Here is a 72,089-nt window from a genome sequence, read left to right as displayed (position 1 = left end):
CTCTCTTCCAGAAGTTTTTTTCTCATTCATTTTCCCATAGGAATTTTGTAAGAGTATGCAGCATGAGCCAAACCTATGCTATGAGGTGAATCAAAACATTACAATCTTTGATTTCAAGCAAAGTATTGGAAAAACAGATAAAAAAGACAAAGTTTTGACAAAAAGACTTAACCGCTTTGATAAGTGTATACAATCTCATGAAGCATTGCAAACAACATAATCAATCAAAATAAAAATTATTGATAAATACAAAACTAAGGATTTAAAGATGTTGATTTTTATATACACTCAAAAAAAATGACTCTTTGAATGAACATAAAAAAATAATGGAAAGTATTTCCTCATAATTAACTTGCTTTATTTCAGCATTATGCAATTCTGTTATTCACGTTGGGTCAACTTAATTTATTAAGGTTGATTCAACTTATTTACTATGGTTGGGCACAGCTTCATTTAATAGTGTCAGCTCAACTACACAACTTTGTTGTAATCTTGTTGTATTAACTTAATTTTTTTAGTAGTTTTGACTAAATTATTTTATGTCAATCCATTTAGATAAAGTAGGATATAGAGGGATAGAACTGATGCCCATATGTATTCTATGGGAGCTGCGTCACATGAATTAATTTTCTTTATTTCTATAAAAACTATTAGTCAACAACACTTGATCAATGGCTAATTGTAACATAATCAAGTAAAGCAGCTCTCATCACTGGCATTAGCACAGTTTCAGAACAGCATAGCTTAACCACAAGATCTACACTTCACGATAATGGTAACCTCAAAAAAATTAACACAACATACTTTTAAATGTCAAATATAACTGTCAAATATAACATGAAAACATTAACAGGTCTTTCCCTTCACTCGAAAACACATTAAACAGCACCTCATTTCAACATTTACTCTCCTGAGACATCCCTATGCAAAGCATGCTGGGAAATAGAAATACACTGCCCAGTTCAGTCAGCGCAACATAAATGATTCATGTAGTCTCAACACAAATGGTTTAGGTTAACTTAACATTTAACAAATTTTATTTCATTTAACCTAATAAAATCAAGTAAAATGACACTTAAGTAAAAAACTAAAGATTTGTGTTGTTTCAGCTTATTTTATTTAAATAAACTCAGCAAACAGCTAGAATCATTTTTTTGAGTGTACATATACAGTCAAACCAAAAATTATTCAGACATCGTGTATATTTTTTTTTACCAGTGGAGTACAGGAATTCTGACTTAATAATATTGTCAGTGTCTTGTTGCTGTTCTGATTGTTTTATATGTTGTATGAACTATTTTGTTCTTAGCGGAAGCTGTAGGATGATATATAGGTAAATGTATCAAATAAATTTAAGTCTAAGTTAATTTTTCAAGCCCGTATGCATTCAGTCATGGGAACATGTACTGGTAATGTAAACATAGCAACATTTTTCGTTTCAAAATGTACGAATGGCTAAATGTAATGATAAATGATAAACCAGATCAAATACGAGAAAGTAAACAGTTGAATTATTAAGCTTGAAAATCTGCAGTAAATGAGAATTTGATTCTGCCTCTTTTAAAGTTGAAATATCCCCTAGCGGCATTTGCATTGACTGCTGCTCTTTTCTTTGTTTAATTTTCCACATGACTAAAGCTGAATCAGAGAGAGTGCCATGTTGGTTGTCCTCAGCTCTCAGTATCTGGCAGCTATATCTTACCATCAGCACATTAATTTGGTCTTTTTTCAGCCCTTTTGTGCTGCTTATTATGTGCAGTCTTGTCATATTGCAAGTGGATTTAATCTTTGGTTTAGCTTTTAAATGTATTAATTCATATATAATACATTTCTACTAGGAAGTTGTTTTCAAACCTTACAGAACTGTTGATTTATGTCAGGTTTGCATACATCTATCATAATCTCTGTGCAGAAATATTTGTCTGCTTCAGAAAACTTGCAATATGTTGCATGAGTCATATGGACTGAATTTATAGTGATGTTTTTTCTTTTCTTTTTCTTTTTCTTTTTTTACCTTTTTGGAGCTTTTCTGCCTGTGATCATATAATGACAGAATTTGCCTTATATGTGTGAACTGTTCCTTTAATTTAGTGTACATGTAAGGATGTTTGACCACATTAAACCATACTGAATAAGAGTCTTACCAGCAGGGTGCTTCTGTCTTTCTGTGTCAGCGGGGGAAAAAAAGTCAAATGAATTTCATACCCTCCCCTAAGGCAATAAGGAATCTTTCCATTTAAATGTGAACATCATCTTCTGCAAATTGAGAATCCAATCATTTATTTAAAGCTAATCCCGCCCCTATAATTTGACTTTTTCATAATTTCATGAAAGCGCCGTAGGACACTTAAGACCATTTTGCTTTTCTACTGGCTAAGTGCTGACACAGGAACAGAGAAGGGAAAAGGAGCTGGTGGAAAACAATATTTCTTTTTTGAATCGCTCACCTCTAAGGATAAAGCACTTGTCTGTTCTTTGTCAGATAGTGCCTGACGGTGTCAAAAGAAGAGAAAAATTATTCAAGTCTTGTACTAAAGAGCCACACAAGCCCCAAATCTCACAGATATATACACTGCACAAAAATATTGATGCTGAAAGGATTGAAAATAATCAAAGATATTTGATTTTTGAATTGAACAGAGACATTTGCTTTACCGTTTCAACCCACATTTTTATTTCTAGAAGACAATGACATTCTGAAGGCCTGCAGGCCAAATGTGGGTTACGTACAGTACAGTGGGGGAAGTTTGGTCTGATTGGTCAGTTTGATTGTCTCATGTTTAGGTTTCAGTCACATGGTCAAAAAATAGATAAAAGAAGATTGTAACTGTTGCTCTGTCTCTTTTATTCTCTGGTTCTCTTGATTCTCTGGCTCTCTCTATTAGTCTCTTTTTCTCTCTCTCTCTATACCTCAGGTAACATTCTATTCATGCTGGGGGTGTGATTATTGGTATAGTTTTTTTAAATTATGTCATACATCTATTTTGTAACTATTTTAAGTGTAACCATAATCATATTTTGTCATTAAATTATTTAAATTACAAATGATTTGCTAACTAGTTTTGATCTGGTATTGACTTTGAAGTGTTACCTATTGCAATACAATATAGTCACATTAAAGCAATGCTCTCCCACATATTTTACTATTGTAACTACGCTTATTTGTGTCATTGGTATAAGTAGCAGTGGGTGGTAAAGACGAGAAATGTGCTGTTTTACTGTATTGTGGGGTGTGTTAGTCTACTTCTCTTCAATGGCTGTGCAAAGTTGCTGTGTTTTGGCAGGAACTGGAACACACTGTCGTATACGCAGATCCAGATCATCCCAAACATGCTTAGTGGGTGGCATGTCCGGTGAGTAAGATGAGATGGCAACTGGGATGTTTTCAGCTTCCAGGAATTGGGTACAGATTCGTGCAACCTGAGGTGATGGTCGTTGATGAATGGCACAACAATGGGCCTCAAGATCTTGTCACGTTATCTCTGTGGAATCAAAATGGCATCAATGAAATGCACCTGTGTTCGTTGTCCATACCATAACTCCACCGCCACCATGGGTCACTCGATCCACAACGTTGACATCAGGAAACCACTCACCCACACAATGCATTACACACTGTCTGCCATCTGCCCTGTACAGTAAAAAAAGGGATTCATGGAAGAGAACACCTCTCCAAAGTGCCAGACACAACTGAATGTGAGAATTTACCCACTTAAGTCAGTTATGACTTTTAATTCTTTAGTTATGCAAACTGATTGTTGCAGCAGCTGTCCAGGGTAGTCTGAACTTGAGGTGAAGCTGCTGGATGTGGAGGTCATGGGCTGGTGTGGTTACACGTGGTCTGCGGTTGTGAGGGCGGACGGATGTACTGCCAAATTCTCTGAAACGCCTTTGGAGAAATTAACATTCAATTCCCAGACAACAGGACTGGTGGACATTCCTGCTGTCAACAAGGACAAACAGGGAATCCACAGTGAGAGATGGAGCTGGTGGTCTGAAGACACAAGGTATTTCCGGATGGTATGTGGGAGATGCAGAGGGACTGAAGCTCAACAGCTATGGTGGGGCTGAGGAACTGGCTGAATGAGGAGGTGGGAGAAGTAGGCTGGGTGGGGATTCTGGAGATGCTGGAGAAACAGGGGGCACTGGAGAAACATCTCCCAAAACGTCCATTAAGTTTGTCTCAAACACACTTTTCAGTTTCTCAATATAAATGCCAGCGACTTCAGTCAACTCTACCACAGCGGTGTGTTGCGGGTGTGGCTTTCCTCCCAGCCCTCAAGCTCCACAATCACTCCCTCAGTGACGTATGGTGGTGCCAGCTCACAAACCTGATCAGAGTCTGTAGGAGGGCCAGGCTCCGGTATGGGCTTGTCTCTCACGGATGGCCAGTCTCCATGGTCTGTGGTGGGCTCATGCAACATCTCTGTTGAGTCACTCGCTGGTGGTGATTGGCTGGTCTTTGGCCATGAAGTGGGGCTGAAAACAACATCATCCTCTGCAAGGCCGATGGTCACTGTGTACCAGCACCCACTCCACAAATGCGGTAAAATCCTCCTTAGGACCATCCGCTGGAACGGATGCCTTTGACCACTCACTCAGGCTGACATTATAAAAAACACAGAGCAAGTGGTCCGGGTAATGAGTGTGGTACGCAAAATGTAAAAAGTCCCGTGTGTACAGTGAGCGGTCTTCCTGCTCCAGGCAGAGAAGCTAAACAGAGGGAAGGTCCATGGGGAATGGGGAAAAACTCGAACTAAACAGAAACAGAAGGAGAAAAAAACCTGCAGCGTTCTTAAATCACGTCACGTGGAAATCACAAAGACGAGGATGAACAGGAGACAGGAACTTTAATAACAAAACTTTTAACACAAAAAATCACAAACGAGAACAATAAACACTGATGGAGAACTGAGGGCTTAAATGAGAATAACAAGGTGATAGACGAGGCACAGGTGAATTATATAACTAATTAGATAAACTGGGGAAAACTGGATCACAGAGTGAGACGTAACCAAAGACACAAGACAGAGCAGACATGGAACACAACGTTTTATAATTTTGTTTAGTGTATATGCACAAATCACAATCCATGTGGCACATCTTTAGGTACAGTTCACTCCATTAGCTCCATTAGCATTTATCGATTAAAGGTAAAAAACGTCTGCGTTTAAAAATGTACAAAGAGTCCACATTTACAGTGAGGAAAAAAAGTATTTGAACACCCTTCTATTTTGCAAGTTCTCCCATTTGGAAATAATGGAGGGGTCTGAAATACATGCATGTCCACTGTGAGAGATCTATAAAATTCCAGAAATCACAATATATGATTTTTTAACTATTTATTTGTATGCTACAGCTGCAAATAAGTATTTGAACACCTGTCTATCAGCTAGAATTTTGACCCTCAAAGACCTGTTCGTCTGCCTTCAAAATGTCCACCTCCACTCCATTTATTATCCTAAATTAGATGCATCTGTTTGAGGTCATTAGCTGCATAAAGACACCTGTCCACCCCATACAATCAGTAAGAATCCAACTACTAACATGGCCAAGACCAAAGAGCTGGCCAAAGACACTAGAGACAAAATTGTACACCTCCGCAAGGCTGGAAAGTGCTACGGGAAAATTGCCAAGCAACTTGGTGAAAAAAGGTCCACTGTTGGAGCAATCATTAGAAAATGGAAGAAGCTAAACATGACTGTCAATCTCCCTCAGACTGAGGCTCCATGCAAGATCTCACCTTATGTGGTCTCAATGATCCTAACAAAGCTAAGAAATCAGCCCAGAACTACACGGAAGGAGCTGGTCAATGACCTGAAAAGCTGGGACCACCGTTTCCAAGGTTACTGTCTGGAATACACTAAGACGTCATGGTTTGAAATCATGCATGGCACAGAAGGTTCCCCTGCTTAAACCAGCACATGTCCAGGCTTGTCTTAAGTTTGCCAATGACCATTTGGATGATCCAGAGAAGTCATGGAAGGAAGTCATGTGGTCAGATGAGAACAAAATATAACTTTTCGGTCATATTTCCACTAAACGTGTTTGGAGGAAGAAGAAGGATGAGTACCAACCCAAGAACACCAGCTCTACTGTGAAACATGGGGGTGTTTTTCTGCACATGGGACAGGGCGACTGCACTGTATTAAGGAGAGGAGGACCAGGGCCATGTATTGCGAGATTTTGGGGAACAACCTCCTTCCCTCAGTTAGAGCACTGAAGATGGGTCGAGGCTGGGTCTTCCAACATGACAATGACCCATAGCACACAGCTAGGATAACCAAGGAGTGGCTCTGTAAGAAGCATATCAAGGTTCTGGCATGGCCTAGCCAGTCACCAGACCTAAACCCAATAGAGAATCTTTGGAGGGAGCTCAAACTCTGTGTTTCTCAGCGACAGGTCAGAAACCTAACTGATCTAGAGAAGATCTGTGTTGAGGAATGGGCAAAAATCCCTCCTGCAGTGTGTGCAAACCTGGTGAAAAACTACAGGAAACATTTGACCTCTTTAATTGCAAACAAAGGCAACTGTACCAAATATTAACATTGATTTTCTCAGGTGTTCAAATACTTATTTGCAGCTGTATCATACAAATAAATAATGGATATTTTTAGATTATGTCTCTCACAGAGGACATGCCCCCAAATTGACAATTTCAGACCCTTCCATGATTTCCAATGGGAGAACTTGCAAAATAGCAGGGTGTCCAAATACTTATTTTCCTCACTGTACAAGAGATCACTTTAGTTGTTAAGCATTTGTGCTGCATTACCACTAATGGCCCTACGTTTACACCTTTATCCTCAAATGGGTTTGCAAAAATGGCTTCCAAGCTCCAGAATAGAGAAATCCCTTTTCGGGGACCACTAATGCAGAGTACTCTCATATAGATCCTTAAACATTTTCAGCCACCTCCATGCCTCCTGCTTGTGTCTTTTTAGTGCTGAAAGATGGTCATTTTCACCTCTGGTCATTTAAACATTTGAGCTGAGTGAGAAATTGAAAAGTCTATGGACAAAAATGAGAGGAAAAAGAATTATTGTGCTCCAGGAAGAAAAAGAAGAGAGAATGCATTCTCAAATCATTTTTAGGAGATTGCAGAAAAATATATCCTCTGTGACCTCAGTGTTGCTTCAGGGCATTTATAGATAAACCATGTGTAAGCAAATAGCTAAAGCATAATCAATAAAATGCTAATCTGCTGTCATGCTTCATGAATGTGAATACTGAGGGATTCAGTGTTGACATTTCAAACCACCATTTTTCCAGGTGTTTTATTTAAGTTTGGTCTGAAATAGTAATAAAATAGTTCCAAAAGCAATCGAAACTGGAAGTGCTGGAATTGTCTTCAACAACAATGAAGTTATTGTGCTATTTCCCAGATTTGAATACTGCAGCTTAGTAGAAGACTTTCCATGCATTAAACTAAATTCTGCTCTGTTCTTCTTTGACTTTTTGGTTTGTTTCACTTTGGTATAGATATTTTTTTTTGGTAAAGGAACATTTAACACTTGTTAGAAGTGGGGTTGTGAAACCCTGCTCCAGAACAGGGAGCAGTGCCACACTTGTACAGTGTGAAACTATGTGGTGTAGATGATTAGAAACAGAAAACAAACTGCATACTCATATTTGCATGCTTTGGACACTCACGGAAGCATTTCACATTGTACAAAAATAGTAAATTCAACATTTCAGAGGGAAAATGTCAAATGCTGCCAGAAAACGTGACAATTTGAGTAAAGAGACTGTTTCATTCTTACCTTTATAGTCCAAAGTATCCACTCAATATAAACTTGTGTATTTAAGAGTACAGTCGGCAATACAAGGATGTGCAATGCTAGAGCTTTCATGTAAACTTGTTCAACCAATCAATGACACTGACCCCGCAAATATGCAAATAAAAACGTTAACCCAGGGTTTAGGAGTGTACAATGTGAAATGTCAGCTTATACCAGGATTAAGTGTTTACCGCAGGTTCATTTTGAGCAGTGTGAAACTTGAAGCAAGATAACCCAGGATTCAGTTTACGCATAGTTTAGAATATCCCAGGGTTTACTGTTTCAATTGTGAGAAGCCCTGTGTGCCCTTTGTGTCTGAAATATGTTACTCAAAAATAACTTTTTGAATGGTTGTCAATATCAGAAACGCAATCATATGTTGATTATCAGTAAGCCTGTGATTTACCGTTTTTTTACAATCGCAATATGACAATTTTGTCAATACCTTTAAAAAATTTCCTAAACTCTTAACACAGTTAGCACAACATCGGTTTGTGTGGGCTATACAAATAACACTTTTTTTTTTGCTTTGACACAAAATGCATATAGTTAACACAAATTTTAAATGCTTGAACTTCTTTTACACACAAGCTCAACCAAGATTAAAACAATGTATTTTTACTGCCAAATTTACCAGTGCTTTAACACTGTATGTCGGAACAGATAACACCATGTTCTAAACCTAACCTTATAGGCTAAAGTCAAAGTGAACAGCGGCCCATTTTGTGAATTGAAACATAAATATATCCCTTGTATACATAACAGCTGATTTCCTTTTGAGGTGTTGATGTTCTTTCATTTACATGACCATATAAACATTCTCAGAAAAAAAGGTACGGCGCTGTCACTGGGGCTGTACCCTAAGGTACAAAAGTGAAAAGGTACATCTTTGTATCTTACTCACCCCTAAATTGTACATATTAGTACCTTAAAAGGTACATAACAGTACTTTAAGAGTGTATTAGTTCCATAAAGGTACTTATTTGTACCTTTTTGATTTTGTACCTTTTGTACCTCAGTGACAGCAATGTACCTTTTTTCTGACAGTGAAGTAAACAAGGACCTCTTTGGACTCATCTTGTGTGGAAAAAAGGAATAATATAGAGCAACACAAAGAAAGTAAGAAAAATGCCTGCACGATGGAGAGGAAGATGAGTACCAGGACAAGGGAGAGAAATGCCTGGACAAGGTAGAGATTGAGGAGTTAGAATGCTTGGTGGAGCTCAAAGAAGGGCCAGAATTAGTGTTAACTGATGAAATAAGAACTACTATCGTCATAAACCATAGGCTTTCATACAGAGAGACTGGTGAACGAGTAGGTTTAGAGTAGGTATAGATATTAAATAGCATCCTATTTTCTTTACTGTGTTTCAGAGAGTCAAGTATCAAATCTGATACTTGCATTTCTTGACCGATTGCATGAGATTGTCACAGCATTACACCAAGTGGACCAGATGCGGTACATTGTTGTTTGGGACAATGTCTCATTTCGTCTGGCTGCTCTGGTCCAGAACTGGATCCGTGATCACCCTGATTTTGAAGTTTTATACCTTCACCCATGCTTCTCACACCCAACTCGTCACATGGACGCTTGACCAGGACCCCTTGTCGTCACTTTTCAACGACCTAGGAGTACCTTTATCGTCAATTTTCAATGCGCTGGGTGCTCCATTCATTTCAATGAGAAATCTTTGGCGTCATACACAGACGCATTTAATTCTCTGCGTTTGCAAAAGCAGACATGATTTTATTAATATTTAAAGGCTACTTTTATATTTTGGGGCAACTAACCCAACTCCTACCCTAAACCTACCCACATCTTAACAATATATAACACACAGGCAAATAAATGTACATTCACAAGTATTTATTGCAAAATCTGACCAACACTGTAAAAAAAATGTTGGTTTAATTTAAAAAAGTAATTAACCTGGTTGCCTTAAAATTTTGAGTTTATTGAAATTAAAAATATGAGAAATTTGTTTTAATAAATAAAAGCACAAAATATTATTGTATCTGAACCACATAAAAATTTGTATGAATCATGAAAATAGCACTATTTGGCATGTTTCACTGCGTCATCAGAAATAAAACAAACACAATTACCCATTATGCTTACAAAATATTTTAATAATCTTTTAATAAAGATTGTCGAGTCTCAAAAAATTTATATTGTTTTACATGTAACTCAAATTTTTAATTTCAATGAACTCAAAATTTTAAGGCAAACAGGTAACTTTTTTTTCCCCAAAATATTTTTTTACAGTGTAGTGTATTATTGTATTATGAACATGTGTGTTGTTTACACTATGTGTAGTTTACAATCTGTGATTTTGAGCATGAAAATAACTGTTTTGCCAATTGTGTGTTGGTGCGTTAAGAGTTTAGGAAATGTGTCAAAAGTATTGGAAAATTTGTCATAGCGATTGTAAATAAAATAAAAACCTGTAAATAAAAAAAGTAAATAAAAATAAAATGTGTAACTTATCTAGCAGGTATTACCAGTTAAAGAAGTTTGTATTTTATTTAGTTGCTTTGACACTCACTCAAACCAAATGATACTTGCTTCTGCTCATATTTGATATTTTTGTCACACTGTCAGGGATCCAGGGGAATGTAAGCTGTGTCAGACCTATACAAATAAAATCCACAGTGCCTTGGTATATATAGCAGCTGTTATCTTTTATAAAACTCTGAATGTTTTCTGTGAGATCGATTATTTCTTACACACATTGCATGTAATATTAAACTATATTTTAAAGTATTTATGTTCAGGCAAACTTATGGAAGAGGAAAAGTGGGTTGTGGTGAAAAGCGTTACAAACAGATCGCAGGTAGGACTATGTAGGCTTACCTTTTAAGCCCTGCACATCAAACTCAAGGGAAAATCTGGAAAGCTGGAAAGTTTCTGCACTACTCCGTAGGTGTAAGATAACTGCAGTTGCTGGCATTTTGACAGTAGCACATCTTCATAACAGGATTTTCCATCCTTATTTCTCAGAATGTGAAATGTGTCTCTCTTTTTTAATCTTGTTTGTAGTTTATGGATTTGCTAACTGCACTACCAATTGCCCTATGCGTTATTTACATGCAGAGTATTAAAACACTGCTAGAATAGCAGTAATATCCCCATAATGTATTGCTTGCCATGTTTCTCTTTACACGCTGTTCTGGTGTGACAGGAAATTTGATTAGACAAACTGAACCGAGGGTTCACCTCCAGGCTTTCACTAGTTTCAAACACACATTGCTATCTGCTGGAAAGAGACAAGAAGTCATGCCTCTGTATACTTGCGCAATGTTAGGCAAGACATGAATTTAAACATCTGATCTGGTCATGCTGAATTTTTCCGCTATCGTCAGAGTGGATAATGTGTCAAAATGTCTGCAATCTCTAAAAGCAGTTAATGTCCAATATATTTGGAATGCTGGCTGGGTTTATCAGAGGCAGAACATTTTTATAAACTGGAAGCTTACGCAATTTCACAGCGCCGTAACCCCGTATTCCCCATTAAAGTTGGCTCATAACATATTCTGCTTGTCGCCGTGCTGTTAATTCATACCCTATCCTGCAAGTTCAGGACTGGAAAAGGAAATCGGCTTTTTTTTTCCTCCCATGGAGCCGGCAAATTAACAGTTTAATTTCTTGTGAACGTGTGTTGGAGGGCAATGAGGTTCTTTGCATGTTGGAGAGAGTTTGAGCTGCATGTAGCCTACTGTATGACAGCTGGTCGCATATAAAACTTATATAATCAGCACTTTTTAGTTAATGTATTATCATAAAATTGCCAAGGAAAATCTGGAATTCATTCATATATGACATGGAATAGTTTTGCTTATAATCTGATAACTTTGAAACTGGAATTAAAATAAATTCTGCATGTATCTTAGCAAGTCTGTCTTTTGGTTTCTCTCGCACACACACACACACACACACACACACACACACACACACACACACACACACACACACACACACACACACACACACACACACACACACACACACACACACACACACACACACACACACACACACACACACACACACACACACACACACACACACACACACACACACACTTCTCATCACCAAATGTTCAGTCATAGGGTTTAACATAGGTTTAACTAAATAGTCTAATTATTGTGACTAATAAAAGGCACTACCCTTAAGAGCCTTTTCTGAAGCAAAGAATGTGAATGTGAATATGACAAAGAAACCCTTGACATGCTAACATGTAAATTGCTTTAAAACAACAGAAAATAAATAAATGTTTACGGTAGATTGGTAGATGATCACTGGGAATTTACCAAGAAGATTTACCTATACACTGTAAAAAAATCTTTAAAAAAAATATGTTACCTGGTTGCCTAAAAATTTGAGGTCATTGAAGTTCAAAATTTGAGTTAATACAATGAACATTTTGATAATAGACAACCTTTATTCAAATATTATTCAAATATTTTGTAAGCATATTAATTGTGTGTGTGTTTTATTTGTGATGACGCATGAAACATGCCAAATAGTGCTATTTTCATGATTTATCTTTTTTTTATGTAGTTCAGATACAATAATAGTTGGAGTTTCTATTTAATAAACCAATTTCCTTCATTGTATCAACTCAAATTTCTTAGTTCAATAAACTCAAAATTTTAAGGCAACCAGCTTACTTACTTTTTTAAGTTAAACCAACAAAAACGTTTTTTACTGTGTATACCTAAAATCAGAGGTAAACAACACCCGTAGAAGCACCTAACCCTAGTTAAACTCGGGCGGCAGTGGCTCAGTGGTTCATGTAGGTTGTCTACAAACCAGAAGGTTGGTGGTTCAATCCCCGGTTCCACCTGGCCAAGTGTCGAAGTGTCCATGAGCAAGACACCTAACCCCAGCTGCTCCCGACGAGCTGGATGGCACCTTACATGGCTGACACCGCCGTCGGTGTATGAATGGGTGAATGTGAGGCAAAAATGTAAAGCGCTTTGGATAAAAGCGCTATATAAATGCAGTCCATTTAAACTTGATATAAACTGTAAACTTGTCCCTCTAATCTGATTTGTTGATTGGAATGTTCTTCCAGGATCAACAAAGAAAGGTTGTACTTGGTGAAATCACATTCATCCCCAGACCAGGGGACCAGAGGATATTTTACAATAATACTGCAGTGCAAAGGCAAAAGTTGTATGAGTCCCGGCTGAAAAATCCTCCCTCACATCTCTCTCTCTAAGAAAAGCGCCACGTTTTACTTTGTGTAATCATACTTGATCGTTCAACTACTCGTGTAACTGCATTTAAATGGGGAAAACGTGGAGGTGTTTGGTCGCTTCTAACTTGATCTCTGTTTGGTACCATAGTGAATAAACTGGGCTTAGTGGGCTAAGCTAAATGCTATCAGATCATCACCGCGTGTCAGAGAGATTAAGTGCACACACTGAGTGGAGAGAGGTATGTATCAACTTGTTTTAGTTATGGGAATAACATAGTTTAATATAAAAAAGCGGTGAAGAATCCCTTTAAAGTCTTTTGCCTTGGTGGGGCAGAATTGTAATCAGATGTCAAACCCTTGTTGTTGCATTCCAGACAGAAATAATTCCTCCAATAAATCTCCCGATAACAATCACAAATAATTAAATTACTATAATCAGATATTAAACATGACTAATTAAAGAGAGAACATATTGAATCTGGAGTGCCATGTGTGCTAACATGCAGAATCTTTTTATTGAGTTAATGTGTGATGCAGAACAATCCAAATCATGAGAAAAAATCTCTGTAACACTAATTAGAGAGTTGCAGTTTGTTTATGAATATTTTTGTAATATATATTTTTTGCTTTAGTTCAATGACATGCTGCTCTAATTAAGAGAACTGCGCAGAGTGAAATCAAGCTTCAGTTTTTAGTCTTAATCCACTGTGCCTCCTACATCTTAGAAACAGAAATCACATATGTATAAACTGCTAATTCACTGAAGCACTGCTACAGTCATTGTGAGATGGGACATGAAAAATAATAACAGATTAAAACGCCATAGTAATTAGAAGGTCTTAATTTGGATATGGCCTTTTTGAGCCCTCAATAGCAGAAGGCCATTTTCATTTGAATACCGTCCTCTTCAGTTTCTGGACCAAAAAAGACAAAGCAATGCAATGGCTAACTCAAATTGCTGACATTTAATCAGTCCTTTTCATAGAATAAGTTGCCTGGGATATTGAGGCCACTTCTTATTAAGTGAAAAGATGCCTGTCAAGAAACTATCCATAAGCTGCCTTCCAACTGCAAGAGCTATTTATCAGAATGAATCTAAGATTACAGTTTAGTTAGATTAGCTCCCAGTTTCATTTTAATGGAAAGTCATATTTGATCCTTTTAAGATTACACAAGCTAGTGCAATATTGCTTTGAATGAATTGGTATTAAATGAAATGTTGGAAACAAAAATTCATATTGAGTTGATGCTTGATAATACATCTCTGCAGTAGTATTGCATTATACTGCTCATAAAGCTTTATTATTCAAACATTTGTTTAGTTTCCCCTCAGTGAGCGTGAGATACATTACACTAGTATTTGCATGAGCAAAATGTAATACATCTAGCTATCTATCTTCTATAACTTATTTATGCTCTTTAGGGTCATGGAGGAGCCAAGGGCTGGAGCCCTCACAGCAATCCTTGGGACGACGGCATTAAAATACCCCGGACAGGTGAATATAATATAAAATATATTTTTGCATGGACAAATCTTCATCTTTTTTTCCTACATAATCATTATCATTATCAACATCAGCTAATTAGTTTTAAAAGGTTAGGGCTGTCAAAATAACTCGTTAATTTTGATTAATTAATATGAGAAAAAATAACCTGTTAAAATAAAATAAAGCAGTAATCCATTCCCTATTGAACTTTGACCCTCTCGCCATGTAACATGAAGCAGGTAGATGAAAACGTGCTGCTTAGATCATTGATTGGAACATTTACTTATAAAATACCTCCTGATGGAAGTGTTGATAAAAATAAAGTTTGTACACTCTAAAGAAGCACATCAGTGCAAAGCATTTAGGAGTTAACGTTAATCCGGAGGTAGCCTACGACCTAACACATCACGTGATGGCAAACACTGAAACACAAACTAAGCAAATGTATATGTGACCGACTAAACAATTCCCTTGCTACATGAATCCTGCAAGTTGTTCACAATCGCTGTGACCATTTTTTCCCAATACTTTTAACACATTTCCTAAATTCTTAGTGCACCAACACACCTACAACACACAATTGTCAAAACGGTTAATTTCATGCTCAAAATCACACGTTGTAAACTAAACTCCAACACTAATTTTCAAAATGCAACAATACACTAACAAAATACACTATTCTACTCTTCCAACAGGAACATTTCTAGCCTGGATGCCAGCCGAACTTAGCCCCGCCCACAACATTTTTAGGTTGGGCAGTTCGGTCTGGCCTTGCTCCATAGAGGAGTAATTATCTCCGAACAGAAACTGTTCAGACAAATGAAATCATCAGGGCGAGCTTTAGACAATGACGGACAGATGATCAACAGTAACGTAATCATGCACGTCATCAAAGGGGCTTGGATTATATTTTTTCGAATCCTAAACTGAGACTAAACTACTAGCCCTAAACAATAGCTTCTCTGGGTTTTTCCGGGGGAAAAATGCCGTTTGGGGGGTAAAATGTGTGTTATTTTGGCAAGGTTGCCTGCTAAAATTCGCACTCATGGGTCTATATATCACATAATAGTCGCTTCAACGCGCGGACATAGAAAACAACCCACGGGGAAAAAAACGCGGACTTGGCAGCACAGTGCAGTTGAACTATGTTGACATTTGACAATGCGTCGCTTCGTTGCTCTGATTGGTTGTAGGTCTATCCAATTGATGTCTTTCCTGGTTCGTTTGAAACACGCCCCATAATCCCAGCCCTATGGAGCAGTTTCAGACTCATATTCTGACTAGACTTGAGTATGACCACGTCAGGCTAGAACATTTAGTCAATCATAGCACAATGTCATAAAAACACTAACACCAGATGGAAATACACAAATTCTATACACATACCACTCCCTCATGCAGGCATTTTTCTTACTTTCTTTCTTTGTGTTGTTTATTGTTTTTTTCCCCACACAAGATCAGCCCAAATAACCCTCTCTTACTGTATACCATGTGAAAAAACATCATCGCCTAACCAATTCCAATACGGGAATCAGCTGTAATTTATATTTGTTCACAACTTTAATCAGCTGTTTCTCAGTAACAATGGAATAAAATACAAGGAAGATATTTGTTTCTCAATTCACAGTATGAACAGCTGTTCACTTTGACTTTAGCCTATAAGGTTAGAACATGCTGTTATCTGTTCTGCTTAAAGCACTGGTAAATGGTTGAGCTTGTGTGTGAAAGAAGTTCAAGCATTTTACATTTGTGTTAAATATATGCATTTTGTGTCAAAGCAACAATAAATGTGTTAACTGTATAGCCTACACATACAGATGTTGTGCTAACTGCATTAATAGTTTGGGACATTTGTTAAAAGTATTGAAAGAATTGTCAAAGCGATTGTAAAAAAATCTGTAATTTAATGCTCAAAATCACACACTGTAAACTAAACTCCAACACTCATTTTCAAAATACAATATAGTTTTTTACAATCGCTATGACATTTTTTCAACACGATCTCATGGTCATGCATATAAATAGTATGAGTGTGAATTGTCGTGGAATGGATACGCCATTTTTTGCGTGCATATGATACGCACTTTATGGCGTGCATATGACACGCTCTTGGGTAGGTTTAGGGTGGTGGTGGTGGGGGGGGGTTGTATGTATATTAAAATGCATTTTAAAAAATGTATACAGAAAATGCATTATTTTATGTGTCAGGTCTGCCTTTATCCAATAGAAAGTATATTTGATTGATCATAGATAGTGATTTTCACTGCAGTTTCTTTTGAAGCCTCTCCACATTTTTGTTTTGTTGAGTTTAGTAAAGTGCATGAATGTTGTTTCTTTTGCTGCAGAAATTCAATAGCCTGCAAAAATGACCCATCTCAGAGTAGCTTTATAGAATGCCCTTCAGTTTTATTTAATTATCAACAATCACCATGTTGACTCTAGCAAGTTCCTGTTCTTCATTTAGGAGCTTTCCTCTGCCCACGGAGTGAGGTAGATATTTCATCTTTAGATAGACAAAATACAGTAACATATAATAGACCAGAGGCATAGTCACTGTAATACATGGTAAAAGTATTTACACTTTGCAGCAGGAGAAGCCCTTAAAGAATATCCTACCTGTTGGTTTCTTGAAAACTCTGGATAATGGATGCCACTGTGTCCCGACTGAGATTAGGGCTGTACTCGTACACCAGCCTCTCTGTATGATAGCCTGTGGTTTATGACATGACCTATGATAGTAGCTCTTATTTCATCAGTTAACACTAATTCTGGCCCTTCTTTGAACGCCACCATGCATTCTAACTCCTCAATCTCATCCCAATCCTTTCTCTTGTCCTGGTACTCATCTTCCTCTCCATCATGCAGGCATTTTTCTTATTTTCTTTGTGTTGCTCTATATTTTTTCACACAAGATCAGCCCAAAGATGCCCGTGTTTTTGTATATGAAAAAAAAATGTACTGTATATGGTATGTGAATGAAAGAACATCAACACCTGAACAATTTCTAGACAGGAATCAGTTGGGATTTATATATCTGCAAACCTTCAATCAGCTGTTTCTCAGTGACAATGGAATAAAATACAGGGGATATATTTGTGTTTTAATTCACAATATGAACAACTGTCTATCTTAACATTAGCCTATAAAGTTAGGTTTAGAACATGGGGTTATCTCTTCTGACACAGTGTTGTGCTCTGGTAAATTTGGCAGTAAAAATCCAGTTTTGGTCTTTGTTGAGCTTGTGTGTAAAAGAAGTTCAAGCATTGGATCACATACAGGAATGCTACTGTAATGGAAATCACAACATGGGCTCAGCAATACTTCCTGAAAACATTGTCGGTGAACACAATGCCAGACCACATACTGCATCATTTACAACATCATGGCTGTGTAGAAGAAGGATCCGGGTACTGAGATGGCCAGCCTGCAGTCCAGATCTTTCACCAAAAGAAAATATTAGTGCATCATAAAAAGAAAAATGTGACAAAGAAGACCTAAGACAGTTGAGAAACTAGAAGCCTGTATTAGACAAGAATGGGACAACATTCATAATTATTCCTAAACTTGAGCAACTTGTCTCCTCAGTGCCCAGACTGTTATAAAACGAAGATGGGATGCCACACAGGGGTAAACATGGCCTTGTCCCAACTTTTTTCAGAAGTGTTGATACATTTTAAATTAACTTATGTTTCCCTTAAAATTATACAATTTCTCAGTTTAAACATTTGATATGTCATCTATGTTGTATTCTGAATAAAGAAATTTAAATTTAAACTTAATCATTGCATTCTGTTTTTATTCACAATTTTCGGGTTTGTACAATATCCTAACTTTTTTGAAAATTCTGGATGATAGATGCCACGCTGCAAAAAAAAACAAGTTCTTCTTACTTAGTATTTTTGTCTTGCTTAGTCTAAATTTCTAATAATTCTTAAACATAAATAACATTATTTTTCTTACCCCATTGGCAGATAATTTAGCTTGTTTTAAAGGGATCGTTCACTTTAAAATGAAAATTCTATCATCCTTTACTCACCCTCAAGTTGTTTCAACCCTGTATGAATGAACTTGTATTTCTTTCTTCAGCTGAACACAAGGGAAGATATTTTGAAGAATGTCAGTAACGAAACAGTTAACTGGAGCCATTGACTTCCATAGTAGGAAAAAAAATACTATGGAAGTCAATGGCTCCAGTTAACTGTTTGGTTACTGACATTCTTCAAAAAATCTTCCCTTGTGTTCAGCTGAAGAAAGAAATTCATACAGGTTTGAAACAACTTGGAAAGGTAAAGGATGATAGAATTTTCATTTTAAAGTGAACTATCCCTTTAAGCAAAAACTCACTTAATTTAGTTTTTTTTACTTAATTTTTTTTCTGCTAGAACACAAGAAAAGCCTATGGTTTATGACGATAGTAGCTCTTATTTCATCAGTTAACACTAATTCTGGCCCTTCTTTGAGCTCCACCACGCATTCTAACTCCTCAATCTCTACCTTGTCCAGGCATTTCTCTCCCTTGTCCTGGTACTCATCTTTCTCTCCATTGTGCAGGCATTTTTCTTACTTTCTTTGTGTTGCTCTATATTGTTCATTTTTTCCACACAAGATGAGTCCAAAGAGGTCCTTGTTTACTTTATATGGTCATGTGAAAGAAAGAACATCAACACCTGAAAAATTTCTATCGGCTTCTATCAACTTCAATCGGCTGTTTCTCAGTAACAATGGAACACAATATAGGGGATATATATTTGTTTCTCAGTTCACAATATGAACAGCTGTTCACTTTGACTTTAGCCTATAAGGTTAGGTTTAGAACATGGTGTTATCTGTTCTGACATACAGTGTTAAAGCACTGGTAAATTTGGCAGTAAAAATACATTGTTTTGGTCTTGGTTGAGCTTGTGTGTTAAAGAAGTTCAAGCATTTTACATTTGTGTTAACTATATGCATTTTGTGTCAAAGCAACAATAAATCTGTTAATTGTATAACCTACATTGACAGATGTTGTGCTGATTGCATTAAGAGTTTTGTTAAAATTATTGACAAAATCGTCATAGCTATTGTAAAAAATAAAAAATAAACTGTAAAACATGCAAACATGTTTTAATGCCAACCCTGTAACATTCAACATTTGCAGTATAAATGAGTGATTAATATTGATATATTGTTTAAAACTATACTGTTCCCTACATATACACTCAGAAATAATGTGCAAAAGAAGCATTTTACCTTAAGGGGTATAACAGCTTATCACTGAGGCAATACCTTTAAAGGAACAACTTTAACTTATTTCCTCATAAATGGTTGATAGGGACTTTGAATACCTTCAAGGGACAAGCTGCAGTATGCCTAAAGGTAAAAAAAAAAAAAAAAAAAAAAATGTTTTTACAGTGTACTGTATGGTCCTGGTGCTTTATACCACAGCTGGGAAAGTATGATTTCTTGGAAGTTCAGCTAGAACCTTTTCATACGAAATGATGAAAAATCCGGAAGATTTCAGGCATAAGCGGCACAGTTTCCTGATAATGGGCCATTTACATGACAAGTGCTGATTTTCATCACCGTCACATAGTGCACAGAAACTGTGTGTGTGTGTGTGTGTGTGTGTGTGTGTGTGCGTGCGTGCATGTGTGCGTGTGTGCATGTGTGCGTGTGTGTGAGAGGTGCCAAGTCCATCAAACTGTAAGATGGCAGAATTACAGTAATACCGAACATCTACAAGTCAGGAGTGGGAGAGATAGGATCTCCTTCATATTAAGGCATGCTGACAATATTTAAACAAATATTCTGTCAGATGTTTGTTATATTTTTAATACCCTATCTGTAATCCAGATGGGTCCAGTGTGTGTTTGTCAGTGTGTGTGCGTGAATGTGGGGTTAAGGTGAAGTCAATGTGCTTCTTTCTGTTATTGCACATATGGTTGGGACAAATCATTTAACAGCCCATTTTCTCAGTTCCAATTATTACTAATTTACAGATTATCATATTTCACAGAAGAAAAACTTGATTTATATTCAGCTCTTGCCTTGTATATATTACTGTGTGTCAGGAGAGGAGGACTGAATAGCGAATAATACAAAAAACCATGTAATGAAAAACTGAGATTTTCTTTTTGTTATTTCTCTCTTTGAATACTTAGCATTGGGAATTTGGGCCCCAGCAGAATATATGGCATATTTTATCTGTTACCATTAATATGATGATGAGTCTTTTCAAGCTGTAAGATATTTCAGTTGTAAGCTTGCCAACATTGTCAAAGTGTGTAATTGTGTGTGTGTGCATGTGTGTTTATCAATCAAGAAAAGCAGCATGGAGTAGTGTTTCCCTCTCTGCTGTGATTTGCTGAAAGAACAAAGGATGCGTAAATACAATAATTTTGCTTCTCTTCTCAAAATGCTTCTGATTGGATTGTAATCCCTCAAGGAGTTGCCATTGATTACAATAATATTTAAACTTTCAATTGAACAATCATCGAAACAGATATTGGATCGTAATGTAACGCCTGTTTTTGTTTATCTGATAATAAATTGATGCAGCTGATGAAAAATGAAAACAGAATGAGATATGAGAGCACTCTCTCTGTCATGGAGAGACGCGGGAAGAGAGAAATGCACGTCAGGAGGACTTGTGCTAAGCCTCAGTAGGCAAAAGGAAGTTTGTAATTATCCTGACAACAACTCAAATAGAGGCACAATCTGTCTTTGTTCGTTATTCACACGCACATTCACGTCCCCTTTATTTACCCTTGATAATGATCATATCGCTTCCCCTTTATTGATTTCATTTAGCAGATTCCCTTTATTTGCATTGAGTGATGAATTTGTATTTCTGTATTTGCTCTTCTGTGTTCTCCATCAGTCAAAACAAGCATAGCTTGTTAGGCTACAGTATCTGTCAAATAGGATATTCAGTTCTATAGTGGTTATATGATTACATTGAAGTAGCCTAATGCATACAGTACTTCAACAGAGACTGTTGCTGAGAGAGATCCATTATAATAGTTAATGATTTCAGCAAAGATGTATACATCTATCCTTAAGAAAAAGTAATATACGTCAAGTTAATTTTATGAAATATACTTAAGTATTTTAAGTATACTTTATGTAGGAAGTATACTAATATCAATGTAGTAGTAGTAAAAAACTTGCAAGTGTACTATTTCAATACTGCTTGGAACTAAATTGGCCTACTTTTAGTATAAAGTATTAATTTAAGTGTACTATAACAGTAATAAACGTAAAGGGCACAACTATGTTTATCATTTGTACTGCACCTGTACTAATTTATTACTTGTTGATGAAAGTACACTTTGAAGTATAGGCTACTAGTTTAGTAGTAGCCTATTTAGTAGTTTTATACTGCATGTATAATTGCAACTTACCACTTATCTATGATAAGGTTACTATTCATATATATTATCTTTGCACTTTAAGTATACTACTATGTTCCTATTTAGGTAGGCCAATTCATTTTTTATACTTGAAATATGCCTTTAACTGTACTTTAACTCTTCCATTTAAAAAGATTTTATTCATGCATCCTACATCCAGATGGTAGATCGATCCAATCAGCACCCCCAAAGCATCACAGTCACAGTATATTCCTATTCATGAGTTCAATATTTTTATTCGGTAACGTTAGGCAGTTTTGATTTATATGCTGTTTAATGGTTGATGATATTGTTATTTAACATTTACGAAAGCAATCTTCTATCACTTGTTTCTGCTACTTCTTCACCTGGGTTTTGTTTTGATCTGGAGATTCAGTACTCTTTCAGAAGATGTGTTATAACACCTAACAGTGAAACATACAGATAACTGGAAAATTCAGTCATGGGTGGGGAAAGATTTGATGAAAATTCATGTGTACTCTACCAGTGGACTAGCCTTTGCAAGAAGTGAGATAATCCGAATTAGTAACAAATCTGTTTTCCTTATAAATCAATATTTTCGAACAATATAAGTTTATAACGTAATATGTAAAACTATGCGACAAAATTATTTAATAGGTGCCTTAATCAAAAGAGTAAACAACTACAAGACAAGTTTACTTAGAATACTTAATTATAATTAATAATAATTATAATCTCGATCAAAACATTGAGTACAAGTAAGTCAAATAAACGTAATTAAAAATAAAAAAAAAGTTACCTGGTTGCCTTAAAATTCATTGAATTTGAAATTAAAAATTTGAGTTAATACAATGAACATTTTTGAGCATCGACAACCTCTATTCAAATATTATTAAAATATTTTGTAAGCATATTGGGTAATTATGTGTTTTATTTGTGAAGACGCAGTGAAAGATGACAAATTGTGCTATTCTCATGATTTCTCATATTTTTTATTTGGTTCAGGTACAATAATATTTTGAGTTTCTATTTATTAAACCAATTTCCTTCATTGTATAAACTCAAATTTTGAATTTCCATAAACTCAAAATTTTAAGGCAACATGTTACTTACTTTTTTGAAGTTAAACCAACAATATTTATTTACAGTGTGTATACTTAAGTGCAATTTTAAATATATATATTTCTGAGAAGTACATAAAGTATATTTCTGTGACATAAAAAGGGAGACTGAAATTATCTTTTCTTATTTGTTTAGTTTTTAAAAGAAGTTTACTAAGGGCACACTTGAATAAACTTCTTTTTCATAAGGGCATGCAAGATAAAAAAAAAAAAAAAAAGAAGAAGACCATAATTGGAAGTGCATCATTAGTCTTCTGCTTACACGTCAGTTGACATGACAAGTTACTAACACTTGAGTACTTGTCATTTTAAGCTTGTGTCATATGATGCAAATGACAGCTTACTCAGCAGCACATGCTGGTGTGGTTTAGTGTAGGGGTACCAAAAATTAAAAATTAAATTAAAGTTACCAAAGTTCCCCATTCGTTTCTATGAGGATGATAAATATAGGTTTCCAGTGGGGGATGTCTAAAATTCATTGTGTAAAGTGAATATATATGAAAAAAGAAAACTGTAATGGCTACATGATGCCTGCGGAATCACACATTACTTCTCATTTTCAGCTCGACCTATTCAGATCCTTTCTGCGGCTATGAATACTTCCGTAGTCCCATCTATCTGTGTCATTATACTCAGTCAAGCATGAGTGTGTTTTAAATATTGTATGTTCTCATACTAGATACAGATGACCCACGTCTGTGGTAGAGCTTGAAAGACACCAACTTGAATTCCAGAGGTTAGCTACTGCACATTATTGAAAAGCCAAACATAATTTGCCCTAATCAGGCTGCTGTTGGAGCACACAATCAGCTGGTGCGAGAACCCGAGCATCTTATGAGAAGCAGAAGAATTATAGCATGCCAGAGGCTCTGTTTGATGCTTATAGTCCTTCTTTTTCATTGTAGCGTTTACACAAAAGCATCCGTATATGTATGTATTTATGTATTTTACACCTGATTGAATACTTGAAAATGAGTACTATCTGTTTTATAGAGTGCTTTTGTCATCAAAAAGTTTAAAGGCAACCTTGAATGTAAAAGCAGCAACTTCCAAATGAAGACAAATTGAAATGCAGTTGTGAGCAGACTGAGCGTACTTTTAAAAACCAGTGAGCGTCCAACAGCGGCACAAAAACAAGAAGAAGAAATGATGAATGCATTACGAGATCGAGAGCTCCAATTTTCCACTGTCTGCATTTCTGCTCATCCAATTAATTTGCTTTGCCTGCTCTTTGGGCGTCGTGCCTCAAGGAGACAGCGAATCAGAAGACAGCGTCCCTGCTCTTGGCTTGAGTCATTAATAAGTGCAACGCACTGTACTGAGAGATGCAGTGCCTAATGCAATTTATGAAGCTAAAAACAAAATCTAAATGAAAAGAGATGGGCCTCATCATCCTGTGTGTCAGGTCTACAAAAGGAGAGCTGTCTCATCTGTTGTGTTGCCAGATTGTACTTGCATATGTATGGCTTTGTTGCATATTTCTTGGCCACATTAAAAAATCAGTGACGTGACATCTGTTATTTGTGCTTTTGGCACATTCTGTGCCTCGTCGTGCTCTTAAATGTCATTGGCCTGCCTGTTTTCAATCCATTGAATGTTTCTATATATCTGGTGCCTAGAGACATTGAACAATTGTTTAACGCTTTGAATACTCTCACGGAATATTCTCACTGCCTTTGTTCTCTGAAAGTTGTGTTTTCAATAGAAAGCACATTTTAACCGTGTCACATATTAATGATGCAAACTGAAAACATTACCAAGTATATGAAAAGTAAAATAACTTAATCATCAACATCATGCATCGTGCATGGAGTAATTATTTATTAACAAAAACTCTTAAAAGATCTTTATTATAACATGCTACATACGTGCTGTTTGAGCAAAAACAACAAGGTTACGATGCTTAAAGTTCAATACAAATGGAGATATGTCTTCTAAGATTCTACATGATTATTAGATTAAGTAATCATTATTGCTATTAATTAAATGCTCATAATGTATTAATTCCTTAATAACATATTATATTAACTAATAATGTAAATTAATGTGTTTTATTAAAACAAGGGCTTCAGTTGTCTGCTTGAATTAATGATTATCTAATGATTTATAAAGGTATCATTAGGTTATGACTTAACTTGTTGGGGCACATGCCATTAACTAATTCAGAATTAGTTCAAAACCCATAACCATAACCACAATTACATATTACTTAATCAATTAGTTAATACTCATGTGCCCCAACAAGTAGTCATAACATAATGATACCTTTATAAATCATTAGCTAATGATTAATTCAAGCAGACAACTGGAAGTTGAAATGCATGGCTTTGACCCATTGTGGCAATTAACACATTAATTTAAATTGTTAGTTAATATAATGTTATTAAGGAATTAATACATTATGACATATTTAACTAATAACAATTTAATGATTACTTAATCTATTAATAATGTAGAATCTTTTTTTAGTTGCTGATGCAGTAATCATTAATGAATGTGTTAATTCCATTAGTAATACATTAACTCATGATTATCTGTGAATTAGTGAAGCATGAATTAATGCATATTAGTGCACCCGTATTGTAAAGTGTTTCCAAAATTGCTTTTTAAGGACTACAGCAAACAAGCTTCTTCCCGGGTTAGTGACATCACTAATCCTAAAATGTACATAAACCCTGCCCATGGGAACACGCAACAAAGAGGGTGAGGCCATGTTGAGAAGAGGAAGAGTTGTTGTAGTAGAGCACATTTAGAAGTCTGCTCAAGCTGTCACATCTTTTCATGTACTGCAATACACAAATGCAATAGCATGTCATAAAAGCAAGACGACAACATAAGTTACAACCGTAAATAAACTAAACTATACTGTATATAAACTATATATGTTCAATGTTCATGCATATATTCTCTTGCTCTGTAGGCATTTTACAACAGTTCCCACAAGAGCCATTTATAGATTATCATATAATCTGTTACATAAAACACAGCTAAAAGTAAAAACATAGGTTGTCTAAGTTGTTATAACCCCCAAAACATTAGGCACTTTTTTGAAAAAGTGTGTAACTCGGGTCCTGTGCGCTCTAGGACCCTGCAGACAGTTTGGGCTGTTTCTTGCATATATAATTAATGTAATGACACTGGGATATTGCATTTATCTCACTATATATGGTGGTGGGAGGGGGTGGTGGAAGGGGGTAGCAGGGGAACGGGGAAGGGGGGAAAGGGGGGGATCATCCCTTCAGACCCATTTGGATAAATCTTGCATACAACATGACACAGACAAACTTCTTTTTTCCACTATTTTCTGGAATTCAGTGGAAACAGCCCAAACTGTCTGCAGAGTCCTAGAGCTCACAGGGCCTGAGTTACACACTTTTCAAACTTTCAAAAATGAATTTATTACACACACAAAAAGCAAAAAGCAAATTATTATTTTTATTTTTATTTGGGGGGGGGGGGGGTTATTACAGCTTAGACAACATATACTTACATCACTTTTAGCAGTTTTATGTAACTTCATAAAATGGCACCAAAATTTTAAACTTAGAAACGTATGTGTGTATGGGATACACACATATGTGTGTTTGGGAAGCTTTTCAATTTGGGTAGACCAAATCCAGGCGGAAATCCCCAAAAATGGTCCCGGAGATGACATGTGAGTGACAGGTTGTCCCGCCCTTTACCTGCCGGTAAACACTTCAGCAGAGAAGACAAAAGATGTCACTGCAAAAAAAGTTATTTTGATAAAAAAATATGAGGGGTCATGAATAAAAGATTATGGATGAATAATTTATAATGAATACTTCCGTATTCCATAAAAGCAATCACAAAAAATCATGAAAATAATTTAGATTTTACATGTTTTGATTTCATGACTAATTGAAAAACCTGAGACTTTGTTTTATAAAAGTAAAATATAATTATTTTTTTAATAAATAGCAGAAAACGTGTTTCAAAATTATCTTGTCACATAATTTTTATGATTTACTTCATTTTTTAAGCAATTCATCATTGCCATTGACTTTTTAATTTAATATGATTAGAGATTTTTCCACCACATTCCATTATAGTGCTTCCACTGCATATCAGTCTTTTTTCCTTTTGAGAAAGGATGGAATTGTTAGAGATTTTTTTGTAGGGCATAATCAACAGTGACACTTAATTGCCTTGTGATGAATACTAGCTTCCGACAAAGGGCATACATGGGTTTATGCCATACTACTTCAGTGTTGCATGTCACAAGATGACGCAAATGATGATGGAAAATGCCCAGTCAACACTACCAATCGTGACTGAGGTCTCTACAAAGGTGTATATCATAAAATCTGACATCAAATATATATGGTACAGTCTTGCTTTGGCTCCTACCTTCCCTAGGCTCATTGTATATATCTAAAAAGCAAGCATTTTAAAGAAATGAAAAATTGTACTTTGGGCACTTAAGAATTTTCCGTCATTAATGAATAACTAGGAACAAATGAGTGACCCAATATTAACATTTAAGTATGCTATTAACTAACAGGAAACTGCCTTAGCAAAAACAAAAAACAAAAACGTACAAAAAACATTACAAGCATACAATGACTTTTAGTCTTAATTATGGAGTTATGCTTTTCACTTTAGAATTCTGTTCCAAAATAATTTAAAATATTTCTTAGTAGGGCATAATCAACGGCAACTTCCTTCTGAAGGAATTGGTAATAATTTAGTCATTACTTTGGGTTACCGTGATCTTCACTTTGGAATTAATTAGGCCTATACGCTATGCATTATCCTCATTAATTATGAACCTATATGATATAGTAGTTATTAGTATTCCTGTGGGAGATATAGAGAAAAAAAGAGTTATTGATTACTATTGCGCACAATTACGTAATAATTTGTTAATCTGAGCTTCTTGTTAGTTAAGAATATTAATATTGCGTTACTCATTTGTTCCTGTGTAGCTATTCATTACTGATGAAACGGATAAAAATTCATTACTGAGTAATCTAAAGTATTACTTCATATTGTTCTCTGCCCTTCAATGCGGGGATACTGATTAAAATTCAGCTCAAACATTCTGTTCAAAAGTTCACTGTAGTCTGTTCCACTTAAAAGAGTTTTGACCCCACTGGCAAAACATTGTAGGCTTCACTGCAAAACAATGCCCCTCAATTATTATAAAAATTGCATGTCCTTAGGTCTTCATAGCTAATATCATACATGAGTTAAATTGTAGTAGGGCTGCAGAATGAAAAAGTAGCTTAGAGAGGTTGTAGAGCGTATAATGTGTTCAGTCAGAGAGAGAGATAGCTGTGTACAGAGGTCTGACCAAGGCCTTAGCTTCGAGGTCATATAGGAAAGAGAGGAGAAACAGCATGCACACAGCATGAAAGATAGAAAAAACAGACTGAGAAAGAGACAGGGAATGATATAAAAAGGCAGAGAGCTAATGACAAACGATGGGAGACAGATGAATGGAGAGAGACACAGGAGGAAGGCGATATAGTGTCTGTGTTATCACAAGGTCAGGGTTTAAGCTGTGGGGTACTTATTCTATCGCAGAGAGCCTGCTCAGTGAATTCTTCAGGAAATGGAGCTGAATTTATCATCAGCATCTACATATACGCACACTGGTAATGTTTGTGGGATTTGACCATTCCCGAAGCCAACAGCCTCTGTGCCAGCAATACTATAAACAGTTCTCTTAAAGGGATAGTTCACTCAAAAATACAAAATTCTTTCATTATTCACTCACCCAAGTTTTAAACCTGTATGATTTTCATTGCTTCAATGGAATAAACATGGATTTTGAATCTTGTCACTGTTTTTCAAGCATTTACATTGAACAGGGACTGGAATCCACAACTTTCAAAAAGGATACTAATGTAGGGGAGCGTGGGGCACAACCTAACATGGGGTTAGTTGTAACACGCATGGTTTAACACTTTCCACACATGCCAGGATGACAAAACTTTGTGTATTAACTAGTTGCCATATCAACACTAAAATAATAGCACCAAAATTAAAAAATCTTTGGAAGATATCACTGAACATTTATTTTACTATAGCAAAAGTTTCTTGCTTAAGTTTATTTTTCATCTTTTTGTGTTTATTTAAAATAAGACAAATCTGATATTATTTGAATCTTATATCTGTTATTTAAAGGCCCACTGAAGTGCCTTGAAATGCGCCGCATTATTCAATGTGTTGACGTAATTTTCCCTGAAATGGCTCCAGCTGTTAGCAGCTCCTCCCCTTTTTTGAAACAGCCAATAGTGTTTCGTTAATATACAGTTTGTCGAGAGCCTTTCTGTTGGTAAAGCCAGTTTCCTCTTACTGTTTATCATCATAATCTACACCATATCGATTTGAAATGTAGCATTCTGTGCAGAATTCAAATGGTCTGAAATGTTTGTTATCTGCGGCGATTCGTGCATATGATCCGCCCTGTGCTCTCGTGTCTGTAGTCTAACTTTAGACCAGAGGTGTGTTCGCGCTGCTGTAGTGTGTGAAACTAACGTGAAAACAGACTTCATTCGCCTCAACTGAAAACATATTTACACTGAATCTTTTCCAATTGCATATATGGTGTGCCTGTGCTGTATAGAAATTAGTCAATATGTGAACAACTGACTGATTTCAGCCGTAACTTCAGCAGTGTAGGGCTTTAGATTCTAGAGAGCATTTTGATTGGACAGAGGATTTTATGAGAAGGTGAAGTCTGCGATGATGTCATCAAAATCTGTGATTCGTTTGTACGGAAGAGAGAGACTGTACATTTTGAAAGCTTATTTCTCCTAATTGCAAATGTTGTCTTTGTTTTGGAACATACCAGCTGCTAACACAGTCATACTAAAAGCTAAAAAAAACTTCAATTTTGATTTCAGTGGGCCTTTAACAGTTGATATATTCCTTTAATGCTGATCTAACAGCAGAAGACAGTTTAAATCCCAGTTGTGCGTTGTAACACTGCGTTTCAATGAGCCCCTATTAGAACTATGATATTATATTCTATACTTTTATGAGTTCTTTTGAGAAACCAAGAGAAAAGGGTAAATAAGGACTGAGAGTCAATATTCAGAAATTATTATTCATTATTATTCTGTTTTTTAACTATGTTGTATAGCTGTATTAGCAATGTGTTTGTTGTCAAAATCAAAAATGTGTGTATTTTTCATGGGGTGTTTCGACCCTGAACCACAACACCCTCCAGTTGGCGGGTCTGCAGTGGTGGCCAGTCACTGCCCACCTCCTGTCACGGTTCATGGATTCCCTGTCTCACTCTTGGGTGCGTGTTGAATGTAGGTGAGGGCGGAGCCTGGGATTGGCTCATCACGCACCTGTGGCTGATCACCTGCACCAGCTGCAACTCATCACCTTCACCCTATTTAGTCTCTCTGTTTCTCTCTTGTCTTTGTCAGAGCGTTGTTGGATGTTTCCCCTTGTGTCTCCGTGTTGGTTGTCGTTTCCCCCTTCCGTGAAACGCTGGATCCCTTCCGGGAATACCTGTACCGACCTCCCGAGTCACAGCTGCTCACAGCCTGCCCGTGTCGCCAAACAGAGCCTCTCTCACTGCTCCGTCTTATCCGGACTTCTTCAGTGTTCTGAGTTTTGACTTCTGTGACACTATCTGTCAATAAACTGAGTTACTTGCAATTGAATCCTGCCTCTGTGAATCCGTTACAGAACGCTCTGACCAACCATGGATTCAGCAAGTATCAACGCCCTACTGACCAGCAGCAACGAGAGACTGGACCAGCAGGAGGCGAACTTAACTGCCACAGGACAGGCAGAGCACACCTTGGTGGCACGGGTGGCCGAGCTGACCCAACAGATGCAACAACTCGTCGGTCCCACTGTGCCCGACCCACCGCCGATTCCCCACACACCATCTACATCGCGGCAACCGGAACCACGTCTGCCTACCCCTGAGAGTTATGCCGGTGAGAGCAATTATTGCAGAGCCTTCCTTACCAAGTGTTCCTTGTTTTTCGCTCTTCAACCGCAGACTTTCAACACGGAAAGATCCAAGGTGGCATTCGTCCTCACCCTGCTCTCCGGACGAGCCGCACTTTGGGGAACGGCGGTGTGGGAGAATCAACATCCATGCTGCTCCTCGTTCCAGACGCTGGCGGCAGAGATGAGAAGGGTGTTTGACCGAGCGGTGACCGGAAGAGAAGCGGCACGTCAACTCGCAGAGCTCCGCCAAGGTAACCGCTCGGTCTCGGACTATTCCATCGAGTTCCGCACCCTGGCCGCCGAGTGCAAGTGGAACGAGGAGGCACAGTGGGACATGTTCCTGCATGGGCTGGCTGACCGCATCCAGAAGGAGATATTCACCATCGACCTTCCGGAGAAGATTGACGGTCTCATTGACCTTGCGTTGAGGGTGGACGCTCGTCTGAGTCGGCTGAGGTCCAGGATGGAGCCTCAGCATGGGAGTGTCGAATGCCCTCAGGCCAGCGCTACGGATGCGGTCAGCTACACCTTCGACCCGGAGCCCATGCAGGTGGGTCGAGCTCGGCTCTCCCGGGAGGAGAAGGCGAGACGGAGATCCCGTGGTCTTTGCCTGTACTGCGGCGGGAACGGACACCTGCTAGACTCCTGCCCGGTAAAAGACCACGCCCGGCGGTAAGAGGAAGGCTACTGTCGGGCGGGATCTCCGTGGAAAAGACCTCATCCTCCACTCTCCTCCCGGTGAGATTGCTGTGGGCAGCTCAGGATTATTCCAGCCTCGCCCTCCTCGACTCGGGAGCGGAAGGTAACTTCATTGACTCTGCCCTTGCTCATAAACTCAACATACCCACCATTGCACTCAAAAACACCATTTCTGTCAACGCACTCAACGGACAAGTTCTCCCTGACATTTCATTCACTACTGAACCACTTACACTGATCACTTCCGGCAACCACACTGAACGCATTTCATTTTTCATCCTGGACTCCCCTTTGGCTCCCGTTGTCCTCGGTCACCCTTGGCTGGAGTTACACAATCCAAGGGTTGACTGGGGACAAAACTCTGTGTCTGCGTGGAGTGATAAATGTTATGAGTCTTGTTTGGTGTCTGCTTGTTCGTCTGTTTCTCGTTCTGTTTTTCAGAGTGAGACGGTGAATCTGTCTAACGTGCCTCCGGAGTACCTCGACCTGAAGGAAGTGTTCAGTAAGTCCCGAGCTGCTTCTCTTCCTCCGCATCGTCCCTATGACTGTGCTATAGATTTACTCCCAGGTAAGTCTCCGCCTAAGGGCAAACTATACTCTCTTTCTATTCCAGAGAGGGAGGCCATGGAGAAATATATTTCTGATTCTCTAGCCTCCAAATTCATCCGCCCTTTCTCTTCTCCAGCGGGGGCGGGGTTCTTCTTCGTGGGGAAGAAGGATGGTTCTCTGCGACCTTGCATTGATTACCGAGGGCTGAATAACATCACGGTAAAGAATACCTATCCTTTGCCGTTGATGTCTTCAGCTTTCGAGAGGTTACAGGGAGCATCCGTCTTCACGAAGTTGGACTTACGTAACGCTTATCATTTGGTTCGCATCAGGGAGGGGGATGAATGGAAAACCGCATTTAACACCCCCAGGGGGCATTTTGAATATTTGGTCATGCCTTTCGGCCTTTCCAACTCCCCAGCGGTTTTCCAGGCACTCGTCAATGATGTGTTGAGAGACATGGTCGACCAATTCATATATGTCTACCTGGATGACATTTTGATTTTTTCTTCGTCTCTCCAGGAACATGTTCGACACGTCAGACGAGTGCTTCAGAGGTTGCTAGAGAATGGGCTTTTTGTCAAGGCGGAGAAATGCGCTTTTCATGCACAGTCTGTTCCTTTTTTTAGGGTACATCGTGTCATCGGAGGGAATGCGCATGGATCCCGACAAGGTTAAGGCTGTGATGGATTGGCCAAGTCCAGATTCCCGTAAGGCCCTACAGAGGTTTCTGGGGTTCGCCAATTTCTATCGGCATTTTATTCGCAATTTCAGCCAACTAGCCGCACCTCTGACTGCCTTGACCTCTCCCCGAACGACGTTCAGGTGGTCCGATACAGCCGAGGCTGTATTCGCCAAACTCAAAAGCCGCTTTGTTTCGGCTCCCATCTTAGTCGCCCCTGATTCCACACGTCAGTTCGTGGTAGAGGTCGACGCGTCAGAGGTGGGGGTAGGAGCGGTTCTTTCACAGCGCTCTCCCTCAGATGACAAGATGCACCCGTGCGCGTTTTTCTCCCATCGTCTTTCTCCTGCCGAACGCAATTATGACATTGGTAACAGAGAGTCTCAGAGGGTCTAAAAACATCAAACCCGACTCTTTATCTCGTATTTTTGATGCTTCCGAACACCCGGTTACTCCCGAGTGTATTTTGCCAGAGAAGATAGTTATCTCTACACTCACATGGGAGATCGAATCGAAGGTCAAAGTGGCCTTAGAAGGGGTAACGCCCCCGCCCGGCGGCCCACCGAGTTGTTTGTTTGTTCCGGAGGGGTTAAGATCCGAGGTCCTCAAATGGGGTCACTGCTCCAACATTGCTTGTCATCCAGGGGTAAACCGCACTTGCAGTTTAATAAAGCAACGATTTTGGTGGCCACTTATGGCTCGCGACATTCGCAGTTTTGTTTTGGCTTGCTCGGTCTGTGCGGTTGGTAAGACATCTAACCAACCTCCCCATGGGTTACTTCAGCCGTTGTCTGTTCCTTCGAGACCCTGGTCCCACATCGCTCTAGATTTTGTTACCGCCCTCCCGCCCTCCCAGGGCAAGACGGTCGTTTTGACCGTCGTGGACCGATTCTCGAAGGCAGCACATTTCATTCCCTTGCCCAAATTACCCTCAGCCAAGGAGACAGCGGTATCTGTAGTAGACCACGTCTTTCGGTTACATGGCCTCCCGATGGACGTGGTCTCCGACAGAGGTTCCCAATTTGTGTCCAAATTTTGGCAGGAGTTTTGTAAATTACTAGGAGCCACGGTTAGTCTGTCTTCGGGTTATCACCCCCAAAGCAACGGTCAGACCGAGAGAGCCAATCAGGATCTGGAAAGAGTGTTGCGATGTTTGGTATCCAAGAATCCTTCATCCTGGAGCCAGCAACTCTCTATGGTTGAGTACGCTCATAACTCGTTACCAGTGTCATCTACGGGCCTTTCGCCATTTAAGTGTAGTGTAGGTTACCAGCCACCTATTTTTCCTAGTCTGGATTCCGAGGTCGCGGTCCCCTCTGTTCACGCCTTTATCCAGAGGTGTCATCGCACATGGACCAGAGCCCGTGAGACTCTGCTCCAGGTGGGAGCGCGCACCAAGGCTAAAGCCGATCGCCACCGGTCTAAGCCTCCCGTTTACATCGTCGGTCAAAAAGTGTGGCTTTCTACCAAGAACATTCCTCTCCGCTCCGTATCTAATAAACTTGCTCCCAAATTTATCGGCCCGTTCACTGTCACCAAGATCATTAGTCCGGTGACAGTCCGCCTCAAACTCCCTCCGGCGTACAGGAGGATTCATCCCGCCTTCCATGTATCCAAAATCAAACCTGTTTTTCACTCCCACCTTAATCCGCCAGTCCCGGTTCCCCCACCGCCGCGACTCGTAGATGGGGAACCAACTTATTCGGTTATTCGCATTCTGGATTCTAGACGGAGGGGACGCGGTTTCCAGTACTTGGTGGACTGGGAAGGTTACGGTCCGGAGGAGAGAAGTTGGGTTCCTGCTAGGGACATTCTGGATCACTCCCTTATTGATGATTACAATCAACAGGTAAGGTCGGCTGGGAGCGTCAGGGGACGCTCCTAGGGGGAGGGGTACTGTCACGGTTCATGGATTCCCTGTCTCACTCTTGGGTGTGTGTTGAATGTAGGTGAGGGCGGAGCCTGGGATTGGCTCATCACGCACCTGTGGCTGATCACCTGCACCAGCTGCAACTCATCACCTTCACCCTATTTAGTCTCTCTGTTTCTCTCTTGTCTTTGTCAGAGCGTTGTTGGATGTTTCCCCTTGTGTCTCCGTGTTGGTTGTCGTTTCCCCCTTCCGTGAAACGCTGGATCCCTTCCGGGAATACCTGTACCGACCTCCCGAGTCACAGCTGCTCACAGCCTGCCCGTGTCGCCAAACAGAGCCTCTCTCACTGCTCCGTCTTATCCGGACTTCTTCAGTGTTCTGAGTTTTGACTTCTGTGACACTATCTGTCAATAAACTGAGTTACTTGCAATTGAATCCTGCCTCTGTGAATCCGTTACACCTCCTCCTGGCCCCCAGCTCAACTACTCCTCCTACTCCAGAGCCAGCAAGACGCTCTTTCTGCTGCCTCACCCAACCGACGAACAGCTAGCCTCCTCTTCCTACCTGCTAAACCCAGAGTGGTGAGTGTCTTCCACACAGACTGTGCCGGGAAACCCCGAACACCTGACCTTAACTGGGAATAGCCAGGTCTGCCACCCTTTGGCCCTACACTGCTCAACAAGGTCCTGATACTTGGTGGCTTTCTGCTTGTAGACCTCCTCGCACCCGTTTTCCCACGGAACCGTCAGTTCAATCAAGATTATCTTCCTTGACTCCTCAGACCATAAGACCATGTCTGGCCTCAGCTGTGTTTGCACAACCTGGGGGAAGACTAGTTTCCTTCCCAGGTCCACCCAAGATTATGCTGCTTGCAAAAGGCTCTCCTTAGTCTTCTTGTGGGCTGGTGGTTTCTCCCCCTCTCTGATGAACTGAATGGATTTTGCCGGCCTTGTACTGGTCTGGCGCTTTTTCTGCGTCTACCGCTCCAGGCCATGTATTTCTCTGTCCTGGAATCATTGCATCTGTCAGCCAGGGATGCGTCATACCATATCCCTAGGCACTCAATTGGGTTTTCCTCAATTTATGGTATCGTCTCCCCCTGTACTCACAACTGGAACTTGCTGGTCACTTTCCCCCTTCTGATCACCATACTTCTTGATTGCCTTGGTTTGAACATCATCCAAGCCCAGGTTGCCACATCATCAAGAGCCTTCCGGATCCATCTTGCTTGCACATGGGTTGAAGTTGTTATGGTAATGTCATCCATAAAGCCTCTTGTTGGAAGTTGGTGGGTGCCAGACTTCATTGATGGCCCTTTGGATTCCTTTCCTGCAGCTTTTATGAGCAGGTTCATTCCCATGACAAACAGGATGGGGGAGATGTTGCAGCATGTCACGATTCCCTTTTCAGGGTCCTGCCACAGGGTTGTGAAGTGGGCAGTTTTGAACCATAATTTGAATCCTCAAAGTAGATGGTAATTTTACCCCTGGTGTGGTGGGGGATATGGTAATGTTCCATAGCCGTGTTGATGAGGCCATGTGGGATTGAACCATATGCGTTAGCCAAGTTGAGCCAGACAACCGTTAGGTTTCCTTTGCTCATCTTGGCCTCCCAGATCAGCTGGTTAAGGATGCCAGTATGTTCCAAGCGCCTGGAGAATACCTTTTTCCATATCCTTTGCAACAGTTTCCATAACCTGCGGAGGAGCATTGGCGTCTCTTGTATACTTTATAAGGTGTACCACTTGGTCCTGGGGCAGATGCTGAACGGGCTTTCTGCACAATGTCCTGGACTTCTCTCCATGTTGGTTCACTGGTATCGAGGTCTTCCTCAGGAGTTTCGGCAGTTCTGCAGATCTTTGGGTATACACCACAGGCTTGGTACCTGGGGGCGTGACTGTGGCTCTCCTTAAAAAGCTCCTCTACAACTTCCTTAGGGTTGGTCAATCTTCCAAATCTTACTTCCCCCAGCAGGATTTTGGTAAACCTGCACGTGTCCATAATGAACTGTGCCTGCTTGGCCTCCTTCTCCTTCCTCAGTTTCAGAGACATTTCTGCCCTTCTCGGTCTGCAGAGTTGCCTTTAAAGTCCACTGGTTAGATCTTTTATGCCCTTTCTTTCTTTAGCACTTGCTGTTCTGAACTGCTTGCTGAGGGTCTTGATCTCCTTCCTCAATTGCAAGATCTCTCTTGCTCTCCTCTTAGGCTGATTTACCTGAGTTCCGCTGCTACCCTTTCTCTCGCCAAAGCGCTCTCTGGCCATGGTGATGATGATTGTTGTCATACTGTCGATTTTATTCTCAGCTGATCCTGCTAATTTGGCCTTAAGTACTTTTTCTGGGTCCCCATCTAGTTCCATGCAGTGTTGTTGTTGTTTGCTTGGAGCCATCTCACATTCTCTGTCATAGGTTCGGGGCCTGAGGTAATATTAGGAGAGTCCCTCCTGTGGCTTTAGGATGGAGCAGGTGCTGAGAGGTCTCCTGTGCTGTGGGGTGCTTCCTAAATGGAGTCTTTCTGCATCTCACTTAGTGTCTCCACTATGCGTTGCATCTGCTTTTTCCCTTCTCCACACTGGGTCTTGGATTGATGTATTTTAAGTCCCCTTGTGCTCTTGCAAAGCTTTCCACAGTGACACTTTTTTTTGTCTAACACTTCCCCTGTAAGTGTGGTTTGGGTGAGCCGTCTCATTATCCTTGTGTTTTCCGTAGCCGTAACAGTTGTGTCTGTCCCATTGAGTCTCTCATCCTCCACCCCTCTTGGGAGACCCTGGGGGTATTGCTCAGTGTTCCGTTTTGTAGCTTTGGTTGGTGCCCTCTTGCGAGTGCTTTGATTGAGGTTGACAACAAAAAAACAACAATGGAATAAAATGTAAAAAATTATTCAACATATGATCATACATTGAAATGTGGGGGATAAAGTTTGAGACAGCTCCTAATTAAAAGTAACTAATAAAATATATATTACATTTTCTGATATTTTAATTATTGTTTGTTTCTTGGTTGGTTGGTTTGTTTGTTTGTTTTTTGTGGGACACCAGTTTGCACAGGTTCTGTTGATGAAATATTATAATATGAATGGCTGGTGATTTTGGATGAGGTACTTTAAATATCTTTAAATAAACTCACAAACCCACATTAAGGCAGAAGAGTTTATTCTTCAGCACAACTCAAGACTGAAAAAACCCCAGACACATACACTAATGCTAAATCTTGTTGCCTGTTCTCACCAAGCTATTTTAAGATTATTTTGTTTCCTGCCAGCTTAATCAGTTAGTGACAGGCCTTAGGTGGTATTCTAATCCTTAACTAAGGCAGTTAAATTGCAGGCAGAACTCCACCATGGCTGCCATCAGTCATCTTCTCCTCCCTGTTACTGCCCTTGTGGGAGCTGTGGCTGCATTTGGCACACAATCATGTGCATCATTATTATTCCATTTACACAGGTGTGCTGCCTACGGTACCTGCAGTGCAAAACAATGTGTAGTAAATGTAGACAAATTTATAAACATGCATTACCCTCCATGTCCCTCCCCTCCCCAAAAATCTCCCTCCATCACTCTCCAAAATATTGCATTTATTTTACAGTTCAGGGGCCAAAAGCAGCTGCCAATTATAAACTTGATTAAAACACAGTTATGCAAATCAGATGTGAGCGGCCCATGTAGCTCTGAGCAGCCTAGTGACACAAACCCACTCAGACTCTCTCAATCACAATTACCTTCCTGTGACGCCTACAATACTGATTAGACTAGGAGAACAATAGCTACAGCATACTTAAACGCAACAAACAGATGTTATCAAATATTCAAGAAGGAACACAACATCAGTTACCTTCCCCTTTCCACCCCCTATGCCGTTGTTTTTTCATCCTTCTTTCATTTAAGATTCTTTGTGAGAGGATCGTTCCCACTGCTTTTCTTGATTAGCATTAGCATGTTGCTTTGATTTGGCATGCTAAGATTTGACTGCTGAGCGAGAAAAAGCTCAGTTGCCCTTCAAAATAAGTTAAAGTGATTGTTTGACAGCTATATAAAAGCATTAACTTCAATATGTTCATTGATATTCATAAAATAAAAATTGATTATCAAGAAAAACTATATATTTTGGCTTGCTTTCCATTAGCTTTCGGAAGTACTTTTAAATGACTTAAACCAGCTTATGGTGGTCTTGCCATGCAGGTCAGTCTGGTAAGTTTTTATGGCTTAGTTTGTCAGAATCAGTATACCTCCCAAAGGTAAACTCTGTCATACACTTGCCCTCTGCAAAACACAAAAGAAGAATGCAGAATGTTGAGGTTTATCCAATAGTTTGGTGTGGTTAAGTAAAAAAAAATGCATCAGTACTCTAATTAATGTTCTCATACTCTGGTAAGGCTCAGGCCTGGTTCTCCTGAAAGACCTTGTTGTAAATAGCTTCCTCTTATTTTTCCAAACCAGTCTGGGAATTACAGCTGCTAAGGCGTCAAGCAAAATAAACACTAAAAGGGAGATCTCAAAAGCTTGGGACTAAAGAAATAATAATCATCAGATCTCTTTGTCCAGCAAAGGGACAAAGAGAAAAGAAAGGAGAAGAAGGGAGTGAGAATAAGCATAAGGAATTAAAGTCTTATGTGTGGAATGTCATAACAGTAGTAAGCTATTTCATTTTCATTATAGGATTAAACATGCAAACCGCACAGCAACACAAAAGATAAACGATGGAGATGATGAATCCTAAACATGCATGCTCCAAAAAAGGAAAGGAATTATAGATTATTGTCTAATTTAAATTTGACACACTTTAGGTATGGCCAGCACCCTGTAGCCCAAGATTGGTAAGCTAAGCAGGGCTGAGCCTGGTCAGTACCTGGGGAGACCTCTTGGGAAAACCAGGTTGCTTCTGGTAGAGGTGTTAGTGAGGCCAGAAGGGGGTGATCACCCTGTGGTCTGTATGTGTCCTAACACCCCAGTATAGTGATGGCAAAACTATACTGTCAAAGAGTGCCGTCCTTTGCATGAGACATTAAACCAAAGTCCTGACTCTCTGTGGTCATTAAAAATCCCAGGATGTCAATAGGAAAAAGAGTAGGGGTATAACTCCGGCATCCTAGACAAATTTTCCAATGACCTCTGTACATAATGGTCTCCTAATCATCCCCATATACCGATTGGCTTCATCACTCCGTCTCCTCTCCACCAATCAGCTGGAGTGTGGTGGGCATTCTGACGCAATATTGCTGCCGTCGCGTCATTTAAGTGGTGCAAATTGGTGATGGTTGTGGAGATTCCCCTTTCTATATGAAAAGCATTTTGAGTGCAAAAGTGCTATATAAACTGTGTATTGTATAATATGTAACAAATTAGTTATAGATATTTTTAATGTGAGTGGCGACAATTTTTGACAAATACAAACACCTCATATTTTTTTAAAGACAATTTAAAGACAAAATAATTGTTATATTTAATGAGTAATAATACTTTAAAAAAAGGTTTAGGAAAGTTGTTTACTTGGGGGGGGGGGGGGGTGGCATAAGAAATGCTAGGTTGTTCCAACTGTTAATAAATATGTAATATCCATATTTAACCCAAACATATTTAACCCAAGCATTTTTAAAGTCTACTAATATTTTTATCAAATGTAAAGTTTTTTTCTATAACAAAATCAAACCAAATATTAGGTTGGCAGTAAAAAGCCAATTGAAAATTTTCAAATACACAATTCCAAAAAAGTTGGGACACTGTACTAATTGTGAATAAAAAAAAGAATGAAATAATTTACAAATCTCATAAACTTATATTTTATTCACAATGTAATATGCCTTCATATAATGAAATGTCATGCGAAATATTGCCTAATTTTGGATTTCATGAGAACTACACATTCCAAAAAAGTTGGGACAGGTAGCAATAAGAGGTTGGAAAAGTTAAATGTCAGGAACAGCTGGAGGACCAATTTGCAACTTATAAGGTCAACTGGCAACATGATTGGGTATAGAAAGAGCCTCTCAGAGTGGCAGTGTCTCTCAGAAGTCAAGATGGGCAGAGGATCACCGATTCCCTCGTTGCGGTGGCGAAAAATAGTGGAGCAATATCAGAAAGGAGTTTCAGAGGAAACATTGCAAAGAGTTTGAAGTTATCATTATATACAGTGCATAATATCATCCAAAGATTCAGAGAATCTGGAACAATCTCTGTGCATAAGGGTCAAGGCCAGAAAACCATACTGGATGCCTGTAATCTTTAGGGTCCTTAGACGACACTGCATCACATACAGGAATGCTACTGTAATGGAAATCACAACATGGGCTCAGGAATACTTCCTGAAAACATTGTCGGCGAACACAATCCACTGTGCCATTCTGGCGTTGATGGCTAAAACTCTATAGGTCAAAAAAGAAGCCATATCTAAACATGATCCAGAAGTGTGGACGTTTTCTCTTGGCCAAGGCTCATTTAAATTGGACTGTGGTGAAGTATAAAACTGTTCTGTGGTCAGACGAATCAAAATTTGAAGTTCTTTTTGGAGAACTGGGATGCCATGTCATCCGGACTAAAGAGGACAAGGACAACCCAAGATGTTATCAGAGCTCAGTTCAAAAGCCTGCATCTCTGATGGTATGGGTAGAATGAGTGTGTGTGGCATGGGCAGCTTAACCTAAGACAGTTGAGCAACTAGAAGCCTGTATAATGAAAATATTCCTATTCCTAAACTTGAGCAACTTGTCTCCTCAGTCCTTAGACATTTGCAGACTGTTATAAAAAGAAGAGGGGATGCCACACAGGGGTAAACATGGCCTTGTCTCAACTTTCTAGAGATGTATTGATGCCATGAAATTTTAAATCAATTTATTTTTCCCTAAAAATTATACATTTTCTCAGTTTAAACATTTGATATGTAATCTATGTTGTATTCTGAATTTAAAAAAATGAAACTTCCACATTGTTGCATTCTGTTTTTTATTCACACTTTGTACAGTGTCCCAAACTTTTTGGAATCGGGTTTGTATGATCCTATACTGTATTTATTATAAATCATAATTTAAACTGTGTTCTCACATACAGGATGTCTATATGTGTCTGTAGAAAAGCAATTGATTTTTGTTTTTGTGAACAAAAGACTGACAAATGCTTTGGCTATATTTACCATACAGCTCTTCATCTGAGAGAGCTATGATTTATTTTCCACTTTCTGCTCATTTCTGTCTGTCTTTAACTTCTCCTCTCATAGCTGAAGCTGCAGAGAAACTTGGTTTCCAATACCACAGTGAGCAAGCCACAGGCTTGTCAATAAAGTAATCATTACCTCTAAATTGAGTTTGTGCGCCTGGCTGACCAAAGACACTTGAAAGGCGGTGGCTACTGTGCTCTACATTCAATATTTTGATGTGGCACATCACAGACTCATCTCAGCTGGTTTAAATGTTAGGGTTTATATGTGCATTTACTCTCATGCTTTTACATTCATGCTGGGGAGTAATAACTAAAAGGCAGCAAAGCACTTAACTACATTTTTAGTAGCTTCATAGTGTGAAGTTTAGCTTTTTTTTTCTTTTTTTTTTTAACAATAGTTTGTTTCAGTAACAAACTATTTTGTGTTTCTACCACCCAAGGCATGGCATGAATGCTACTGTGCAACCATTTGTAATTGAAGAAAACATTAACTACATTGCTTTCTTCAACATGAAGACTAGGGTCTCTTTAGACATTATTTTGTGTGTAGATGTATCCTTTGCAATATATTTTACTCAAATAATATAAAACTGAATTAAATCTCACCTTTGCTTTTCTTAGAAACATCTAAGAGTAAGTAAGTATTATTAAGTAATTAATACAGTACATTGTAGACTAGACACAATATCTTCATAATAGTATTAATTCCATATGTGAACACAGAGACCTCAATACTTGGTACACAATACACAATGAGGGAAACATTTGATGGATCGTTTTTGAGTATGAATTTAATTTTGAGAAGAAATTTAACTCCAAATGTCACAAAATTGCAAGTTACTAAACCTAACAACAAAGCAATAATAAAACAGTGTAAACAGAGCTGGGAAATTTCCTTACAATGTCCTCACCCCCATCTCATCCAAGATGTTAATGTCTTTTTTTTCTTCAGTCGAAAATAATTTACATTTTTTATTGAAAACATTCCAGGACTTTTCTCCATAATGCATTGGGTTGAGGGTCCAAGTCAATGCAGTTTCGAAGGGCTTCAGAGGCTCCGCACGATCCCAGACAAGGAATATATATATATATATATATATATATATATATATATATATATATATATATATATATATATATATATATATATATATATATATATATATATATAAAATGTACATACTTTTTAACCTAAATTGCTCATCTTGTGCTGCTCTAAGTCCATACCATTCTCATCTCCGTGCGTACCATAACTCCGTCTGATGCACCCACCGCTAGCCTAGCTTAGCACAAAGACTGGAGATAAATGGCTCCATCTAGCCTAATGCTCAATAAGTGACAAAATAACACCAACATTTTCCTATTTACATTGCGATGTGTATAGTTACATCATGTACTAAGACTGACGGAAAATGAAAAATTGCGATTTTATAGACTAATATAGCTAGGAACTATACTCGCATTCCTGTGTAATAATCAAGGAAATTTGCTGCCGTATATACACTGTAAAAGATTATTTAGAAAAAAAGTTACCTGGTTGCCTTAAAATTTTGAGTTCATTGAAATTAAAATTTGAGTTAATATAATAAGCATTTTTTGAGATTCGACAACCTTTATTAAAATATTATAAAAAGATTGTGTAAGCATATTGGGTAATTGTGTGTGTTTTATTTCTGATGACGCAGTGAAACATGCCAAATAGGGCTATTTTCATGATTTATAAAACATTTTATGTGGTTCAGACACAATAATATTTTGAGTTTCTATTTATGAAACAAATTTCCTTCATTGTTTCAACTCAAATTTCGTAATTCAATAAACTCAAAATTTTAAGACAACCAGGTTACTTACTTTTTTAAGTTAAAACAACAAAAAACTTTTTTCTTTTTTTTACAGTGTAGGTGCAGTGGCATGCAGGGCCTTTAAGCTTGCAGTGAGTTTGTGAAACATATCCTGGTCTGACGCTAAGTGCTACACTTTGTTTTTAAAATCATATAGCAGTGGGAATTAGCGAACTCACTTGCCATAAATTCTTGTTTCACTATATTCTGAAACTTACATTTCTAAAGAATTGATTCATTGATTCTCCTAAATGAAGCGTTGCACATGACGAGTCATTCTAGTAAATCGGTTCATACGTTAGTAGTATGTAGTATTATGTAGTATGATAACGTAGTGTTATCATAACTATCAAAATCCAGTGTTCTGAATTTGCGTACGTGAGTTTTTGTTGTAGATGGCTATTAAAAAAAATTAAAAAAAATTGTGTACTGTGCTAATTAATAGAGATTTCTTACAGCTCTTACAGGTTGTTGGCCTTGTTTGTTTCGTTGCTTCTATTGCTCTCCCCTTTTTTTGTAAGTCGTTTTGGATAAAAGCGTCTGCTAAATGATTAAATGTAAATACGTATAGTTCATGTCTCTATGGTTCATGTAAAACAGGGGTGTCCAAACGTCACCCTGGAGGGCCACTGTACTGCAGAGTTTAGCTCCAGCTTACCTCAACACACTTGCCTATAACTTTCTAGTATGCCTAGTGTTTGTTTAATTGGGGTTGGAGCTAAACCTCGCTGGTCAGTGATCCTTTAGGAGCAGGATTTGACCCCCTTATATAAATCAAAAGATATTAAATCGATTTGAGTCCATGTAATGTCATATGATTTCAACTTAAGTTGTTTTTGTATTATTTAGTATAAATGTATCTGTTTGAGTATGATACTGTCACCCTGTTAATTCAATAAAAAATTGCTCAATAACAGATTATAAATCATATCTTTTAATATTTTGGTTTATTTATAAAAACATTTATTAGACACTCAGGGCCATCTTCTCCTTTTTGAGGGGTATTTGTTGTTCAGGGACACTACAAATTCAAACAAATTTGTGTTCTTTTGATCTTTCTCTACACAGGTCCTTCAAAGATCCTTGATATTACTGAGAGAAATAATTCAGCATTTCTTGCTTAAGAAATGAACATTGTATGTGAAAGAGCGAAAATGAGACTGTGTGAGTAATGCTTTAAAGTTCAATGCTTTAAAAAACCAATCCAACGTTCCAACATGACAGCTAAAGCTTTCAAATGGCATTCTGCAAGACCTCATTCACTGTGTACTGTGCCTGCACTATTCAATACAAAATGGACTAATAATCAACAACCGAGAGAGCACTTTCTCTGTGCTTCACTCGCCATGGGCATTACTTTGCAGCATTTAAAATTTTTGAACAAAGTGGAGAGGAAGGTGGGTGCTGGTTTACGGTGAATATAGAAAAAACATTTGAGCTTCAGATACAACCCTTCTCTCTCTCTCTCTCTCTCTCTCTCTCTCTCTCTCTCTCTCTCTCTCTCTCTCTCTCTCTCTCTCTCTCTCTCAGGGTTAGGGTAATAGGGTTTATTGGGGAAAGAGTATGATAAAAATGATGGCTATGGAAAGTTCCCATAAAACATGAAAATACTATCCAACATGTGTGTGTGCATATTTAGCACAAATAATCAAACAAAATTATGAAGACATACAGTCAGTTATTTGAACTGCTTCCCTTTAATGGGAATAGCATATAGACCCTTCAGAAGAGTAAAAAACACACATTTTAGGCAATGCTATGTCTAAAGTGTATTCATGTGCAAGTAATTTGTAATATTTGTCACATTCTACCTGTTCAGAAGTTGTAGATCTGCCATTTATTTGAACATGGAGAGAGCAGTGTACATTTTATGAATAAATATGCAAAGGAAGATGTCCTAAATTTATATTATGGCGACCACAATAATAAATGCAAATGCAAAGATATTTCCTTAATGTTCCCTGTATATAATATATCATTTTATTGAAACAATCGGCCTAACAGTTGTTATGGAGTTGATTCCTTTCACATCATTCAACCACTGACCTATTCAAAAGTTTAAAAAAAAAAAAAGCTGTTTAATTTTTATTCTGTGATCTGCCCTTTAACAGCAATATTTTGCTTCAATAATTAATCTGCGTAATTCCACCCAGTGGTTTCAAAGGGTAAAACTGCATTGCTTTTTTTCTCCAAAGAGCTCAAGCATGATTATCTAAAAGAGAGAAATTAGGCACAAAGTAGCCACATGCACATTTAAATAGATTATTTCATAAAATAGCAAGATAACATGATGTTACAGATAGGTGTTTTACACAGAATAGCAATCAATGTGACACTTGGGGGGAAAAAACTGTTTTTGAACCGCAAATCCCTTGAAAATAGTCTCAAGGATTACTTTCCCACACACACACACACATTAGCAGAATACCCTTTTAAACCCATAGAGACACTGTGATCCTTCAAGGTCAGCATGTACAGTCTGACAAACAACATATCCTTTTAATTCATAACACAGAGATAGAAAATCCATTCGTGTTCCACAGTAAATGAATGAAACCAATAAAAGACTGTACATGTCCTGAAGATAAGTGAAAATAGAAGCGCATGCCGATAGCCACAGAGAGACCTTGCAGAAGTTATAATATGAAATGTGTTGTATTTGTCTTGTGCCGCCTTGTTTATTTTTTTTATTTTTTATTAGGCTGTCCATTTTCATATCTGTCCACCAGATATGTAAATGTTTAAATGCAGAGCATGTTTGGACCATTGCATTATGACATTATAAGCCAGGAGTTGACTGCAGAGCAGATATTTGCCCCCTAGAAGGAGAGATGGTGAGAGACTTTTCTGTCAATTCAGCCCAGGGAGAAGAGGGCCATGCATTATGTTGAGATAAGGTGTAGTTTTCATTATTTTACCTTGGGTACAATTTACACATGTTGACTGTGAAATGCAGTAGAGTACATTTTCATGTCCATCTATATGTCAATTTTTCTTTTTTTAAATTTTGTTTACATGTTTATGTGAACAATGCGCTGTCACTTTAATTCAGTGCGTGCAGTGCAGCAAAAGCAGACTCTTGGATAGCCAGACAGAGAAGCGTGATTCATCACGCCAGAGAACACGTCTCTACTCCTCTAGAATCCAGTGGCAAAGGCTTGGTAAGGCTTGGATGCAGCTGCTCGTCCATGGAAACCCATTCCATGAAGCTTTCTAAGCACTGTTCTGGAGCCAATCTGAAGGCCACAAGAAGTTTGGAATGTAGCTATTGACTCTGCAGAAAATTGTTGATTCTGCGCACTGTGCACCTCAGCATATGCTGACCCCAATTCTCAACATAACGGCAACTGTGACACATTTCCTGGGATCATTAATATGTACCCCTATCATTCCAGCCAATTAATATGTACCCCCTATCATTCCAGCCAATGTTCATTGTCAGGTGGAACTGAACATCTGAATCATCTGTGCTCTGCAGGTACACAAGCATAACGTGAGGATAGCGAAAATGACAGATCATGGAAATAAATGTTATGATCCAGGCTGTGCAGGGGATGTGAGGACTTTTCATACCCTTCCCACAGATAAAAATGTCAACAGTCATGGTTGATATTTATTTACAATCAGATACCGCAACAATTTAATTCGAAGTTTCTGGTTTGCTCGGCCCATTTCACCGCGGACAGTTTTTCTAACCTGGTGTCACATGCTTGTCCTGTCTTGTGTGCACATGTGGATATTGTCATTCTGAGCATGTGCTCATGTAATTGTCTGATCCCTTCCCCCTTGTTATCTGATTAGTGTTTGAGTTCTCCCACCTGTTCCCTCTTGATTTCTTCCCTTTATAAGCTCCTTGTGTTTGTCAGTCTGTGTCGTATCCTTGTATGTCTACATCTCCCGTTTCCCTGTGCTTTCCCTGTTGGTATGTTTTTGAGTTTATTTGTATTTTCTGATTGTGTTTTGCCCCATTGTGGGTTTTTGTTTTGTGCTTCTTTCTTTTTGTTATAATAAATGCACTTCTTTGCACTTGAGTCCTCGCACCAGTTTTCTCTTGTGTGTTACGTGACACCTGGGGCAATATAGCAGGATTCGCTTGGCGTCTAAAACTGAATTCCAGATTCCAACCATATTCCTGCAAACAGTAAGTAGTGATTTTATCAACTTCTTGAGTGTCGAACCCATTTCTGATTAAATTGAAAGTTTCTTAGTAAGACATCATTATGATTATATCCATTATGATAATATGTGTTGTTGTCTAGCTCCAGTGCCAGATGCTAGTAAAGTAACAATTGGAAACTCAAAGCACACATAACAGTTTGTCAAATGACAAAGGTTAATATTATTTCCTGCCAGTGTTGTCATAAAATACAACAGTAGATATGTCGATCCCTTTTGATGGATTGAAATCTAAATTAACCTAAATTTCTTCATCAACACATAACTCAGAAGCTAACTACATTTACTACTGTTTCGTTTCTTACAGATCGCTCACTTGATCCTTGTAGCTAACGTCACCTCCACCATCTAAGTTGAAATGATAGTCATTTGACAAGGCTTCAAGTCAATTTGTTAAATAAATATACATTGTTAAAAACTGAAGTATGATCATTTTGCAGTGGGTGAGTAGTAAACATGACTATTTTGAGTGGCTTCTACATTACTTTGTTTGGCTAAATAAATAAACTTTTAAATCAGTACCCTACTTTTAAACTGTAAAGTTACTGTACAAACAACATATTTGCGCGTTACCCAGTTCAGTTCGTGATTCAAAGTTAAGAAGCTATCACTGTAAAATCATTGCCATGACGGATGGTATAGCTGTGTTAGCTGTCAATGTGCCGTGAAACAGCCAATCAGAGCAGAACTCTGCATTAATATTCATGACCCTTCCAAATAAGGCAAAAACAGAGCATTACACCTTTTAATATTATATTTTCACTATAATGCCGATATACTCAATTATATATTCATCACGTTTAGAAAAAATCTCTAAATAATCCAAGTAGATATAAACTTCGGATGACCAGTCATTTTCTTCTATTAATTTCGGATAAGACTGAGGCATTACTTATTGGACCAAAAACCTGTACACAGAATCTATTAGAATACAATTTAGATAGAAGGATGAACTGTTACTTCCTTGGCAGTTAAAGGTGTTATATTAGACACCAGCTTATCTTTTGATAATCATATTTCATGTTACAAAAACAGCCTTCTACCACCAAACATTTCTAAACTATAGATATGGATACATTCTTTCGGTTTCTGATGCAGAAACTGCAGTTCATGCATTCATGACCTCTAGACTGGATTACTGTAAAGCATTACTAGGTGGTTGTCCTGCATTCTCAATAAACAAGCCACAATTAGTCCAAAATGGAGCTGCTAGAGTCCGTACCATGTCAAGAAAATAGGATCATTTACTGTAACAACAATTTTATCATCTCTACACTGGTTACATATTAAGTTCTGTATCAATTGGAATAGCCTTCCTGATGATGGTCGGGGCTCAGACTGAGACACCAGTTTAAATCTAGATGAAAGATACAACTCTTTAGCGATGCATTCACATAATACATCTCATTACCTTGTACTCCAGTTATATCAGATCAAATGCGCATGATTATCTTTGCTTAAAATGCTATGAACAGCAGCTACACTAATTATTTTCCATTTGCTTTCTGTTTTATCTTGGGATGCCCATCCTGCGGTAACTAGAGACTATGCCAGCTCCAGTTTGTATCCAGCCTCTTGCAAAGACTTCAGATGGCCTAACACCTATGAAGAGATGATTCCAACTCCTGCGAGGACGCAAACTCTGAATCAAAATGCACCACTGCCAAATTTTCTATATATTGTAATCATTATGTTCACAGCTTGTGATACTTTAATGAGCACATTGTTTCTTCCTTAAAATATCACATATGTTAGTTACCTGCAGGATTTGCATTATTATAGAGCTGTACATTTCTGAAATATGGATATTACTTGGACACAGCCACCTTGGTTAACAAATCACTCTAAATTAACGACATGTGCATTTTCTGTAAAGCTGCTTTGAAATGAATTGTGAAAGACACTATACAAAAGTAAATTGAAGGTCAGATTTTATAAGCATTATAAGAAATGAGTTAGCTGTCACAAATGTCTACTCTTCAATAACTACTCTAATCTATTTAACAAATATGCATTTCATGTTTTAATTAACATATCACAAGATTTCTTCAATATAGTAACCTAATATCTATTTAGCTTTATGTGTCAGGTTGATGTCATGTTGGATCTGTCTGTGTTTGCCTATTTCCTGTGTTTCTTTTTTCCTCTACTAGTTAGTGTATATTGTTATGATTAGTGTTTGCACCCAATGTTCATTTAGTTTATTAGTTTGCTCCTGTAACCACTGCCCTTCTTTCAGTTCATTGCATTGTTGCCAAGTCTGCGGAATTGGGCTAACTGAACATTGTTGCCATGGACTGTTTTTCATGTCTGCTCTTTGATGCGACATGAAATATGTGATATTTAGCCCCAAGAATGCGACTTTTTGAAGGGAACCCTAATTAAAACATATATTTTACCAGGGAACCCCCGGTTAAAACGTGATTAGGCTTGTTTTAGGCTAAGAAAAGGTTCTTATATAGAACCTTAAAAGGTTATATCGGCGTTAGGTAGTTGGAACCCTAAAAAGTTCACTGCAAAAAATGCTTTTCTTACTTCAAAACATAATTAAAACAAGACGTATTTACTAGACACGCAAAAGTAATTGTCTTATTTTGGGGAAAAATAACTCAAAATTAGGAGAGTTGCTAAGATAAGAAATGCATTTTTTTCTTTGATAAGAAATGCTTTTTTTAAAAGAGTTCCATATAGAACCCTTTTTTTAACTGCCAAAAGGGTTCTTTCTTGTCATTATAGAACCCTTTTAGCATAAAAGGGTCTTTGGAGTATACTCAACGTCCCCGGTTACGTATGTAACCTTAGTTCCCTGAGAACAGGGAACGAGACGCTGCGTCAGCTGACGCTACGGGGGAACGCCCTTAGCGTGACAGGTGTCTGAAATCGCTATCAAATCACAATCCTACTGACCGTCGGCAGCTGGTGATGTCATCACCGTGCGACCAGGAAGTATAAAAAGGCACCGTGCCAACATGACAACATCCGCTTCGTCTGAAGGGACTGTGGGCAGGCACACCTTGAAGCATGGCCATGTGACGCAGCGTCTCGTTCCCTGTTCTCAGGGAACTAAGGTTACATACGTAACCGGGGACGTTCCCTTTCGAAAGGGAACTCGCGCTGCGTCAGCTGACGCTACGGGGAACGATATACCCACGCCGCCATGCTGAGGGGAGTGCACGCCCCTTACTGGCAGTGAGAACTGCCTGGACGAGTGTTCGCGGAAAGTCTGAACCACTCCCCCTCTAGCCACACAGGCTGCCAGTGACATCATTCCCTACGGTCATAGCCCAAGCTATATGCCTAAGGGAGAACCTAAACAAGTTTTAACTGAGGTTTCCTACTCTCGGCTTGCTCGAGGGCCTGGGACCTACTACTTTCGAAGGAAGGAGTCCCTTAAGGGAATGTGGCTAGGGGACCCGAGGGCGCCACCAGCCGTCACTAATTCGGGAAAACCCTTCACCGAATGCCACCAGGGAGGCCTCACCTGGCATCACTTCTGTGGGACACCACAGCTTGGCCAACCCTGTCTGTCAAAACAGAGCCTCCGGACATCGCTCTACTTATGAGCATCCAGACTGAGGGACTGCAAAAGTGGCAGTGTCCTCCTCAGACCGGAACTCGGAGACGGGAATCCTGGAGAGCAGTACTCAGCTTAGTGCTTCTTACCCTTGCCATCGAGGGGAGTCTCTTCTACTCGATCCTAGGATCTACTGAGCACATTTATTACAGGGGTGCTCAGGAGGCCTAAAAAAGGCCTATGGACTGATCTACCCGGGAGGCCCCGAGGGGGGCCTGCCCGTCTGATCAGACTCAAGCGGCCGTGAGCTCGCAGACGACCCTCAATGAGGGGAGCTCTTAAGCCAGCTTGGTAGGTAACCCATGCTGTAGGCTAGCCAGTCCCTGTCCTGAAGGGACTGCGCAGCAGAAACGGAGTCTCGTTGTGCTAGGGCATAAGCCCGCCCTTGAGTTATACCGGCGCAGGCCGGGACCCACCGGCGGGCAGCCGCTAGCTGTCAGCCCAAAGCCAGTTATATGTTCCTGTTCCAAGGAACCGTTTCCCCTCCAGGGAGGCCATGAGGCGCCTCCACCCAGCACCGTTAGTGTTAGCTGTTTGCTGTTAAAAGCCGCAGGAAGGTGGCTTTACTGGTTCCTCAGGGGGCTCATGAGGCTATAACGCCAGAAGCCACCCACGCTAATGGCTAACGTGTCACCGAGACCTTGGTCCGGGAATCCTCTCCCAAAAAGGCCCAAAGAGGCCTGACAGCATGATACACTGGCCTAACGAGCGTCCCAGCTCGGGGCTCACCCTCAGGCGGCCTGCAGGCAGGTGGCTTTACTGGTTCCTCAGGGGGCTCATGAGGCTATAGCGCCAGAAGCCACCCATGCTAATAGCTAGCTTGTCACCGAGACCTGGTCCGGGAATCCCTCCCAAAAAGGCCAAAAGAGGCCTGACAGCATAATACACTGGCCTACCGAGCGTCCCAGCTCGGGGGCTCACCCTCAGGCGGCCTAGAGCGGCCTACTTCCTGTCAGCCAACGTGCAAACTGTTGGGAGCTGTTGTGTTCCCGGGGCTCGCCTCCAGGGAGGCCTGTTTGATGCCTACGTACAGTCCGGTCTTTTTAGGGCGGCCCGGAGAGGCCTATTGCCGAATGGCAGTTCCCTATTAGATTGGTGACATACGGTGCTTATCCGATGGCAAATCCCACCGGAAACCCCGCAGGGCCGGGAAATGATCATAGGACGGCCTGAAGCGGCCCGTCCCTGATAGCAGACTATGCTAGCCGCCTGGCTAGCACCCGCGCACACTGTTGCAAGACCTGGGAACCGGGGCTCACCCTACAGGCGGCCTCAAGCGGCCTAGATCCTGTCAACCAATGGTCGGAACCCTAGGTCACCCCCTCAGGGGACGCCATGTGAGGCGTGCTGAAACTCAGCGAGCCCTTAAAGTCGGGCTGACAGTGGCTGTCTGCTGGCTGATGAGGACTGGGTATCCAGTCACTACCTGGGGACTCATCCCCAGGGAGGCCGTTAGGGGCCTACTTATGACGAGGTTTCTGCTGCAGCCGACATCGTTGGCGGAACTCACCCGCAGGGAGGCCTACTGAGGCCTACCACCTGACCCAGAGTTAACTGCCTGGACTGCCTCGGCTGGCGTCTCCCGCCAGCCAGCCTTCTATAGTCGGTCCGCCCCAGCGGCCCATAGCAGCCTTCTGCGACGGCGCAGTCTCTCAGGCAGCGCCTACCAGCGTGGACCTAAAACACAATGCCCACAGCAGTGCACTCAGCATAAAACGCCTTGAACCCTCTAAAGCGAGGGGAGTACAACTTACGCCACCTGCCTCCAGGGCGGCCGTCTGGTCGTCCAGCGGTCCGCCGTCCGCGCAAGGGCGTCAGCCGTGACAGTGTTTCGACTCCAGGGGAGCATCCTACCAACCGATGCTTTCAGATGGTTGCGAAGTACAGCTCGACCCGAGCCTAAAAGGTGAAGCAGAAGACACAGAGCAGAAAGTGAAAGATATTGAACACACACAACCGGCCATTTCCTGAACCAAGCCGGGGGGCCGCCCAGAAGTGGCGGCCACACTAGCTCTGGGGGGCGGGGCTAGCAAAACCAGTCTAACTGCGCACCGCGAAGAGACGCCTACCCCGTCCCCACGACCACTGGCTGAGTCGCGATTCATTCTGCTATACACCTTTTTGCATTAATAACAACCCCCAAATGCAGAAGGGGGGTGGGCATTGGCCGGACGACCCTACTACGGGGAGGCCGGGTAGGGATACAAAGCTCCTGCGGGGATACCGACAGGAGCCCGGGGCAACTGCCAGGGCGATATGCCACCGCGAGACGCCACCGTCATCCCATCAACGGCCTAGGCCAACTTGATGCACTAGCATCGGTCTGATAATCCCACAATAACGGCCCTAAAAAGGACTGGGACAGACCTTACTGTAGTTCATGCGCTAGCCTAACCTCACAAATTCATCTAGATATTTCACTAGCAGAGGTGCCAACGCTACCCAGAGGTGGCTACAGCTAAAAACGTTCGCCAGGAGAACATATGTCAGTTTATATCGCCGCTACATGCCCGCGGCATGTGCGGTGGCCTCAACTGCTCATATTACACATATCCAGAAGAGAAAACAGCCTTATAAACTACTGTTGCTACACTAGCAAACATACAGCCTACATAAACACACTGTGTTTATACAAACATCGTTCTAGCCACCTTTACCGGGGAACTACAGGCCCACTTCTCCAACTGTTACACTTTTCTTCATCTTTTGTAGACAAAATATCCCTCAGGGAAGCATAGAGTCCAAACATACGGCATTGAAAAGGAGAATATTTGCCCTAAAAGGGGACTCACCCGCTATCTTCAGTGCCTCATCGCTTCATGTAACATGCATGCTTCGGCGCACTAACCTGAGGGCGGGGCGCTTTATTCTCACATGTAAGGCCGAGGAGTCGGCCGCGAAATCCCGCTTTTCCCAGAGACGATGCACTGTGTGCGGGCAGAGCACACACCGGCCTGGCAGGCCTTCGTCAGAGTCTCACCTCCGCTCATCATCAGCCCGCGCGGCCTGGTGTAAAGCGCGCCCGGGGAGAAAACAGAAAACACAGAAAAACAAAGGAGGGGACACAACATCACTTCCGCGCCCTCGGGGGCGGAGACTCACCACCTCGCTTCCGGCGCTGGAAGCGGTTCTTCTCCCCGATGTCCTTCCTCCTGTTGCGGGTGTCCCGCCTCTTCCACGTCCTACTCCTCCACGGAGGGGGCGCACGAGAGGCCACGCTACTGCGTTGGCCCATTTTCTTTCTTTTTTTTTTTTTTTTTTTTTTTGATGGGCCAGGGACACCCTCCTGCCTGGGCGCCACCCCAGACCTCAGCGGAATTTACACGTTCTATACACGGGGCAGGATGGCTGGGAGGATTTGGCCTCAGCCTCATTTTCCTCCTCATCCACAGCCATCCTCTGATCGACTCGAAAAGCACGGGCTGACGAAGAGGAGGAGTCTCCATCCGACTCCTCCTCCGTCCGCCTGCTCTCGCGACCTGGCTGATCGTCCGCGAGCACTGTGTTCTCCAGACGATGAGCCAGATCCATCTGGGAGCCCCAGGACAAACGGCGCCGTTCAGCCTCGGCATGAGCGGGACCGCTCCCAGATGCTGGCTCTTCTTCCCTCGAGAAGAAGACCAAGCGAGAGCGGAGCGTCCTCAGTCGGAAAACGCTCGCAGTTTGCGCAGGAAGCCCCCTCGAGAACCTCCCGCGCGTGCTCTTCCCCCAGGCAGAGCACACAAAGGGTGTGCGTGTCCCCAGGCTTGAGAAACCTGGGACACGGATCAGCGCACTTCCTGTACGCTCCCTTAGATTTACGTGTGCACTTCATTTCACTTTAGAAAGACTTTCTAGCGAACCAGACAAAACAGTCCCTGAAGACGAAAGGATGTTGTCATGTTGGCACGGTGCCTTTTTATACTTCCTGGTCGCACGGTGATGACATCACCAGCTGCCGACGGTCAGTAGGATTGTGATTTGATAGCGATTTCAGACACCTGTCACGCTGAAGGCGTTCCCCCGTAGCGTCAGCTGACGCAGCGCGAGTTCCCTTTCGAAAGGGAACTATACTTCTATATATAACCTTTTAAGGGTTCCAAATACGTAGCGCCGATAGAACCTTTTCTTCTAAGAGTGTAGTTATGAGTAGCAATTAGGTGAGATTTGTTGTGAAAACCTGGCAACCCTGGTTAATTGTCTGTCCTTGACTGTACGTGTTCCTGAGATTCTAGATTGTTTTGTAAAGATTTGAGTTTGTTTCTTAATAAAGTAGTGGTGACATTAGGTTTTTTTGCTGCAACCATCATACGTGACAATGTGACTCTCATTAATGACTTCATCAGTTACCTCAGTGATGACCTTGTCATTGATCTAAGTGTTGGCTCATTGATTGCCTTGTCTTTGACCTCATCTATTTAACTCATTGGCAGGTAATTGAGTCTTCACCTTATCATTCTCATTTTAGACTAGATAAGATGCCTGTGATATTTACCGTTTGACAGACACTCAAAAGCAATGTACAGTATATTCAGCATAAACATTTTATCGGTGCACCCAGTGATTCCTGGGAATCATTACTGTGGCAAGGGGGGCGTGGTTCAGCGAGGTCTGCAGCGGGAGAGAGGGCCGCGGGACGAGCGGTAAGTGAGTGGGTTGGACGCAGATTAATAACACCTGTCTCTTGTTCCAGTAATGAGCGCGGAGATGGGATAAAACACCAGCGGAACCAGAGACCAGGGAGAGAGAGAATCAGGACGGTTGATGCGCAACACAAAGAGAGACTGAGTTACCGGAAGCCGGAAGTGCCGACCCGGAAGTGATCGCTATTGTCTGAGACTGAGAGAAGCCACACTGTTGAGTGTGTTTGACGTTTTGAGTTATAAAATAAAAGTGCATCAACCGTCTAGCCGACCCCCGTGTCCTCTTCCTTCCTCACATTCACGAACTTTGCTACACTGGTGCCGAAACCCGGGAGGAAGTAGGACAGCGCCGCCGCCATGACAACGCCCTCCGCCTCGCCATTTGCGGATGTCATCAACTCCCTCGCGGTCCTCCACCAAGAACACCATCAGGCATTGCTGGACCTTCGGACCGAGCAGGAGCGCCGCTTCGAGGCGATCGTCCAAGGCCAGCAAGAGGACCGCGAGCGGTTCCGGAGCTGGATGGACCGGGAGGTTCGCGCGGAGGCCACCGGGCGGGCCAGCGCACCGGTTCACGTGCCCCTCCAGAAGATGGGGCCGGAAGACGACCCGGAGGCCTTCGTGGATCTGTTCCAGAAGGCCGCGGAGGCCTGCGGGTGGCCCCGGGCACAGTGGCCGGTGCGCCTCATCCCTCTACTATCAGGCGAAGCCCAGGCGGCCGCGCAACAACTACCGGTCGCGAACCTCCTGGACTACGACGACCTGAAGAGGGCCATACTTCAGCGGGTCGGCCGGACCCCAGAACAACATCGACAGCGTTTCCGCTCCCTGGAGTGGGGAGAGTCCGGTCGACCCTTCGCTTTGGCCCAACAGCTCCGGGACGAGTGCCGCAGATGGCTTCTGGCCGGCGGCAGCGACGTGGACCATGTTGTCGATCTGGTGGTGCTGGAGCAATTCATCACTCGGCTCCCCAGGAAGACCGCCGAGTGGGTCCAGTGCCACCGGCCCACGTCGCTGGAGACGGCCATCAACTTGGCGGAGGACCATCTGGTGGCGTGCCCGGGGGTCGGCGAACCCTCATTAACTTCTCCCTCTCTCTCTCCCCCCTCTCACTCTCTCTCTCGACCTGTCCCTCTCCCCAGGTCCCGCCCTCCAGGCCCTCCTCGCGTCCCCCCCAGAGGCCGGGGTGGGATGGGCCTTGGACCATCTGGGAGTTCGCGGGTCCCGCCCAGGGGGGCGGGGCCGCTGGGGGCTGGTAGCGACAATGGCTCTGGTTCCGCCCCCTTTCCGCGCTCATCCTCCAACCCACTCCCCGCCGCCGGGGCGGCGGGTAGGCCTGGGCTGGCCTGCTGGCGGTGCGGCGATCCGGATCATTTTGTGGACCGATGTCCAATGATGGACATCGGAACAATGATCCGGATCCCGAACGTCCAGCGGACCACCCCCGATCAGGCAGGAGAGTACCAAATTCCTGTGAGTATCAAGGGGGGTACATATCAGGCCTTGGTGGATTCAGGATGTAACCAAACCTCGATCCATCAAAGCCTGATGCAGCCTGGGGCATTGGATACAAGCCGCATGGTTAAGGTGCGGTGTGTGCACGGGGATGTGGTGGAATACCCGGTTGTCCCGGTCACGATACAGTTTCGGGGGAAAAAGCATAATGTAGAGGTGGCGGTTAGTCCACACCTCCGGCATCCGCTAATTCTGGGGACAAATTGGCCCGCCTTTTCGGCGTTATTGGGGTCGTTATGCGCGGATGCCGCTTGGGAGAAGAAGGCGGGGAGGGGGGCAGCGCGAGTGCAGATTGGGGAGACTGAGACGGGACCCTTGGGAACAGCTTCAGCGGAACCGAGCGGGATCGAGAGACTGATTCTCTCGGACCGCGATGACTTTCCGCTGGAGCAATCCCAAGATGAGACCCTCAAAAATGCCTTCCAACAGGTCCGATCGATTGACGGTCAGTCTCTCCAACCTGCCCTGCCTGTCTCGTACCCATATTTTGCCATTATTAAGGATCGGTTGTATCGAGTGACCCAAGACACTCAGACAAAGGCAGATACAACCCAGCTGTTAGTACCAAAGAGCCGCCGGGAAATGCTTTTTCAGGCGGCTCATTCTAACCCAATGGCGGGCCACCTGGGACAGGCGGCCACGCTGAATCGTTTAATGACCCGATTTTTTTGGCCAGGCATTCATGACAACGTGCGCAGGTGGTGCGCGTCTTGTCCGGAATGTCAGTTGGTGAATCCACTGGCCGCCCCAAAAGCGCCATTGCGCCCCCTTCCATTAATGCAGGTCCCCTTCGAGAGAATTGCGATGGACCTCATCGGGCCATTAGAGCGATCCGCACGCGGACATCGGTTTGCGCTAGTTATCGTGGACTACGCAACACGATATCCGGAAGCAGTGGCTCTCCGCAACATCTCGGCGAAGAGTGTTGCGGACGCACTGTTTCGTTTAATCTCCCGGGTGGGGATTCCGAAGGAAATCCTCACCGATCAAGGCACGGCGTTTATGTCACGCACGTTAAGCGAATTGTACGGGTTATTGGGCATTAAATCCATTCGAACCAGCGTCTATCACCCACAAACAGACGGCTTGGTCGAACGATTTAATCGCACTCTTAAATCCATGATCCGTAAATTCGTACAGGAAGACGCCAAAAATTGGGATCGGTGGTTAGAACCCCTCTTATTTGCTGTGCGAGAGGTCCCGCAAGCCTCCACGGGGTTTTCCCCCTTCAGTCGCGCTGGCCCCGGGGGGAGATCACCTCTCACCGTTACAACTCACTGATTTATCGAAATTGCAAGCGGAGTTCGCTGACGTGTTCTCGCCCCTACCGGGACGTACTGACTTGATTCAGCACCATATCGAGACCGAGCCGGGCGTGGTAGTTCGCAGCCGGCCGTATCGCTTGCCTGAACACAAGAAAAAAGTAGTTCAGGAGGAATTAGGCGCAATGCTCGACATGGGAGTAATCGAGGAGTCCAACAGCGACTGGGCGAGCCCGATAGTTTTGGTCCCCAAAACAGACGGCTCGGTCAGGTTCTGTGTGGACTACCGCAAGGTGAACGCTGTGTCGAAGTTCGACGCGTATCCAATGCCGCGGGTTGACGAGTTGCTTGATCGGTTAGGCACGGCTCGATTTTATTCGACACTGGACTTAACAAAGGGCTATTGGCAGATCCCCTTGTCTCCATTGTCCAAAGAAAAAACAGCTTTCACCACGCCGTTTGGATTACACCAATTCGTCACGCTTCCTTTCGGCTTGTTCGGGGCGCCCGCGACCTTTCAGCGACTCATGGATAGGATTTTGCGCCCCCATGCTGCATATGCTGCTGCGTACCTGGATGACATAGTGATTTATAGTCACGACTGGCAGCGGCATATGCAGCATGTGAGGGCGGTCCTGAGGTCGCTGAGGGGAGCGGGGCTCACGGCCAATCCAAAGAAGTGTGCGATTGGGCGGGTGGAAGTAAGGTATCTGGGCTTCCACTTGGGTCATGGGCAGGTGCGTCCCCAAATTGACAAGACTGCCGCAATTGCGACCTGTCCGAGGCCCAAGACCAAAAAGGAGGTAAGACAGTTCTTGGGGCTGGCGGGATATTATAGACGGTTTATACCAAATTATTCGGACCTCACCAGCCCTTTGACTGATCTTACTAGAAAGGGGCTACCAGATACGGTCCAGTGGACGGAGCCGTGTCAACAGGCTTTTACCCAAGTGAAGGCTGCTCTATGTGGCGGGCCGCTTTTACACTCCCCTGACTTTTCTCTCCCTTTCTTGTTGCAGACTGACGCGTCGGACAGGGGGCTGGGCGCAGTCCTGGCCCAGGAGGTGGAGGGGGGAGAGCGGCCGGTGCTGTACATTAGCCGTAAGCTCTCCAAGAGGGAAGCTAAGTACAGCACCATAGAGAAGGAGTGTTTGGCCATCAGATGGGCCGTTCTCACCCTCCGCTATTACCTCCTGGGGCGGGAGTTCACTCTCTGTTCGGACCACGCTCCTCTCCAATGGCTCCACCGCATGAAGGATACCAACGCGCGGATCACCCGTTGGTATCTAGCTCTTCAGCCGTTTAAGTTCAAGGTGGTCCACAGGCCGGGTGCTCAGATGGCTGTGGCCGATTTCCTCTCCAGAAATGGGGGGGGGGGGGGGCTGCAGGCCGGACGGCTCCCCGGCCTGAGTCGGGCGGTGGGGGTATGTGGCAAGGGGGGCGTGGTTCAGCGAGGTCTGCAGCGGGAGAGAGGGCCGCGGGACGAGCGGTAAGTGAGTGGGTTGGACGCAGATTAATAACACTTGTCTCTTGTTCCAGTAATGAGCGCGGAGATGGGATAAAACACCAGCGGAACCAGAGACCAGGGAGAGAGAGAATCAGGACGGTTGATGCGCAACACAAAGAGAGACTGAGTTACCGGAAGCCGGAAGTGCCGACCCGGAAGTGATCGCTATTGTCTGAGACTGAGAGAAGCCACACTGTTGAGTGTGTTTGACGTTTTGAGTTATAAAATAAAAGTGCATCAACCGTCTAGCCGACCCCCTGTCCTCTTCCTTCCTCACATTCACGAACTTTGCTACAATTACATTGAGATTTACTTTTATAAAAGCAGATGTTTTTATCCACAGCAACATATTTTCAAGATGGCAGTAGTTGGACAATGAAACTGAAATAACTGGTTTTAGACCACAATAGCGTGCCTCCTTTTGTCAATGTGCCTCCCAATACAGCATCAATGACAGATACAAGACCTTCACGATGGCAAGAAGGATTTTGAGCCATTCCTTTTCCTGAACAGTGGCCAGGGCACTATGTGATGTTGGTGGGGAAAACGCTTTATGATTTGCTCCTCCAAAATATCCCAAAATGGCTCAAAAAATATTTAGATCTGTGACTCTGCTGGCCATGGGAGATGTTCAACGTCAACCTCTTCAGGGTAGGCCTACAATGTTTGAACCATTGGTGCACATGGTCATCCAGAAATGTTTGGTAGTCCTTGACAGCAGAGGTGGACAAAGTACACAACTGTATTACTTGAGTAAAAGTAAAAGTACTACTGGTCATATATTACTCCGTTAAAAGTGAAAGTTGTAAAAATAGATTTTTACTCAAGTAAAAGTACAGAAGTATTTGTTTTCAAAAGTACTTAAGTATAAAAGTAAATTTCCTTTTTTATGCCAATGCATTATTTTATTATTGTGTATAAATGCACACTGTCATCATGGTTTAAGTCATTCAGTGATGCTCCATCTGACGTACTAGCATACGACTAACTTAAACTCATTTAAATATATTGTATATAAGTTACAAAGCTCTTTACAAAGCTGATGTCACTTTAAGGCCAAATGCACGGATCCAAAACACTGATACACATCTGATTTTCTCCCAACTTTCCTCTTCTCTTTCTCCCAGATGTTTATATTGTTAATATTTTATAAGACATGCACCAAGTGTATGTCAACTGACTAATCTTGATTTTTAAACTGAAACATACTTTCAAAGTATGGCTATGGGTGCACACACTGTGCCTAAGAACCGTCTTCTTCCATTTTTGCTATGAACTGATCAGTGTTCAAAAAAAGTTGGGAAAATGTATATGACCCTATAAGAGTGATTGCTGACAGACTGTCTGAAACAAAACCAAAAAAAACCTTTTAAAGAAGGAAAAAATCATCCTGCGACTTTCAGAGCTGCTGCAGAAACGACTTTTGACCTATATAGAAATGTAGTGGAGTAAAAAGTATGATATTTGTCTTTCAAATGTAGTGAAGTAAAAGTACAAGTATCCAGAAAAAATTATACTCCAGTAAAGTACAGATACTCAAAAAGTTTATTTAAGTACAGTACTCAAGTAAATGTACTGTCCACCTCTGCTTGACAGTAAAGCACCTATCAAGCACAGTAGGGAATGCCATGATACTGCAACCCAGACCATCACAGAACGCAACAGCCCGGGTCTCCACACCGTAACTCCCACGGATGTGAGAAAGACTGTGAAGGTGGGCTCTTCAGAGAACACTATATGTTTCACATTGTCCAGAGCCTAAGATTTTCACTGCTGTCACTAATAAAACTGACATTTGGTAATGGCACGAGAGACCAAAGGTTTGTTTTTTTCTCTGTGGAGCTCTTGATGAACAGTTTTGGCTTAGAGGAGGGTTGAAGTGGGCATTTTATTCTGCAGTGAGTTAGGCAGCTGTGTTTTTATTTTATTTTTTGTTGTTTTTTTAGTACCTGGACATTCCTTTTAGGGATGTCCCGATCCGATCACATTATCAGAAATCGGGCCCGATCACGTGATTTCAGACTCGATCGGAATCGGACATTACGGACATTATATCAGGACTCGGATATAATGTATATTCTGGGGTGAGCTGAGCATGATGACGCATCAATAATATGGGTTGTAACTTGAAAATAATGCTTTATGTATGTTTCTGTAGATGGATACACGTGTTGGCTCCTCTGTGATACATTACAACAGCGCTAATATCACCCGTCTATATTCGCCAGAAGACGCGAATGAGAGCGCGCGCGCTGATCTGTCTCTGTGCATTATCGAAAGCGCGCACTCGTCTCACAGCGCGCAAATATTGAGTTCTCTTTCAAGACTTGCGCTTAAACGGACCAACTCACACAAGAAGTATGTCAGCATTTCCATCTTGATGAGTATCCAAGCAGACATAGTCTGAATATGCCTTAAGAGGACTTTATACAGTCGAGAAAGACGACGCAGAGCCTTCCTTCAGGTCTTAAAGGGGCAGTAGCCTTTACTGCTGTCTGTTTAAAGGGGGGGTGAAATGCTGTTTCATGCATACTGATCTTTTTACACTGTTAAAGACTTGGAATCCCATACTAAACATAGACAAAGTTTCAAAAGTTAAGGTGGACGTTTGATGGGAGTATTTCTTTGTCAAAAATACTACTTCCGGTTAGTCATAAGTTTCGGCAAGTTTTTTGAGATCATGCGTCCCCTTTGACGTTAATGGGGGCGGAATTTCCTTGTATGGGCCTTACGGACAATTCTACCGGAAGCGCGTGAGAGAGAGAGAGGGAGAGAGTGAAAGTAACAGGCTACCCCCATCAAAGCGCTGGCTCGTAGGCTGGTGCACAGATGATGTGCACAATTACAATGTCACCAAAAAGTGCGTTTTTGGTTGCCAGACCAAGACAGTCCTGCACAGATTCCCCAAAAACCCCGCGGTAAGGCAACAGTGGATGTAATTTGCTTTTCCGGATCAGCAACTGAGTTGCGCGAATGTTTATATCTGTTCGCTGCATTTCGGTGCCGACTGTTTCATAAACAAGGCCCAGCTATGTGTAACTTTATGTTTGTGTATTGTAAAAGCACTCCAAACAACAATACACAAAGAGGGGGGAAATATGTTGAACTAAATAAGCGCGCTTCTTCATTCAAATGCGCTACTATTCCGTGTCTTTCTATGTAAACACTAACTTAGCCTGCCGTGCAAAACCAGTCCGCTTACTGTCTACACAAACCACGCGTAAACACACAAACACACGTGCACAACTGCACTTCCCACATCTACACCTTCAAAGACAAAAATATGACGATATAATTCAAGTATAAATATGTAAATAACACAAGTCGCTAAGCATATTATATAGTTAGTGTATAACTTGTACCACATAGAGACGTCCTGCTCTAGTCGTTTTTGCTGCTGCTCCTGTTCAACTGCAGCCTCTGGGTCTGATTCCGGATCATAGATGTATGGCTGTATCTGATTAAAAGCCATATTTTTATTTTGAATAAAGTTTTTTTCCCGCTGTTAGGGATGACACAGCTTTACGACGCACTCGACTCAACACAATAGCAGCAGCGAGCACACGTCATTATTTAGCTCCGCTCACACGACACGCCCCCACCCGCTCGGCTTTTTTCGGAAAGACTCGGAACAGCGCATCTTTCTTATATAATTATAAAAAAAATAAAGACTTTTCGGAGATATGCAGGATGCAATGCTACTCTATAGGTACTCAAGATTGACATGACACTGACTGAAACTGAGTGTTTCACCCCCCCTTTAATGTCAAACAAAAGATAAGGAATCACTCACTGCTCTTGATTAAATAGCTTTTGTAAGGATTATTCTTTCATTTAACCAGTTAAATATGCAGCTATTTTACATTTCATTAGCCTACTTTATTCAATTTCTCTACCTAAAAACTAATGTTAGACCTATAAAAACCTGAAAAGCATTGTTAATTACACTTCAGTCAAATTACACTTTAAATATTTTTTCCCCAAAGTTGATTTATGTCATTGTAGGCAGTTATCATCACAATGATTTCATTTAAAGTGCTTGTTTTTTAAATAAGTTAAGTTTTAGTTAGTTATTTGATGCTATAAAAACGGCTGTGTGATGTCATGATTGAGAGCTTAGATCAACGTCTTCTCTGAGTGAAGTTGTCACTGAGGCACTAACAGATTTTTTCAGGATTTTTGGGAGCAGATTATTTAATTTAATTTAATTTCCATAACTGTTTATTTCACACCAACAATTAATTGTTCTGCATCTATATGGGTGTGCTTTTGATATCGCCGTTGTACTTCCTGCTCTGCGCAACTCCAGTCCCAGACTTTTTTATATTTACTGTTGCACTAAAATCCAAAAGTGAAGAATTTATGTTTATTTATTACTTGATTGTTCAATCTACCTCACAGAAGTGCTCTGTTTGTTAGAGTTGTTGAATGTTAAAATAAGGTGAATAAAATAAAAAATAAGGAACATCCTGGTTCATTTTTTCGCTCTTCTTTATTCTTTTTTTATGTATTATAGAAGTATCGGATCGGGACTCGGTATTGGCAGATACTCAAAATCAAATGACTCGGACTCGGACTCGAGGGTAAAAAAACCTGATCGGGACATCCCTAATTCCTTTCAGACATTTCCTCTTGCGTAGATAGTTACTCCTGTTGGATGTGTTTTGTCCTATGCGATGGAATGCAGACATTATGATACCATAGCTCTCAATACACCACAAATGCTTGCTGTTCTGGTCACAGATGAGCCATTAAGATACACAACAACATGCAACAATTTGTCCTCTTTTGAACTCTGATATGTCTCCCGTTATGTTGTGTGGATTGCAATATTTTATGTACGGCTGTGCTATTGCTCTGCTGATTCAACCTTCACACTCTGCTCTTACTGATGGAATGTAAAATCAGTGAAGATTAGCCACCAAGCCAATATTATAGGAAGTGTGCTAGCCGGACAGAATTAAAACTTAGTTGGCTGAAGACCAAAGTTTATTTTGAAGATGAAAAGGAGCCAAGCACAATGTTCTCTCACCATTGATTTCTAACTCTATATGCTCACAGCATTTGGCATTGTCTTACGGCTGTAAGAGCAGAAACAAAAGCAAAACACGCTCTTAGTGTGTTTTTGTCATCTCTGTACATGTTCAGTACTACATATATAGTATAGTATATAGACATATTTATATGCACTTCACATTGTTCTCAGCTGTATCTTGTGAAATGACTTGAGTATTTCATCATGTGTAAGCAGTCTGTGTCCAGTTTGTTATATTCTTTACTATTGCAATATCAGATGAGGTGATTTCAAGTATCTAAGAATATCTAAACTAATTGTTCAGCAAGTTTGTTCTCCATTACCATTACCCAGAATCCACTGGAGGCTGAGAAGAGAATGGTGGTAACAGTGGAGTCCATAATGAACAAGTCTGCACACTCTTTCTATAATGAGCACTATAATAATCTGGGAACACCTTTAGCCACCAGCTTATTCTACCATGATGCTGTAAGAAGCACCAGTGGTGATCCTTCCTGCCTGCTACTATCAGACAATGCAACACTGTCTCCTCCTCTCCCCACGGTCCTTGGCCACACATTACTCTTGACAGTAACCCCCATGAGGGGTGATAACATGGCACTGCATTGACAGTTGTTCTCATTCCAGGGCACAATGGCATTACTAGCCAATGCACTTACATTTTGCATTAAATTGTAATGAAAATGCATTTGTATTTTGTGCACACGACATGTCTTGGGTGCATAGTTGTATTTTTTGCCCTTTATATTTGATGCATCTGTTGATCTGTGCTGGAATTGTTCCTGTGCCTGTAAGTGAAATAATAGTACAAACATAGAGTACAAATTACAACACAGTATTTTTTTTTCTGCAGTACCTCAAAAAGAATAACAAAGAATAGACTTTTTCACTGCCTGCAGAAGAGAACGGAGGCGTAATGTCAGTGACTGACAAATGGGGGTTTCGCTAAGAAGCCTATCATCTTTCGAGAGCTAGAAAACACCCAATGGCAGTGCCAATGCCATGGGCATGCAAGATTTGCATGCATAACTCCGCCTACCCACGTGGGTATTTAAGGAAGTAGCTGGCATGAACGCATTATGTTTTACCAGCTGAGGAGCCAAGTTGATCTCCCGTTCCAGCAGTACAGCGGATGTGGCAGAGGGATGTTACGTCTCCGTTCCCTCCTCAGGGAACGAGGGTTACATACGTAACCGAGACGTTCCCTTTCGTTCAGTCACTCCGAGTAACGTCAGTGACTGACGAATGGGGGTCCCAATATAATCACGCCATTAGGCTGTCTTCCAGTGCCCTGTGCAAGCGCGAGTGCCCTGACGTAAGACTAGTATGGTCGAAGGCCTCCACTTAACATAGGAGATACCAAGGTACACTGGGAGGCATATTCCAGGTGGAGATTTGCGCCATAGTGCCTACCCGTAGGGAGGACTTAAGAATACACATATGACCCGCTAAGGGCTGCATACGGAAGATCACTGGGGTACCAGCCGCAGGTGGATTTTTAACCCCAGTGGGTGGCAAACTTGCCAAGGGAAGACACCCGCTCAGGGAGGCTTACGGTGGAAATACACATGTGGGGGTCAACCCCGGACGCTTCGTCAACCGAAAATGCATGCAGTTCCCCTACCCTCTTGATGGTGGCCAGTGCGGTCAGGAGCGGTGTCTTCATATTCAAGTACTTAACATCTACTGACCTCAACGGCTGAAATGGGGCCCTCTGCAGTGCACTTAAAACTGCTGAGAGGTCCCAAGAGGGTACGAGAGGAGCACGAGGAGGATGTAGTCCTCACTTACTTACCGGTTTACCGTCCAAGAGGTCATGGTAGGGGGCAATAGCAGCCACATAAACCTTTAGGGTGGATGGAGACAGCCTTTGATCCAACCCTTCTTGGAGAAATGACAGCACCGACCCGATCGGGCATTTCCAGGGGTCTTCTTGGCGAGAAGAGCACCAACTGATGAAGAGGTTCCACTTCAACAAATAGGCCTTTCTCGTGGACTCGGCCCTAGCGGAAGTGATGGTAGCCACCACCGGCGGTGGTAGGGTACTCAAACCTGCCGCGTCCCATCCAGGAGCCACACGTGGAGGTTCCAGAGATCGGGACGCGGGTGCCACAGGGTGCCCGGTCTCTGAGAGAGGAGATCCTGTCTCAAAATGATCGGCCAGGGAGGGGCTGTCGCAAGGAGTACTAGTTCTGGGAACCAGGTCCGGCCGTGCCAGTACGGGGCGACTAAAATGACCTGCTCCTTGTCCTCCCTGACCTTGCACAGAAGCTGTGCAAGAAGGCTCACTGGGGGAAACGCATACTTGCGTAGGCCCTGCGGCCAGCTGTGCACCAGTGCATCCGTGCCGAGCGTGCCCTCGGTCAGGGAATAGTACAGAATGCAATGGGACGAGTCGTGGGAGGCAAACAGATCTACCTGCGCATCCCCGAACTGATCCCAGATCAGCTGGACCGACTGGGGATGGAGTCTCCACTCCCCAGGGATTGGCTGAATCTGTGAGAGCTCGTCGGCTGCACGGTTCAGGATCCCCGGGATATGGACAGCACGAAGGGACCTCAGGCGCTTCACGAGATGGCGGGCGAGTTGGGACATGTGGCGGGAACATTGACTGCCCTGGTGTTTGATTTACGCTACAACGGCAGTGTTGTCCGACTTGATTAGTAGGTGTTGACCCTTCAGCAACGCTCGGAAGCGGTGCAGGGCAAACCGTACTGGGTTTACGGGCTGCGGGGCTGGGGCGGACTGGGGCGGCTTTCTGTGGCGCGCTCCGCGGCGCGGCCTGGTTGAAGGCTGCTGCTGTGGCCGGGCAGGAGCAGGGGGGACCGCAGGAGGCCACCCTCGGCAGCGAGGAGGCTGAGGCAACTGTGCCGGTGGCGCTTTGGGTGCAGCAGCGGGCCGCTGGGGCAGTATATGCTTGATAGCCTCAGTCTGCTTCTGAGTGGCCGAAGCTCTCGACCGCGCCGCTGAATAGCCAAGCCTGGGATATGGGGGCGTCGAGAAAACGTGTTCGCTCGGCGTCCCGTATATATCGGCCAGATTGAGCCATAGATGTCTCTCCTGGACCACAGCTGTGGACATCACCCGGCCCAGGGAGCGCTCAGTCACCTTCCTCGCTCGGAAAGCGAGGCCGGTCGCAGCGCACAGCTCATCTCTGAGCCCTGGGTCGGCTTCACCCTCGTGCATGTCACACAGCAACTTGGCCTGGTAGGCCTGAAGAGTTGCCATGGCATGCAAAGAGGCGGCGGCCTGCCCCGCAGCTCTGTAGGTCTTCGACACCATTGAAGATGTGAACTACAGGCCTTGGAGGGGTGCTTTGTGTCACCATGCCAGGAGGAGGCACTCTGGGGACACAGTTGCATCGCCACAGAACACTCCACCGGGGGAACCCCAGTGTACCCTCTAGCCACCGCCCCATCGAGGGCGGAGAATGACGGAAGAGGTTGCCAAACCCTTGCGGGAAGACAGCAGGACCCTCCACGAGTGTGCAATCTCTTCATGCACCTCCGGGAAGAAAGGAATTGGGGGCGCACCCAAAAACCAATCGTCCAGCCGCGAACGCTCTGGCCTGGGCGGAGGGTTCCACTCCAGACCAAGCGCCGCAGCTGCCCAGGTAAGCATGGCTGTCAGCTCCGGGTCCGACTCGGGCAATGCTGGCACACCCGAGCGCGGCAGCACAGCCGAATCCTCATCCTTGGAGGACTCTAGCCCACCTTGCGATGCGGTCACCGACATCTCATCTTCCACTGGAGTGGCGAACGAAGCCCGCAGACCGCGGACCGAGGCCGTGGGCTCCATCGTGACGCTCGCGGGTACCGGTGCAACAGAGGGGGGGGTGGGCTGAGGAGCTGTATTCCACACCATCACCCTCAGGTCACCCTGGCTACCAGCCGAAGTGACGCCTCGCGTAGAGATGTCAGATCGGGGTGTGGCAGAGGGGACTCTCACTCCGGCGGCCGCATGGAGCTCATTGAGTCTCGACTGCAACACGGAGATGGCCATATACCCGCAGTGGGAACACGACTCATCCACAAGCGCCACCTGAGCGTGTTGAAAGCCCAAACACGTCAGACAGTGCAAGTGCCCATCAGAAGCCACCAGAGACCGGCCACACCCAGAAGCACACGGGCGAGACATCCTGAAAAGGACATGCCACGCGTAAGCTCTTTTTGTGAGAGGATAACCTCGCAGTCGATGCCGAAGTGCCCAGGGACCACACACCAACTGGATACCGTAACAACTGACCAGCAGGCAGGAAGTATGCGATCGCTGGAACATGCCGTTGACACCAACACTGACTGGAAGGTCTTGTCGTCTCGAAGAACTGACAGTTAACTCAGAAGGCTTTAGGAGCGAAAGGTATGTAAACCTTGGCTCTGAAGCTAAAACAAAATGCGATCATGCCAGCTACGTCCTTTTATACCCACATGGGTAGGTGGAGTTATGCATGCAAATCTCGCATGCCCATGGCATTGGCACTGCCATTGGGCGTTTTCTAGATCTCGAAGATGATAGGCTTCTAAGCGAAACCCCCATTCGTCGGTCACTGACGTTACTCGGAGTGACTGAACGAAAGGGAATACCATAATAATACTGTGTTTGACCCCCTTTTGCCATCAGAACTGCCTTAATTCTATGTGGCAATGATTCAACAAGTTGCTGAAAGCATTCTTTAGAAATGTTGGCCCATGTTGATAGGATAGCATCTTGCAGTTGATGGAGATTTGTGGGATGCATATCCAGGGCACGAAGCTCCCATTCCACCACATCCCAAAGATGCTCTATTGGGTTGAGATCTGGTGACTGTAGGGGCCATTTTAGTAGAGTGAACTCATTGTCATGTTCAAGAAACCAATTTGAAATGATTCGAGCTTTGTGACATGGTGTATTATCCTGCTGAAAGTAGCCATCAGAGGATGGGTACATGGTGGTCATAAAGGGATGGGCATGGTCAGAAACAATGCTCAAGTAGGCTGTGGCATTTAAACGATGCCCAATTGGCACTAAGGGGCGTAAAGTGTGCCAAGAAAACATCCCCCACGGCATTACAACACCACCACCAGCATGCACACCAAATTCTGACTCTACCATCTAAATGTCTCAAAAGAAATCGAGACTCAGACCAGGCAACATTTTTTCAGTCTCCAACTGTCCAATTTTGAAGCTTTGGAGCTTGTGCAAATTGTAGCCTCTTTTCCTTTTTGTAGTGGAGATGAGTGGTCTTCTGCCTTTGTAGCCCATCCGCCTTAAGGTTGTGTGTTTTGCTGCATACCTCGGTTGTAACGTGTGGTTATTTCAGTCAAAGTTACTCTTCTTCTAGCATCAACAAGGCATTTTTACCCACAGGACTGCCACATACTGGATGTTTTTCCCTTTTCACACCGTTCTATGTAAACTCTAGAAATGGTTGTGCGTGAAAATCGCAGTAACTGAGAAGATTGCGAAATACTCAGACCGGTCTGTCTGGCATCAACAACCATGCCATGCTCAAAATTGCTTAAATCCCCTTTCTTTCCCATTCTGACATTCAGTTTGGACTTCAGGATTGTCTTTGGATTTGGATTGTCTTGACCAGGACCACACCCCTAAATGCATTGAAGCAACTTCCATGTGATTGGCTGATTAGATAAATTGAACAGGTTTTCCTAATAATCATTTTGTTGAGTATAGTAATATGTGTATATGGAATGTGTGTATCAATGGAATGAAATGGAATAAGAAAAGATACAAAAATAAATTTAAAAAATCCTATTACCGGTAGGTATTTCTATGTACTTAATGCTTCCAGAAACACAGCCCATTTGTTGATTATACGATAGCTGACTAGAATGAGTAATAGTATTCATCAAATGACTCTTAAAAGGTACTTTGATGTCAAGCCTGATATCTTGCAACATAAATTGATTTTTGGTAAATTGATAGCAATATCAAAGTAAGTGTTATGCTGCAAACAAAACAACGAACCTGATGAGAAATGAGATGTGACCTTTTGATGCCAGCATGCATTATTTTGTTTTTCTCTTTCTCTTTTATTGTTAAAATATTGCTGGGTTATGCAATGTATCTGTATACAGCTGTATGCAAATTGTATTAACATTTGTGATTTAATTTTGAACCATGTTTAGCTCAATATAACAAAAAGCATAACATATGAGCATAATGACTGAATCTCAGATAAACCTATCAGTAAGAATATAATATGTTCCATTTGATCTGAAACAAACCTCACATAGCTGTAAAATAACTACACATTCAATAACAAGGTTTAAGTATATGCTTGTCAAGTATGATTAGAGAATAGCACCCTGCCTCCGTGCATCATAACCCTTTACTGTCATAGAAGACAATTTTCCACTTCCAAGCTAAAATTGGTGTTTTTGTTTGTTCCCATTTGGTTGTTTCCTATAGGTTTTCCAGTGCCATAGGACATTATCTTGGAGTCTTGGAAACTGCTCTATATCTCATATACTTGGTTGACCTTTGAGCAACAAAATGTTTGTGGACCAAAGCACTTTATAAAATTTAAAAAATGAATGATTTATTCTTTATTAATAAGTCTTAAAGGTTAAGACTTGGCATGATTGCAAAATAGCCTCACATTACCTGATTCTATACCTAAAATATAATATTTATATGTTAGGCTTAGTCAAGGCATGTTAAAGTAAAATTTGCACTCTGCACATATTTGCTATTATTGTCCTTCTCTTTTTATCATGCCAAGTA

General features: G+C 41.8%; 1 protein-coding gene and 1 long non-coding RNA gene across 2 annotated transcripts; both read left to right on the top strand.

The window, feature by feature from the left end:
* The first annotated feature begins 47,563 nt into the window (after positions 1-47,563).
* Positions 47,564-50,617, top strand: LOC137041937 (uncharacterized). Its single transcript, XR_010898184.1, has 3 exons — positions 47,564-47,597; positions 47,708-47,816; positions 49,394-50,617. It is a non-coding gene; the product is annotated as an uncharacterized lncRNA (long non-coding RNA).
* Positions 50,618-56,611: 5,994 nt separating this feature from the next.
* Positions 56,612-60,571, top strand: LOC137041936 (zinc finger protein 444-like). Its single transcript, XM_067418614.1, has 2 exons — positions 56,612-57,520; positions 60,364-60,571. Exons 1-2 carry the CDS (start codon positions 56,639-56,641, stop codon positions 60,364-60,366), a joined length of 885 nt encoding a protein of 294 aa, XP_067274715.1. The 5' UTR covers positions 56,612-56,638; the 3' UTR covers positions 60,367-60,571.
* The last annotated feature ends 11,518 nt before the right edge of the window (positions 60,572-72,089 follow it).

This window comes from Pseudorasbora parva, chromosome 15, assembly GCF_024679245.1.
Source record: "Pseudorasbora parva isolate DD20220531a chromosome 15, ASM2467924v1, whole genome shotgun sequence".
Taxonomy (NCBI): domain Eukaryota; kingdom Metazoa; phylum Chordata; class Actinopteri; order Cypriniformes; family Gobionidae; genus Pseudorasbora; species Pseudorasbora parva.
This window is presented reverse-complemented; position numbering and strand designations above follow the sequence as displayed.

Excerpts from the sequence above, each read along its gene's own strand:
- LOC137041936 (XM_067418614.1), top strand. The coding sequence starts at position 56,639 with ATGGGGCCGGAAGACGACCCGGAGGCCTTCGTGGATCTGTTCCAGAAG.